Source organism: Elephantulus edwardii, unplaced genomic scaffold (assembly GCF_000299155.1).
Source record: "Elephantulus edwardii isolate Elephantulus edwardi_28Jun2011 unplaced genomic scaffold, EleEdw1.0 scaffold00042, whole genome shotgun sequence".
In the NCBI taxonomy this organism is placed as follows: Eukaryota; Metazoa; Chordata; class Mammalia; order Macroscelidea; family Macroscelididae; genus Elephantulus; species Elephantulus edwardii.
The window spans coordinates 4,077,650-4,149,738 of record NW_006399792.1 but is presented as its reverse complement, the minus strand read 5'-3'; positions in this window follow the sequence as shown (position 1 = coordinate 4,149,738).

Here is a 72,089-nt window from a genome sequence, read left to right as displayed (position 1 = left end):
TGCTTCTGCGAGCAGCAGAGAATCTGCCAGTAGCTCCACGAAAGAAAGAGATGGGAAACCTCCTCCTGTGCAGTTCAGTTAATGGTCTCAGAAAACCCACTGGAGGGTCAGCTATAGGTCAGTTCTGACTCCATGTGCATAACAACAATGGTTTTGCCATTATTAGAGACAGATCTGCCCTGGAGAGGATGAAAACAGGCAGCTCCCTGGAGGCAAGGCTTTTAAAGCTACATTTCACATACTTTGGGCACATGGCCAGGAGGGGCCAGTCCTTGGAGAAGGACACCATACTTGGAAAGATGGGGGGACCATGAAGGAGAGAAAGGCCCTGGATGAGATGGATTGATACAGTAACTGGGACAATCGGAGTAGGTGTACTGGACATAGTGAGATTGGCTCAGGATAGAACAGGGTTCAGAGTTATTGTACATAGGATCACTGTGAGTCACAGGCAACTTAATGGCACATAACAACAACAATAACAGAGTAATTTAGTTCTGTGTATTCTAGCTAATATAAGCAAATTGAAATTTGGGAAGCTTGAGTTTTGTCACATTTCTCTACAATTTGCCACAAATGGAGGTATTGGAATTTTAGTGGTTTCATTCACTGCATTTATTGTTGTTAGCTGACTTTGATTTATTTGGTGGGGACCCTAAAAAGCTTGATAGGCTTTTCAGGGAATATCAGAGACTACAATTTACTAAACAGATTAATAAAAAAAAGTAAGGAAAATAAGTTCCTACACATGGAAAGCTGGAGAAGAATTGGCATTCTCCTCCTGTGCAATTAACTGACTCTGAAAACCCACTGGAGGGTCAGCTATGGGTCGGTTCTCACTTGATGGTACACAACAACAACATATGAAAAAATAAGCAACAATATGATAAATAGGTGAAGGTTGAAGTTGTTAAGAATTTCCTTTTACTATCATTTATAAACAGCAGTAGGCAATAAGTCTACTTAAGTACTGCATTAGACAAATCTGTTGAAAAATATCTTAAATGTGCCAAAAAACCAAAGATTTCACTTTGAGATGGAGTTGTACCTTAACCAAGCCATACATTTTTAATAATTTTGTATTTGTGTAAAAAGGAATTCTAGTATCTATCCTAGCATGTAGCGTGCTGCAGTTCTAACCAAAAGATGGGCAACTGTGGTGATTTGAATACATGAGATCCTACAAGGGAGAAAGGTGAGCGACCTGTTCCCTTTGTGATTCCCGGGCTTGGAAAAGATGGAGAGTTGCCATGAGCCAGAACTGACTTGATGACAGTGGGTTTCAGTTTTATATTCATGTGAAAACTTGCCAATACAAAAGATCGAAGACTTGTTCCCTTTGAAATGTAGTGTTGGGGAAGAATATGGACTATATCATGCACTAATAGGAAAATAATATAAAACTGAGTTGGAAGTAGTTTGGAAGTTGTCTGGGAGGAGAAGCCAGAAAATTCCTTAGAGGTGAGGATGATGAGAATTTATGTCATGTACTTGGGCATGTTATCAGGGGAGACTAGTCCCTGGAGAAGGGTACCGTATTTGGTCCAGTAGATGGTCAGTGCAAAAGGGGAAGACCCTCAGTGAGAAGGATTGGCACAGTCACTGAGACAGTGGCTCGGACATAGCAGTGATCGTGAGGATGGTACAGAATCGGCAGTGGTTGTATATTGTCCTTATGTACCATCGAGTCTGAACTGACCTATCACTGACCTTCCCATGGGTTTTCAGAGGCAGTTAATCACATGCGAGGAGATTGCTCATCTTTCTCCTTTGGAGCAGCTGGTGGTTTTGAACTGCATACCTTTGAGATTGCCACACAGCCTCTTGCCACTAGACCACCAGAGCTCTTTTGTATGTAAGGTCACTATTCATTGAAACTGGCTTGATAGCATGTCACAACAATCATAAAGATATAATGATATAAACTCGTCTTGCTTTCTGGGTCTCAGTAGTTCCTCAGTGAAACCTTTGTCATTTTACTTTCAGCTGTGAAAGCAAATAAAGAGAGCAGTAATTGCTACTAGACCCTCAATTACTAAAATAATCAAGATAAGATTCCACAGGACACTTGCCATTTAAGTCCTGAAAAGTGTGGAGGAAGACATTTGTTTCATTCTCTCAGTTCAGAGGAGCAACCAGATCATCAGTGGATGAGTGAAAAGGAAGCCTCGGGTCTGGAATGCCTGTGGTGATTTGAGATGGTGGAGGAAGCACCGACTCTTTTCTCTTTTGTTTTCATGTTCAACTCTGGCTTCTGGGAGTAAAAAGACTCCATCACCAGTCTAGTAGCCATAGTTTTTATCTTGCTTACAAAACAAAACCAAAAATCAATGGGGAAACCATTGCGCACTACATGAAAGCATCCTCTGTCTCATATAACCAAATACTACAAATTGAGTGGCTTATCAGAACAGAATCTATTGTTTCTCAGACCTGGAAGCTAAGTGTCTGAATTCAGGGTGTTGACAAGACCATGTTCTCTCTAAAGGCTCTAGGGTAAAATCCTTTCTTGTTTCTCCCAATTCCGGTTACCTCTGGTACACTTTGGCTTCTACTGCAGCAGAACTCTTTCACATGACCGTTTCCCCTCTGTCCCTTGATGTCTTCACTTTCATAAGGGCACCAGCCATAATGATTTAGGGCCCACGCTGGTGTGACTTCATCTTAGCTTGACTGACAACACTTTTAAAGACTTTGTTTCCAAACAAAGCTACCTTCATAGACACTAAGGGCTTAGATTTCAACATAACTTTTTGGAAACATGATTCAGTCTATAAGACTGTTTAAAAATAGTTTCTTTAAGCTTTCTTTTCCAGTTACTGGGTCTAGATTCCTTTGGGTATCCTGGTTATGATTATATTATCTTAATTTTTAAAAATTTCTTGTGCTTTTTAGAAAAATTACTTGATTATAAATAAGTATCTGGCATCTTTGGCCACTAAAAATCAGAAAACCACTTTGAAATTGCCTTAGCAGAAGGGTGAATTTATTGGCTCATGCAGCCAAACCACAGGAAGAGGTTGTCAGGAGTTGGACTGAGCATTTACCAGTGACGTTAGGATTCTCTGTCATTTATCATTCCCCCGCCCCCAGGAAAATGACTTCTTACTTTGATACAACATTCTGTATTGGAAAACATCTTTTTCTGAGGAGATGAGGAAATTTTTTTAGAAAAACATTTTTATAGGGAGTTATACAAATCCATACAACTTAATAAGTTGTTTGTGTTGTTAGGTGCCGTAGAGTCCAGTATGACTCATAGTGACCCTGTGAACAACTGATCTGAAAGTTCATGACCTGAATCAGATGCACCTTAGTTCTCAAACTGACATCACTACTCCGCCACAATTCTGAGAGGTCCCTGACTGCTGCTTTTCCCAGTGCAGTATGTCTCCTGATTTCCTGATTGCTGATACCAAGAGTGTTGATTGTGGGTCCAAGAAAGATGAAGTTGTTTACAATTTCAATTCTTTTCTTCATCTATCATTATGTTGCCTATCAGTTCACTGGTATAATTTTTATTTTCCTGACATTGAGATGAAATCCATATTGAAGGCTTATTCTTTTAAAATGTTTTTAAATTTAATTTTATTATTATTAATTTTAATGAAAATTTACAGAGACTTTGGATTTCCATTCATTCATTGATGCACTTTTTCCCCTGCCCACCCCTCCCCCAGTACACTCTTCTCTTTGAAAAGTAAAAGAAATAATCTTCTGTAACAAGTGCTAAATGTCCTCCTTACTTTCAGTTCATTTTCCTATCACAGGTTATCAATGAGACTTTCTCTGATCCTGATGCCACATTCTTTGTCATAAAGTCCAGCTCTTTGAATAATTTGCTCAGATACAGACTGAATACATATGGAGAGAAAACTCAAACTTGACACATTATCTTCTTAATTTTAAATGTTTTTGTGTTCCCTTGCTCTGTTTTTACAACAATCTCTTGGTCAAGTAAAGGTTTGACATTAACACATTCTTCTCAATGTTAGCCATAACTTGTCATGATCCACACAGTCAAATGCCTTTCCATAGTCAGTAAAGCACAAATAGACATTCTTCTGGTATACTTTACTTTCAGTCAGGATCTATCTGGTATTAGCAATGATATTCCTGGTGCTACAGTCTCTTCTAAATCCTGCTTACACTGCTGGTAGTACCCTATCTATGCATTGTTCTATTGTTTTTGAATGATCTTTAGCAGTATTTTGCTTGTATGTGAGAGTAATGATGTTGTTTGATAGTTTCTGCATTCTGCTTTATACGTTGTTGTTGCTAGGTGCTGTTGAATCAAGTATGACTCATAATGACTTTATGAACAGTGGATCTGAACTCCACCCTATCCTATGCAATCTTCACACTTCCTGACACACTAGAGCCCATTGTGTCAACCCACTTAGTTGAAGGTTTTCCTCTCCTTAGCTGACCCTCCACCCTTCCAAGCATCTTGTACCTCTCCAAGGAGTAACCTCTCCTAGCAACATATCTGAAATACATGAGGTAAAGCCTCATCATCCTTGCCTTCAAAGAATACTCAGGCTACACCCCCTGCAAAACAGATCTATTTGTCTGTTGACAGTCCACTATATGTATTGGTACTACAGAAATAGTTTTATATTACCTTATAATCACTCATCAAGAGCACTTTTAAATATTTGTGAGGGCCTGAAAAATGCAAGAAAAATGTGGAGTTAAATGGACACAACAATAATATTGTTGTTGATAATATTGTTGTGAGGTGCCATCAAGTTGAGTAAAACTCATAGTGACCCTACAAATAAAAGATCTTAACCCTTTCTTATCCTATGCCATCTTCGTCATCTCTGACACATTTGTACTCATTGCTGTAGTCACTGACAATCTGTCTAATTGAGAGTCTTCCTCTCTTTCGCCAACTCTTCACCTTTCCCAGTGTGATGTACCTTTCTAAGGAATAACCTCTCCCAGCAAAATACCCAAAGTATATGAAAAGAAACGTTGTCATCTTTGCCTCCAAGGAGCATTGTGGCTTCACTTTCTCCATAACACATCTGTTGGTTTGTTGGTCAGACCATGGATTATTCAGTACTCTTTTCTAACACCACAGATCAAAGGCTTCAATTCTTCTGGCATTCTTATTCATTGTCTAGTTTTCAGGTGTATAAAAAGTGATTGAAAAGACAATGACCTGGATAATACAATAGCCTTTTTATATTCTCAGAAGCAAATTTATAGAAAAGGCCACTTGAATGGAATATTCTATGTATATTTATTCAAATAACTAAACAGTCAAACAGTGCAACAATGAGTGAATGAAAACCCAAAATCTCTGTAAATGTTCACTAAAACTAATAAAATTTAATAATAATTAAAAAAATAACTAAACAGTCCTCTTTCAGGTTTTATATTCCGTGTCTACCATGGATGAAACTCATTCAGTTCAAATGCTTCTAATCTTTTCCATGGGACTTAGAAAAATAGGGAGGAAGAAAAAAACAATGCTACACAAATCAACAATACTAGATCTGAACTATAATAAAACTACAGGTACTATTGTTGTTGTGGAGTCAGAACTAATCCATAGCTGGCTCTTAAGTAGTTTTTCAGAGGCAGTAAATCTCACTGGAGGAAATTGCCCATCTTCTGCTGCACAAATACAATGAGAATTTAAATAATTTTTTATTTTATAAGATTTGTATACATAAAAAATATGAAAATTTAGATTTGAGGGATGATTTTTCTGGAAAAGTAAAAAAAAGAAATTATTAACCTGTTCTAAGAGAGAAAAAAAACCCCCAGGAAATAAATAATAAGTTTGTACCTAGTGAGAAGCTAAAAGTTAAATTAATGGTAAAATTTAATACCCTTTGCCCTTATCATCAAATGACATCAGACCAGAATTTATAGATCAGTTTCCCCAGATCTTTGAGAATGTAAAATCCCTGTCATAAATTAGCTGTGCTACTGACTCAAATTTAGAAGGAAATGTAAGAAAATTATCTTACATTTGATGTTAAAAATGGACATAAGGCTAGAATGAGAATGGTTTAGACTGTTCTCATAACTATAGATACAGAAATATTAAGAGACTATGAAAGACTAGTAAGCAAGGGAGCTCTGGTGGTCTAGTCTGTGAGAACTGCACAGCTACTCCAAATGTGGTTCCCCTCTGGTGGTTAAAAATCCACAAGGGGCTGCACGGGAGATGAGCAATCACCTCCAGTGAGAGTCACAGCCTCCAAATGCCTTCTGGGGAAGGGGTTGTGTGTGTGTGGGGGGTAGGGTGCAGGGTGAGGGGAGGGAAATGTCAGCTATGAATTGGTTCCAGTTTGACAACATTGAGACAATTTTAGTAAGTAAGAGAGCAAGAGATGTTTATCCAAAATGCAAGGCTAGGTCAACTTTCAAAAATCTGTATCAAGAGATAGTTGGATAAACTCTCCCTTTTTACTTTATGGCTTTTCAAATCCTCTGCTGGGTCAGCTGTGAGTTGGTTCCAATTAAATGGCACATAACAACAACTGTACTCTAAATGCTAAATAACAGAGAAATTGTTTTAAAATATTGGGATAAATTAATGAATGATATCTATTAAAAATTACCCAAACATTATTGTTTATGTGAGTCTTAGAAACATTTTTATAAAAGTTAATAAGAAAAGAATTCCTATGATTATTCTCATTGTTGAATATTGTGCTTAGTGTCTTCACCAACTCAAGAAGTTATGAAGTTAAAGATTCAAGACTTATAGAATTGATGAAAGAGAACTTTTTAAAAATCATTGAATTTACTACAAAGAATATCCAAGTGTGGCCTCAGATATAATTAGAGCAATTGAGATCTCAGTTTGGATGCTAGAGGAGCCCTACTGGCACAGTGAAGAAAAATGTAGCAGTCGGCTCCTGCCATAAAGATTTACAGCTTTGAAAACCCTAAAAGGCAGCTCTACTCTGTCCTTACAGGGTTTGTTTGAGTTAGAATTCACTTGGTAGCTGTTGATTTGTTTTTGGTTTATTTTGGTTACTTTGGCAAGCTCATTAAATTTAAGATCAAAAGAATAGCATTCTTGGAAATCAGCAGCTTCCAACTGTTTTGGTGGTGGTGGTGGTTTTGTGCCATCATGTCATTTGCGACCCATAGTAACCCTATGTCAACAGCCCTGAAATTTGCTCTGTCCTTTGCAAACCTTATTGTCTCTGACACACCTACCCTCATTACTCCAGTCATGGAGTCAACTCATCTCATTGAGAGTCTTCCTCTCTTGTGCTGTACCTCCACCCTCCCAAGCATGACATCCCTCTCCAAGGACTGATCCCTCTTTGTAACATGTCCAAAGTATGCCAGGCGGAGTTTCAGAATCCTTGCCTCCAAGGAACAGCCTGGTTTCACCATTTCTTGGATGAACCTGTAAAATAACAGTGGGAAAAAATTACATTATTTATGGTAGAGAGAATAGTAGCTCCTCAAAAGTTTCTACCTCTATATCTCTATTTTTATATATGTAACATCATGCGGTTAGGGACCTCTCTAAAGTACTCATGAGCAACGGTGTCTCTCTGGAGACTAAGGTGCACCTGATACAGGCCATGGTTTTTGCAATCACTTGTTATGCATCAGAGATTTGGACAATGACTAGGGAGGATAGAAGGAGAATTGATACCTTTGAGCTGTGGTGCTGGAGAAGAGTACTGAATGTACCATGGAATGCCAAGAAAACAAATAGATTCATCCTAGAGAGGGTTAAACCAGGCTGCTCCTTGGAAGCAAGGATTCTGGGGCTTCATCTGACATATTTTGGACATGTTGTAAGGAGAGACAGGTCTTTGGAGAGGGACATCATGCTGGGCAAAGTGGAGGGACAGCCCAGGAGGGGAAGACCCTCTATGAGGTGGATTGATTCAGTGACTGGGGTAATCGGGATGGGTGTGTCGGAGGCAATGAGATTGGCACAGGATAGAGCAGAGTTTATGGCTGTTGTACATAGGGTCGCTATGAGTCGCAAACGACTCGACAGCACATAACAACAAGAACAATTTCATTATGTAAATATGTGAATTTGTTAAGCTAGATGCTAGACGGTAAGCCAAGGTTGTAGAAAGAATTAAGGTTTCTAGTGAGTTTACTAGGGAGCTCTGGTGACCTAGTGGCAAGAAGCCACACTGCAATCTTGAAGGCATGTGGCTCAACTCCACGAGCTGCTCTATGGGAGAAAGATGGACAGCCTACTCCTGTGCAGTTAACTGCCTCTGAAAACCCATGGGAGGGTCAACTATAAGTTAGTTCTGACTCAAATATACGGAACAAGTTTGCTTGAAGGTGAAGACATAATCCTGAATTAGCTGATGCACAAAATGTTGTCATAAAGGAAATCTGTTTCCAGTGAATAGACCTTGACTGGTGAAGAACTCGTATGTGTCAAAGTGGAAATGCTTTCTATAGTATTTTCAATGGCTGATTTCTCAGAAGTAGATCAATTTATATAATTTTAATTAAGGTAAAAAAAATATATATGATCTGAAGAGAAACAAAAAGTAGATCAGAAGACAGGTTTTCCCCAGGATCCCTGCATCCTCCCTGGAGTCCGTGAGTAGTTTTGCTGCTAACCAAAAAAAGAGGAGATTTGAGTGCACCAAGAAGCACTTTACAACAAAGACCTTGTGCTTTCCTTCCAAAAAATGAGCTATCAAACCCCCATGGAACATTGTTGTTGTTGATTGCCATCAAGCCAAGCACCACTCATAGCGATCCTATGAACAAAAGACCTGAAGCCTTTCTATAACTATCGTTTCTTAAAGTTCATAGAGCTTCCAGAAGCATGTTGTTTAGTAAGTGAATGCCACTCCTGCTTCCAACTGTGGAACATAGTTATACTGAACACATGAGAGACAGCCGTGAGTTGGCAATTGAAATATTATCATAAAGATCCTTTAAATGGTCCTTTAAGAGGAAGACAGGAAAATCAATGTCAAAGTGATATACTGTGAGAAAGAATCTACCATTGCTGGCATTTTTTTTTTAATAGTAATTGTTTGAAAACTGATTTAAGCCTTCTCCAAACAGTAATATAGTAGCTGGTCAGGAAACTTTGTATTGTTGGCTTTGATGGAAGAAGACCATGAAGTAAGGAATACATGAAGTTTCCAGAAGCCAGAAAAGACAGGAAGGCAGATTCGGCCCAAGAGACTCCACAAAGGAATGCTGATAACACACTGATTTTTGTCCAGTGGGACACACTTCAAATTTTTTATATCCGAAGACATCAGATTATGGACTTGTGTTGTCACGAAATTTGTAGTAATTTGTTATAGCAGCAACAGGAAACGAATGTACCATCCATAGTAACATGAAAAACCAGAGACTAAATGTTAACTTGATTGCTAATGTTATCCCTTATTCAGTCCTGCCACTGTAATTTTTTTCTACAGCTGTCTTTCTGTAATTTATTTCTGAGCACATTAGTCTTCCATTAAAACAGGTTTTTGGCTCTCAGTTTACTTAAGATGAATTTCCCTTTTATTCTTAAGATTTACAAGGCTTTCTAGAACTGATCTCAAGCTATCTTTGTGCAATGCTTCAGTAACACTGACGATATAATAACTTTCCAAATAATCTGTTCTTTGCCTCTAGGCTGTGACATCAACCGTTCTTTAAGTAGCCTCTTCATATCCCTCTAACAAACCTCTCATCATTTTTCAGTATCCGTTTCACATGCCGGCTTCTACATGAAGCCATTTGTGATTATGCTTTCCTTCAATGGCTGAGCACTCAGCTGCTAACATTACGGTCGACAGTTGGAACACACGAGCCAGTCGGCGGGAGAAAGATGCAGCAGTCTACTTCAGTTCTAAAAATGTACAGCCTTGAAAACCCTCACCACCAGCACTATCAGCTATCATCAAGTTAATTCTAACTCATACTGACCCTCTGTCAGGTTTCTGAGGCCGTGATTCTCCACAGAAGAGACGTTGGAAAGTAATGCTTGTCAACATATTGATTTTGTCCATTGAGTTCCCATTTGGATTTCTTACACTTATGAGCTGCTTGTGGACCCAAACAGTTTAACTTTGCGTATTAGCAGAGTCATGTGCAATGCACCACATCAGCAGAGCTTCTTTGGAAATGTGATGGGCAGTTCTACTCTGTCCTCCAAGGTTTCTGTGAGTTGGAATCTACTTCATACCCAGGGATTTGGTTTTCTTTCTTTTTGGTCCATCATTCTAAAATTTATTCATTTCCTTCCCTATTCCCTCAGGACTCTTTGTTTAGGCCTGCAATAGTTCCTACAATATTAATCATAATTTCCTCTTTCTGTATGCCTCTTTCTCTAAGTGAGAGAAAAGCTCTTCTTCCTCGTAACATGGTGCCTGGACCTATCCCATCTTCAGCAATAATTTGTCAACTAAATAATGACTATAAATCTATCTTTCCTTTTTATAGGTAGGAAAGTTTGTTTTCTAGATCTAGTTTGGGATTATAAATCTTTGTTTTACCATAATTTATAGACTTAGTTTGGGATTATAAATATTTGTTTTACCATAATTTCTATACCTAGTTTCAGATTATAAATATTTGCTTTACCATCATTTATAGGCCTAGTTTGGGATTATAAATCTTAAAAATAGTACTTAGTCAGACTTTCCAGTTAGCTTCATTCTTGGTGTGATGTTATAAATGCCCTAAATTAAGCTCTGGCAACTTTATCACATGAATAAAACAGTGAATGAATAATTGTAAAATATTATTCATTATAAATATCTAATGATCTATGCATTAAGTGCTGTATAAAATATGGACCACTAGTAAGAAACATAGGGTTGCTATGAGTCGCCTGCGACTTGACAGCACTTAACAACAACAAGAACAACAGTAAGAAACAAGGACTGTGGAGATGTATGTACTTAAAAATAATTTGTTATTGTATTAAGAATGTGGGATACTTTAAAGCAAAATAAAATTCACCTTAGAAGGCAGTTATTTTATAAAGGCCTCATGTTATTGTTGTTGTTGAATGCTCTTGCATCAGCTCCAGCTCATGGTGCCGCTGTGTATAGCGGAAAGAAACCCCACCTGATCTGGTGTCTGCTGTGCTTACCCATTAGATCACTCCCTTTCTGAATCCTTTAGCTTGAGGGTCTTCCTTTCCTTTGCTGCTTCTCTACTTGTCCAAACATGATGTTCTTCTCCAGTTGTTGGTCCTTCCTAATAACATACTGTCTTTATTTCTCCAATTTTATACTTACTTTTAATATTTTAAAGTTTTTATTTAATATACATAATATTCTTCTGAAAACCCACTGCAAAGTCAGCTATGGGTAAATTCCAATTTGATGGAAAACAATAGTGTCCTATGTAATATTTAAGAGTTTTAAATCAGCATGTCCTTAAATTAACATGATGTAGAAGAATTTAGATATTAAAGCAAACACAGTACACAGATTAGCTTCACTTTTGAGAAATATCACATGATTATTTCGCTGATTCTAGTTTGTGTTGTTAGATCTGGAAAGTCAGATATGTTTCCTCTCTTGCATTTTGTTTAGTAACTTATTCGTGTCTGCAAAAAAGATGGTCAGTCTCCTTTCATGCAATTTAGAGCCTCAGAAACCCACGTAGAGAGAGGGTCAGCTATGAGTTAGTTCTAACTCGACAGCAATAAGAACAAGTTTCTTGCTGCAAGTTTTAATATTTTTCTCTGTAACCTGAATTCCACCAGACAATACCTATTTTGTGTCTTTCTTCATCATATCTGTAGTTCTTTGAGCAATTTCAGTTAGTTTTTCCTTTACTTCAGAGACGTTTCCTTCTACTTGTAGACAGTTCTCCTTTTATTTCTGCCATTTCTTCTAGACCACTCTTTTGCACATTAGGTCGTCTAGATATATCCTCCAGGTATTTCAACTCTTCCCACATACTTGTGTATTCCCTTTGCATCTTTTGTTCTGTGCTCTGCAGTAATTTATCTGTTTGATCCTCCAGATGACTAAATCTCAATAGTTAACTCTTGTTCTTCAGTTCATCCCGATTAGGAAATCATGCTATAGCTACATGAAATAATTTCCATGTTTCACTTTACTATGCTTAGAATATTGTTATTATTTTTAAAACAAACAAACCACCACCAACACATTTATTGCTCATCAAGTAGAACTGACTCATAGCTGCCCCTCCAGTGGATTTTCAGAGGCTGTAAACTGAATGTGAAGAGATTACCTGTCTTTCTTTCAGAGTTGTTGGTGGATTCCAACCACCGAAAGACATCTTCCTTAAGTTTTCAGTGCATGTCTCCATAGATTATGCTATCAGAGTTCCATTTGTTATTATTACCACTTAAATTAAAATTGTCTGTGTACCTCCAGTCATTTTTTCATTCTGCTTTGCTTCGTGTGGGTTCCAGCCAGACCTCATGCCTCTCAAAGTAGAGCTCCCTTAGACATCTGGTCTCAGATTCAGTTGTCTGAATCCCTCAGGGACAGTATCACCCCCTGGGTCCCTTGATATCCTGCTAAGACACCAAAAGAATGACCTCTGCCCCCTTGTCTTTTAATCTCTCAATCAGGTTTTTTTGAGTCATCTCCTTCCCTAGGCCCCAAGGGTTCCAAGTGGCCAGGACCATGAAGAAGATCACTGAGGTCAGAGGGAAAAAGTCACACAAGCACTTACACTCCTCTGTAACCTTTTCTATCAGGGCTAGCACAGAGGAAATAACAATGTTGTCTCTAGTTCCCAAAGAATCCCTTAATTTAGCTTCTTTTAAATTCTAGTCCAATGATCATATGCTGTCTTTGTAGTATGAAAATATGGATATTACAGTCAATACCAAGTTACAAATGCCCAATTGACATGCTTTCCATAATCAGGAAATAATTCCTGTAAATCCTATTATATTAAAAATTTGGATACATAGAATGATTAATATTAATACAAAATATTACCTTGTGATACCCTCCAATACATTAGTGTAACTACTTTTGTATTATTACATTAAACAAGTTTTAAAGTACCTGGATGTCTTTCCTTCCTTTCTCTTCTCTTCTCCACCTGATCTTCTGTTCTCTCCTCTCCTCTCCTCCCCTTTCCTCCCCTCCCCTCCCCTCCCCTCTCCTCTCCTCTCTTCTCTTCTTTTCATTCTTTCTTATGCACCAAAAGATACATTTATATGTATATAGCCCAGGCAGTCCCTGGGCTATAAATGAGTTCTCCTTCTAATTGTTTCTTGAAAAATTTGTAGGTAAGTCAGACCTGTACAGTAATCTCTTACTTAGTTTTGTTTTACTGCACGGCAAGACTTGAAGCTTTTCAAATGAGTTGGAAATGGAATGTGTGGAAAGTGATTATGTATGATGAATTTGCTTTAATTAATGTTCGTACAATACTTTCAAATGAGATAAACTTTACATAATATTAAAGGGCAGTAAGTATGTGTTTTCTGTAAGTCATGGTATTAAATATACCATGGATCACTAGGAGAACAAACAAGTTCTTAAGTCAAGAACTATCTTTATATGCTAAGACAAACATTTGACTGACATTAGAAAGGAACCATATCTAACTGTTCTCACTTAAGTACAAATTCAAATTAAAGATAGATTTAGGAACTAAACTCTTTTGTAACCCAGGGACAAAGTATTTGAAATTTGTTAGTACCTTGGTTTGGGTGCTCTCTGTAAGCAAAGGCTCGTTGAAAGTAGTTACTTGGGAGCTGAACTAAAAAAAATGTCATGAAGGAGTGGAGAAGCCAGACGAGAAAGGAAAAGCCAAAATGGGTACATATCGAGCAGTAGGCTGTTCTGGACAGAGGTCACCCAATCCTGCTATGGGGCTTCTGAGAGATGAGGCAGCATATTCTTCATAATTGACTAGTCTGCAAGATGAATGCTGAGATCTGGGACTTAGTCCTCCAGAACATTCATTCATCCATGTGTGCATGGGTCCAGTGAGGCTCTAGGAACCAAAACGTCTCCTAAGAAAAGGAATACATTCTCTCCTTGATCTGGGGGATCCATTTTTATTTTTAAATGGCAAATAATTTATATACTTTAAAAGTCAAAACTCTATTCACAAAATTATAATCCTCAGCATGCACTCAGATAAGTCTATTTTCCATCTGCAATCATTCCAGCCCATTCTGATTCTACAGGTAATCATTTATTTCCTTCACTTCAGGTTATTTTTTGCCTTTTTCCCCCCTTTTGTGTCTTAATACACCAGAAAGCTGGACAATGACTAGGGATGATAGAAGGAGAATTGATGCCTTTGAGCTGTGGTGCTGGAGATGAATATTAAATATACTATGGATCGCTAGGAGAACGAACAAGTTAGTCCTGGAGAGGGTGAAACCAGGGTGCTCCTTCAAGACAAGGATTCTGAAGCTTTGTCTGACATACTTTGAGCATGTTGCAAGGAGGGACCCATCATTGGAGAGGGACATCATGCTTAGAAGGGTGGAGGGACCGAGTAGGAGAGGAAGACTCTGGAAGAGATGGGTTGTCTAAATGACGGGGTAAAGGGGGTGTAGGTGTGTCAGAGACAATAAGGTTGGCTTGGGATAAAGTAGGGCTCAGAGCTGTTCTTAGGGTTGTTATGAGTCACAGGTGACTGGATAGCACATAACAACATCATTTTATCTTATTTTGGAAAAAGGTACACATACTTCTTATATAACATAAGGTAGGCAATAGGATGGCACATAAGCCCTTTTATATATAATTTTTATATCTAATTTTTGTTTTCACTTGACAAAATTGTTATTAGGTGCTACTGAGTTGGTTCTGACTCATAGCGACATTATGTACAGCAGAAGGAAACACCGGGCAGCTCTTTGCTCTGCTGGAGCTCATTGTGGTAGTCAGTGGACTATCTATGTCAATGAGGCTTTCCTCTTTGTCATTGACCCTCTATATTACTGAGCATATCTTTCCCTGGGGCTGGCCCCTCTTGGTAACATGCTTAAAGTACCAGGCTCATTTCTAAGGAGCAGAATGGTTATAGTTTTTCCAAATAATTTTTTTCTTTCTAGTTCTTGGTATTGTTGTTGTTATTATGTGCTGTTGAGTCGCTTGCAACTCATAGCGACCCTATGTACAAAGCCCTAAACTCTGTTCTGTTCGGGACCAATCTTTTTGCCTCCGACACACTCATCCTGATGACCCCAGTCACTGAATGAATCCACCTCCTAGAGGACCTTCCCCTCCTGTGCCTGCCCTCTACCCTCTGTGTTATGCAGATGACACAACCCTGCTTGCTGAAACTGAGAAGGACCTGAAGCGCTTGCTGCAGAGGGTCAAGGAAGGTAGCCTTCAATATGGATTGTCAAGAAGACAAAGATTCTCACCACTGGACCAATTGACAGCATCAGGATGCATGGTGAAGAAATTAAGATTGTTCACAGCTTTAGTCTGCTTGGCTCCACAATCAACACTCTTGGCACCAGTAGCCAGGAAATTAAAAGACGTATTGCAATGGGAAAGTCTGCTGTTAGGGACCTCTCTAAAGTACTGAAGAGCAACAGTGTCTCTCTGGAGACTAAAGGGCTTCTGATACAGGCTATGGTCTTTGCAATCACTTTATGCTTCAGAGAGTTTGACAATGACTAAGGAGGATAGAAAAAGAATTGATACCTTTCAGCTTTGGTGTTGGAGAAGAGTATTGAGGGTACCATGGACTGCTAAGAAAACAAACAGATTCATCCTGGAGAGGGTTAAATTGGGCTATTCCTTGGAGGCAAGTATTCTGAGCCTTCGTCTGACATACTTTGGTCATGTTGTAAGAAGAGACCGGTCCTTGGAGAAGGACAGTCCTTGGTGTAGTCACTGATTTTTACATCACCGTAATTCCAAGTCAGAAATATTTTATGGCCTTTCTTGTTTATGATCTAGCTTTCACATGCATAGGTGGTGATGGAAAACATTGTACTCTGAGTCAGATAGGCCTTAGTCCTCAAAGTTACGTTTTTGCTTGTTTAACACTTTAAAGAGATTTCTTTGCCAGTGCAATGTTTTGTTCAATTTCTTGACCTCTGCTACCACAGGCATTGATTTTGGACTCAAGTGAAATGAAATATTTGACAGTTTTAAAAATTATTTATTTTAATAAAAGTTTACAGAAGTTAGATTTTCATTCATTCATTGTTGCACATTTTACCCTCCTCCCTTCCTTCTTTCCAGTTCACTTTTTAAAAATTATTCATTCACTGTTGCACAATTACCACTCCCCCCAACCCAGTCTTCTTTGCAATATACCTCTTATTCTGGGCTATTGTCATATGTATGATGCCTAATCATCTATTCTTTTTAAACAGTTCTTTCCTTCCTTTCTTCCAAAGCACTGTTTATCATTTATCCACTCTTATCATATTCTCCTTCCAACCCCCATGTCAGAACTGCTTTATAGTAGTGTCACTATGCAGTATTTGTCATTTTGTCACTGAGATATTTCACTCAGCATAATGTCCTTCAGGGTCATCCATGTTGTATAATGTTTCATAAGTTCATTGTTTTTCAGTGCTACATAATATTCTATTGTATGAATATATCATAGTTTTTCTATCCATTTGTTGAGGGGAACTTGGGTTGTTTCTTTTTGCCATTGTAAATAACACAGCAATAAACATGGGAGTGCATATATCTGTTTGGATGGCAGTTCTGTTTTCTTTAGGGTATATTCAGTAGTGGAATTTCAGGATCAAATGGTAAATGCTCATGAGGTTGTGGAGAGATTAGAATCTGTATTCACTGCTGGGGGGAGTGTAAAATTGTGCAACCATTATGGAAGGAGGTTTGGTGCTGTTCCAAAAAGTTGGGAATACCATTTGATCCAGCAATTCTACTACTGGGACAAATTTTACTCTTGTTATAATATTGGTCTAGTATGAGCTCTGGTGGCCTAGTGGCAAGAAACTGCATTGTAATCCCTAAGACATGTGATTCGAGGCCACCAGCCACTGCGGCAGAAGGAGGGGCCGTCTCCTCCCATGAGATTAACTACCTCTGAAAACTAGCTGAGGCAGTCAACTATGGGTTAGTTCTGATCCGACGGTAAACAACAACAACATCAATAAGCTGTAAGATAGCTCGGATGGAAATCTGTAGAGAATTGCACTGCTACCCTAAAGGTGGCACCGTTTTGACAGTTTGAATCCACCAGTAACTCCAAGGGGAAAAAAATGGGCAGTTCACAGCTTCCTAAAAACCCAACTTAGAGTTGGTTAGGACTCATTGACAATGAGTAGTGAAGACTTTATTACATAAAAGGTGGGTACATATGATATATACACTTTTTTACAAGTATTTGCTGATTTTAATTGACAATAAGCCCTGCAAATTATTCCACTAGTTGTCCCCAGGACTGTTCTCATATTATTTTAATTTTGAACAACCCAAATGTCTCTCATAAATTTCAAAACAAATAACAATTTTTATCTTTACCTATATAACTTTTCCAAATACTATATAAGTGTTCATATTTTATGACTTCTTATACAGGTTGTCCAACTGCTTTCAAAATGGAATAGTATAACTGTATATATGACTATCAGTTTCTATACTTCCTCTCCAATAATAAAAAAATGCCATTATTTTAATAGGCCAAAAGTTCATTTACATTCATGAGATTGTTAAAAAGCTCAATTTTTTTTCACTAATTATTTTTTCCTTTTGTGAGTCATTTTTCATATTGTCTTATAAGTTGCTTTCTTGTTATCTTACATGAACTTGAATATAAATTCATCTATTCCTCATCAGTCATGCTTACTACAATGCTTATCCAGTTGATTTTAACATTATTTGTGGTATTGATAGGCATATTTTAAATGTTTAGATTGAGACACTATAATTTTTTGCTTTTATTCTTTCCTAAAATCAGTCTTCATGTATAACTTTGATATGTTTTTATCATTTTTAAATGAAAAAAGTAACATTTTTTTCCTCACATCAGCACAATTCAAAGTTATCTAGCAACTTTCTTCCTGTGGTTCATAATTGGTCTGATGCAGTGAATTAGATGGCAGAGGAGATGATGCAGGCAAGCTCACTGACAGCTTTAAGAAGTGTCTGCTGATGAGGGCTCCACAATGTTTCTAAAAATGCCAGGCAGAAATCTTCAAAAGTATTGCAATCTAAGGCCATTGAAGTCAGGGCTAGTAGACTTCAAAGTGCATTAAGCGGATGCTCATAAAGTGATTGCTGAGTGATCATGAAAAGATTAACTATGGCTGGAATATCAAGGAGAAGAAGGAAAATAGGCATGAGATTCTTTTAGAGACATTTCCTACTCAAATAATGAAAACAAAAAAAAAGTAATGGCTAGAGTCATAAAATCCTTAGCTAATCAAGAAAAGTTGTTATGAAGAATGATATATGTTTCTAGGGGATTCCAATGAGATGATGTTTTATAGAGAATTTTTTATTACCTGTTTTATATGGCTTCCTACATAACACATACTGGGAGCAATGAGTATGATTTGTTCCTCAGTTCCTCTATTCAGCGAGAGTGGGCCTATGTGCTAAATAACAGGTGGGTGTCATAACTCTATGAGTTATCCCACTTTTTATCTCACTTGATTGGGGAAAAGCTAAGGCTTACAGAGATTATAGTCTTTAAACAAGGTTCATGCTGAACCTGGCTTGTCTGTTTCTTGTTACCCAGCCAGGCCTTCTCTTGTGATACCTAAAATGTCATGGCTAGACTCAGTTCAATATCTGTCAAGTAAACCAGCAAATAACTTCTTATTAATGATGAAGTAGGAGGGAGTAAAAGGTTTTTAGTTCTGCTGAAGAGGCAGAACTTAAATCATGAAGCCAGAGCTCAAATTATAATTAAAGTCTAGTGGCCTTGAATGACGCTAACTCAGGTTCAAGCTTCTCTGGTAGTTTGAATCCACAGGTAGCTCTGTCCAAGAAAGACAGGTTGCCTCCTCCAGTGCAATTTATAATCTTGGAATTCCAATAAAGGTTCACTTCTGAGTAAATTCTAACTCTATGACAATGAGTAAATTAATTATTATCCTAGTTATCTTTCAGGCAACTCAGGACAATCAAACCACCCCAGAAGCCCTCACATAGCTCCAATTAGGGGCTTCAGAGTCTGTTATGCTGTTGGGTGCTGTCGAGGATGACTCATAGCTACGCTAGGAACGAAAGATCTAAAACCCTGTTCTACCCTGTAAAGTCCTCACACTTCCTGGCACAGAAGAGCTCATTGCTTCAGTCACCGTGTCAATCTACCTGGTCAAAGTTCTTCCTCTCCTTCTCTGACCCACCATCCTTCCTAGCATGTTGTCCTTCTCCAAGAAATAGCCCCTCCTAGCAACATGCCCAAAGTATGTCAGGTGAAGCTTCATCTTGCCTCCAAAGAGCACTTTGTTTCTGTAGGAAATGCAATTTATGGCAGCTAACTCGAGGATCAAGGCACTATACCAGGTCATTTGTTAGAGTCTTCCCATCTCCTTCCACTAACTTTTTTCTTTGGGACTGTTGTTGTTGTTGATAGCCATCGAGTCGAGCACAACTCATAACAACCATATGAACAAAATCTGAAGCCTTTCTATAACTATCATCTTTTCTCAAAGTTCATAGAGTTTCCAGAGGCACGTTGTTGAGGAAGCGGATGCCACTCCTGCTTCCAAACCTGACTACATCTTAGGCTACTATAAAAGAAATCAGAGCTAAAGCTCAATTTTATTTTCAAATCCCTTCCTGTCTGTCATCTGGTTGTCATGTTTTCTCCTACAATATTTTTCATATTCCATATTGCAAATAAAAAAGTCTTTGCAAATCAATTTTATGTTTATTTTATCCATTTAGTTGTTTCTTATCCCACCCTACACTTTTTACTTTAGTAAAGGTCTGACATAATTTTTGAGAGGATTATTTAAAAAAAACACCCCAAAACCTTCCTTAATAAGATGATGCTGTTCTCTTAAATTATTGCCTTGAAAATTTTTTTAGCTGTCTTCTACATTCAATGTAGGAAAATATGTAAGATTTATGCAATTTTATAGGACAAAAGTGAAAAGATTCTGAAGGACTTTTTCAAATGATCCATAAATCTCACAGCCCAGGTAATAGAGAAGAATTTGGATAAAGTCACTAAAGACACAAGTAGACTAGTTACAATAAGATTTTCTCATAAAATACAACAAATTCTAAACTGAACTGTACTGTCTCTCTTATTTGATGCCACTTAGGGATGTACATTTAGCAAAGAGGATAGATACAGAAAATGTAGCCTGTAAAAATACTAGTCCTATTACATAAAAGACCAAAAAAAATCCTTTGCTATGGGATCACTTTGGACACACGATGACCCTCCATAGACTTTCCAGAATTGTATCTATCTTTATGAGAGTGAACTTCCCATCTTTCTCCCAAAGTACAGCTGGTGGATTTGAACTACTGAACTCTCCTCCCTATTTTGGATTGAGTACCAAAGATTCTTTCCACTGGACCAATAGGCAGTATTATGATGACTGGAGAGGAGATTGAAACTGTCGACAGCTTCATCTTGCTTGGATCCACAATTAACACCCTTGGTATGAGCAGTCAGGAAATATGAAGATGCATTGCAATGGGGAAAGTCTGTATTTTGGGACCTTTCCAAATAGTACTGAGGCTAGTTTGAGGACTAAGGTATATCTGATTCAGTCCATGGTCTTTCCTATTACTAGCTATGCATTCAAGATCTGGACAATGATAAGGATGACAGAAAAACAATTGATACCTTTGAATTGTGGTGTTGGAGAAGCACACTGAACATTCCATGGACGTCCAAGAAAATGAATAGGTATGTCTTGAGAGGGTGCAGCCAGAGTGCTCTTTGAATGATGGGACTTTGCCTAACATACTTTGGACATATTGCTAGAAAGTGCTATTCTTGGGAGAGGGACATGATGTTGGGAAGGGTGAAAGGTTGGTGAAGGAGAGGAAGACTCTCAACCAGGTGGATTGACAAGATGACTGCTACAGTGGGCTCTTGTGTGTCAGAAAGTGTGAGTATGTCTCAGGACAGGACTGGTTTCAGATATTTTGTTCATAGGGTAGTTATGAGTCATACTTGACTCAATGGCACCTGACAACAACAACAACAACATTATTGTTATTAGCACTGCATTAATGAAGAGCTCTATTATGGTCCTTGTTGTTGTATTTAGGTGCTATCGAGTCAAGTTCAACCTATAGTGATCCTGTGAACAATGGATCTAAACCCTGTCCTATCCTGTGCCATACTCATACGTCCTGGCACACTAGAGCCCATTGGGACAGTCACTGTGCCAGTCCACCTGGTTGAAGGTATTCCTCTCTTTTGCCAACCCTCCACCTTTGCAAGCATGACGTCCCTCTTCAAGGGATATCCTCTCTTAACAAGCCCAAAGTACGAAAGGTGAAGCTTTATCATTTTTGCTTCCAAGTACTTTGTGCTTTTTCCAAGACATTTTTGTTTATTCTTTTGGCCATCCATGTGATATTTAGTAATCTTTTTCAACATCAGAGCTCATGAGCATCAATTTGTCTTTTGTCATCCTTATTCATTGTCCAGCTCTGAGATCCATAGCAAGAGATTGGAAAGACCATGGTCTGAATCATATGCACCTTAGCCCTCAAGTTGACATCAGAAAGTATTGTGGTACTAAAGCCACAATAAATATTTGCGTATGTGGGCAAACCTGATGGAGAAAGAAAATTCCCTAGTCTTCAGCATAGGGAACTCTGGTGGTGTATTACATAGAAAGTTTTGCTTCTAACTCAAAGGTGGTCCCCCCTCTCTCTTGGTTCAAACCACTGTGGACTCCTTCAGAGAAATATTTCAGTCTTGGGAAACACTGGAGGACCTGCAAAGAGTCGGTTCAAACTGACAGTAATGAGTAAGTGATTCTACAACATATTCTTCCTGAGTCTTTCATCCATCCCCATTAGAGATATTTCTAGCTATTTAGGAGTTGTATATAGGGGAATTCTGGTGGTGGAGTCAGTAGGGACTATGGCTATTCAAATTCAACAGGGACTCTGAAGGAGAAAGATGAGCAACCTTCTTTCATTCAATTTGTTGTTTTATGCCACCAGCCAGACCAATTATAGCTGGCCCTCCAGCAGGTTTTCAGAAGTAGTAAATTACACTGGAAGAAATTGCCCATCTTTCTTCTGAAGAACAGCTGGTGGATTTGAACTGTATTCTTTTTTACCTTGGTAGCATAATTTCTTACCAGTAAGGGAGCTCTGGTGGTCTAGTGGCAGGAATCTGCACTGTAATCCCAAAGGCATATAGTTCAAGGCCACCAGCTGCTCCATGGAAGGATGGGCAATCTTGTCCTGTGTGATTAACTGCCTCTGAAAACCTGTCGGAGGGTCAGCTATAAGTTGGTTCTGACTCTACAGTACTCACCAACACAACCAACAATCCACCAAAGCTCCATGCAGTTTACAGTCTCAGAAACCCAAAGGAGGGTAAGCTATGAATTGGTTCCAACTTGACAGCAATGGGTGAGTGAGTGGTATATTACTGTGGTTGTTGGTATGTGCCATCGAGGTCACCTGCGATTCATAGTGACCTTATGTATGAACAATAGCTTAAAACTCTGCTTTATTATGAGCCAGTCTTACTATCTCTGACAAACCTATTCTTATCACCCCAGTTAATGTGCCAACATATCTCCTCCAAGATTCTCCTCTCCTGTGCTCTCTTGACACATTTCCAACCATGATGCCCTTCTCCAAGGACTGATCCCTTCTGGCAAAATGCCTAAAGTATGTGAGATGGACCTTTAAAATTCTTCCCTCCAAAGAGCATCCTAGTTTCACCCTCTCCAGGACAGACCTGTTTGTTCTCTTGACAGTTCATGGTATGTTCAATACTCTTCTACAACACCGCAGCTCAAAGACATTGATTCTTCTGTCATCCTTAGTTATTCTCAAGATTTCTGTTGCATAGCAAGTAATTGTGAAGACCGTGGCCTCAATCAGACATACGTCAGTCTCTAGACTCATATCATTGGTCTTTATCACTTTGGAGAGGTACCTGACAGCAAATTTGCCTAATGTAATTCATCTTTTAATTTTCTGACTGCTGGTGTCAAGAGTGTTTATTGTGGAACTGAGTAAGATGAAATTGTTAACAAGCTCCATCTCATCTCCATCTATCATAGTGTTGCCAATTGGTCCAATAGTGAGAATATTTGTTTTCTTGGTGTCGAGCTTCAATCCATATTGAAGACTACAGTGCTTTCAGGTCCTCCTCAGTTTTTCCAAGCAAAATTGTATCATTTGCATAATGCAAGTTATTGATGAGTCTTTCTCCAATCCTGATCCTACATTCTTCCTCATGAAGCCCAGCCTCCTGAATGATCTGTTCAGCATACAGATTGAAATGGTCTGGAGATAGGACACCTTCCTGACACACTTCTTTCCTGATTTTGAACCATGCAGTGTTTCCTTACTCAATTCTGAGGACTGTTTCCTGGTCCAAGTATAGGCTTCGCTAGAGTGCAATTAAATATTCTGGGATTCTTATTCTTCTGAAGTTTAGTCACAGTTTGTGATCCACACAGTTAAATGCCTTTGCATTTCTGTGCTTTGAAGTACAGCTAGACATTCCTCTGGTATTCTTTGCTTTCAGCCAGTCCCATCTGATTATGGTGATAATGTCTCCAGTGCCCCAATCTATTCTAAAACCTGCTTGTATTTCTGTTAGTTCTCTGTTAATGTAGCTTTTCAGAACTTTTAGGATAATCTTCAGCAGAATTTTGCTAGTGTGTGACAGCTGTGATATTTTTTATGATTTCCACACTGTCAGATCACCTTTTTTCTTTTTCTTTTTTTTTTTAATTGGAATAAATATAGAATTCTTTCAGTCAATTGGCTAGGTAGTTTTACTCTAGATTTCTTGTCACACCTGGTGAGCATGTCCAGGACAGCAACTGTTTGTTGACATACGTGAATTGGTATTCCATCATTTCCTGGGGCTTTGTTTATTGCCAGTTCCTTCAGATCCACGTGAACTTCCTCCTTCATCACCATTGCCTCTTTAGTATATGTTGTTCCATAAATATTTTGTGTCAGCCCTGTCATTTTGGTACAATGACTGTATACTCCTCACATCTTTTATTTCTTCCTGATCATTCACTATTCTTCCCATAGCATCCTTACGTATTACAACCCGAGGCTTGAATTTGTTAAGTTCCTTCAGCTTAAGAAATCCTGAGCAAGTTCAACTTTCTTGATTTTCCTACTCCAGCACTTAGCACTTTTCTTTATAAGACTTTGTTTTGTTTTCCTGAGCTGCCTTTTGAAATCTTCTGTTCTTCTCCTTGACTTCCCACTTTATTCCCTTTGCTTTGGCTTCTCAGCACTCTAGTGCAATATTCAGAGTCTCTTCTGACATCCGTCTTGGTCTTTTCTTCCTCCTCTGTCTTTGTTATGACCTTTTGCATTCTTCATGGATGATATTCTTGATATCCTCCCACAGCTCATTTGGTCTTCATTCCTTAGTTTCCAAGGACTCAAACCAGTTTCTGAGATGTTTTGAAATCAGATGGGATAGACTTTAGGTCAAATTTGCTTCCTGTGGATTTGATTTAACTTTCTTTAGCTTTAGTTTGAAGTTGCATATGAGTAGTTGATGGTCTGTTCCACAGTCAGCACCTGGCCTATTCAGCAGTTTTAATGATTCTTTCTATAGATGTAAATGATCTGATTCCTATGCATACCATCAGATGAAAACCGTGTGCACAGTTGCCATTTATATTTATTATAAAAGGTATTTTTAATGAATAAGTATTGATTGTATACAATTCTATCATTCTATTCCCAGCATCATTTCTGTCATCAAGTGCGTATTTTACTTCTACTGGTGTTGTGAGTGAGTGATTTAAATATCATTTATTATTGACAGCCAGGGACACAAGCCAAGAGTCAATAACAAGTTACTATGTCAGAGTATCATAAGTCAATAGGAAAAAGTAAAACTATCAAGCTATTAAACTATCATTCTTCATATGTTTCATATATTTGATACTAGTCTTTCAGAATTTTCTAAGAATTTTCAAGAAAACAGGAAATAATTTAATTCTTAACATATAACTATATTGTTTCTCCTTCTAAGAAAAAAAAGGTCTGTGAACTCTTCTGGAGCATATTCAATTAAAACTTCAGAAAATTAATTTTAAAGAGTAATAGAGCAACTCTCTGCAAACTGAGTAAAGGCTGATCCTGGATAAGAAAGCAAATGCACATAAATTTTTATTTACTTAACATTGTTGTAAAGATAATTATACTCTAAGTGGATGTATTAATAATGTAAATAAATGTGTACATTGGCTCTAGAACACTTTCACATCCCTTTGTTTTCACTGTTGTTTATCTCTTTTGGTTTTAGTTTGGGACTCAGTTGATAAAATCAGCTGGGGAAACATCAAACCAACTGTAAATATCTAACCAGCTACAATATCTTCACACCACACTTTCCTTGTTGTTATTGTTAGTTGCATTTGCCTAGTTTCAACTCATAGCTGCTCATGCAAAACAAAACAAAAGTATGCCTATTTTTACATCATTTGACATTCATAAGTCTATTCTATTTCAATGTTGAGGTAACTGTAGGCCTACTACTAACCTAAAGGTTAAATGTTCAAATGCACTTACTAGTACTGTACAAGAAAGACCCTGATAACCTGCTTTCCTAATGACTGGATGATAGCTAAGAAAACTGTGCATCAGTTCTACAGAAAGAATTTTCATGAATGCTCTGGAATGAATTTGACATTTTTTTTTTATTTTGCTTTCTTATTACTTAAGAGGCTTAATCTTCTATATCAAATAATTTTCAATTATTGTCCTTAGAATTTTCATTCATTAATTTGTAGATGATTCCCAAGTCTTTTTTTTTTCTTTTTCTTTTTTCTAGTGGTCATATCCTAGAGGTTGTACTGAAAGTTGTTTCTTAGGAGTGATATTGCTAGTATTTTAAATACCAGTGGTATAGCTTCCGAAATCACACTCCATAATGTTATATAATAAATAGTACTAACATTGGTAGGGAGAGTAGAGACAGTAGTTACAATAATAACAATAGCAGTAATAGCAGTTGAAGTGAGGGTAATAGTGATGATATAGGTGATAATGCTGTTTTCACTATGCAGAAACGCCATGGAGAACCAGGTGAAGTAAAACAAAGAGATTTATTATCCTCTCTCAGACAAAGTTCCTCAGTTTCAGGCCAGAGGGAGGCACTGGGAATGGGAGGTCACAGGTGGGATAGCTACCACAAAGGGTTTATATGCCTGAGGTTGGAGGGAGGGCAGTCTATCAGGTGGTCAGTTCTCCGTGGAGGACACGGATTGGATGCCCTCTGCCCTTTCCCATTACATAGAGCTACTCAGGACCCTCAGCTGACATTAGGTAGGATGTGGCAGGTAGTCATGCTCTCTTATGATTGGCTGTAGCCATCTCTCTCGCCAGGCTAACTGGAATACCTCCCAAAATGTACACCAGCATGGAATGTTGCCCAGCTCCCAGGTGGCCTTTCAAGAAACATGTTATGCCACCACTTTGGCCATCATCATTTATTCAAGTTCTTATTTAGCCAGGCACTTAATGGACATTTTAGACGCACTGTATATACTAAAGCCTTACTAGGCAGATGGAGCCAGCCCAACATTTTAGAATAGAGACTTCAATAATATACTCATTACAAGAAGAGACAAAATTTGAACACAGACCCCAGGCTTCAAAATTCTTTCCAGTTTTATTACATATTCTGTTGTGGTATTACTTCTAAGTTTACCCACCTGATTCACATGATTTTTTTTCACCCTCTTTGGAGCCAGCTTGTTGGTAGATAGAACTGTAGGCTCTCACTTTGTTCTGTCTTCCCTTTCACTTCCTTATTGCATCAATTGCCTGGCTTATTTTTTCCCAGTGTGTGTGTGTGTAAATAAATTTCTCCTCAGTCACATGCTCACATGCCAGCTGGGGTGGTCATTTTGGCCCTTCAGCAGCTAACATAATTCCAGGTGGTTCTGCCAGTCTTTGAGTGGTAGAATGGCATCCAGTGAATTCAGATAATGTTTGCTATTCAATACTGAGAACAAAGGCCAATACAGAATTGGACACCACATTCTTTTCTCAGTAAGGAAGGTCCCTACTATTTTAGGATTGTTACTACATGTCTAACACTTCCTCATGTGTAATCTAATTTCACACACAACTAGTAAATGTGTGGGTGGGGATGGGTAATCATAGGATCCCACAATTTGATGGGTGGAGGGAGAAGTGGGTTAAGGAAATGAGAAGTAAACCAGCATAAAATAAAATTTTTATATATAGAAGAAATAATGTAGGAGAACCAAAATACTTAGCTCTATACATGACTCCCAGATTTCCCATTTTAAAAAGTATGACTTCTAATCCTTGCTTGGAACCATTCATGCCTACAGCACCTCCTCATTGCCATCCATTGATAAGTTTCAAAAGTAACCTTAGGCTTGATTTGGTCAAACTATCAATTGGTTTGTAGGTGTGGAGAAGAACATAAGAAATTCCAGACCAAACCCATTGCCTTCAATTTGATTCTTACCCACAGCAGCCCTGTGGAACACAATACCACAGCCCCACAGGGTCTCCAAAGGTGTAAATCTTCATAGACCGTCCTATTTTTGTCTGTGAAATTCCAGCAGTTAACCATTGTGCCACTGGAACATTTTTAGATAAATACATAAATGCTCCTTAAATAAATACAGATTTTTTTAATTTGTGCTATTGTCTGTATCATTAACATAATTTTTTTTCCTTTTCTCCTAATTTTTATTTCTTTTTATTAATTTTAATGAAAGTTTACAGACACTTTGGATTTCCATTCATTCCTTGTTGCACTTTTCTCTTTGAAAAGTAAAAGGAAAATTCTTTCATTGTTATACAATCCCTCCCATCAAGTCTACTCCACTATGCAGCTTTCATTCTGGACTCCTGTCATGACAATAATACCTAATTATATATCCCTTTGAAACAGTTCTCTCTCTCATCTGTTTCAATGCAGTATACATTATTTATCCCCTCTTTCACAGTCTCCCCTCAAGCCTGATGTCAGTCTCATTTTACAACAGTGGCACTATGCAATATTTGTCCTTTTGTGACTAAGCTATTTCACTCAGCATAATGTCCTCCAGGGTCATCCATTTTGTATAATATTTCATGAGTTCCTCATTTTTCAAAACAGCATAGTATTCCACTGTGAATATACCACAGCTTCTCTATCCATTCATTTGTTGATGGCCACTTGGGTTGTTTCCAACTTTTGCTATTGTGAACAAAGCTGCAATAAACATGAGTGTGCATATATTTGCTTTGGTGGCGGTTATGGTTTTTTTAGGGTATATTCCTAGTAGTGGAATTTCTGGGTCAAATGGTATTTCTGTTTGCAAATTTTTGAGAAGGCACCATTCAGCCTTTCATAGTGGTTGTACCATTTTACACTCTAACCAGCAATGAATAAGGGTACCAGTTTCTCTCCAGCCAATTTTTTCTACTAAGTTAAAATGTGTAGTTCCTTTCCTTTCTTGAATCCACAATGGAAGTGTGGCAAAGACAATATAGGCTAGTCACTGGCTGCTCTGCAGCTGTTGCACAAGTGTATGGAAGACCTCTCTGGATGGTGTGTACTATTGGAAACAGGTATCTTCACTATGACTATGTGACATCTGGAATGCTTGGATTTTAATGGAGCTTTCAAACTGAGATCATGAGGAATAAAGGATTATGACATGCATTTTTTTTTGGAGGGGGGGGGAGGAAGCAACAACAACCAGCCAATGAAATTCTTATATATCACAAAACATATTTTTGATATGTCAGAAGTTGATCCTCCAAGGTTGGAACACACTCAAAATACACAGTCACTGCTACAAAAAGTTTAATAGTACCAAAGAGTATAAAGATCGTGCAGAACTGGGCAATGCTTGGTTCAATAGGGTTGCTAGGGGTCAGAACCAACTTGATAGTGAATATAACTAAGTCACTCAAAGCTTAAACACACTGCTGTCAAGGTGGCCGCTCCAGAAGATTTTCAAAAGCTGTAAAGTGCATAAGAAAAGATTGCCCATCTTTCTGCTTCAGAAATGCAAGTGGATTTGAACTGGCAGAGGGATGTTACTTTTGAGTTTGTAGTTCAAATTCTGATGGACTACACCAATGACAAGAAGATATAAGTGCTGAATGTTGGAAGGGGTGCATGCTGATAGGAGTGTAATATGGTAAAACCACTCTGAAAGTAAATTTTGTGTTTCCTCCAAAAGTTGAATATAGAAATCCCGTATGACCCAGCTGTGTGTCCACCTTTGTTTTTAGCCACATGATTCCAAAAGAAAGAAAATGGAAACAGCTCAAATGTACATCAACAAGTGAATGGATTTACAAATTGTGGAACATTCACACAATGGAATATGATGCAGCACTAAGGAACAGTGATTTCATAAAATACCATACAATGTGGAAGAGTCTAGTAACTCAGTCTCATAAGGCAAAATACTGCATAAGACCATTATTGTGGAAATGGAATGGTAACTAGGAAAGATCTGTATAAATGTTCAAAAAGGGAAGGGGTAAGGGAGCATTAGGGCAGAAAAAGAAGAATGGTGGATATCATTAGGATAGCAGAGGTTAGTGGGCAGATGGGGGGAGGTGAAGGGAAAGGGAGGATTCAATGGAAATATGAAAAGACAGGGTGATAATAGACATAGGTTGATAGTAATTAATTTAATAAAACACATTGAACATAATTAAAGACAATGCATGTGAATAATTGTATACAAACCAATAAAAAGGATGCTAAAAGGAGAAATTAGATAGTCAAAGGCCTGTTATCTTGATTAGTATCAAACTACTATTCTAATTTGGAAGTGGTAGCTACCTATTGCTAGTTTCTGAACCAGCAGCTTTTCCAAACAATCCAAAATCTGGTTATCTTTTGTTCGTTATAATCTATATAGTCTGAGAGATTCTACAATATTTACATTTCATTATTTCAAAGTAGCTTTAAAGAAGCTAAATGCAAAACAACTCAGAAACACTTATCTTCTTGCCTTAAAAATGAATGGTGGATAATGTCATAATTACCGAACTTTTACACTGAATCAGACAAAGATAATTTTACAATTTAGAACAACTTGAAGCTATAGAATTTGACGATATTATCTTAGGTATATTTAGCAGAAAGGTTTCTCGGTAAGAAAATGAGATTAAACATTTGTTTTTATTTATTTCCTTACTACAGAATTAAAATTAATAGAAAATAGGCATAATTAAAAATATATTTCTTGTGGACCCTCAAACTTATCCTCTTGATATAAATATATACTGATAAGACTGATTCTTATAAAGATTTACCATTTTCATATGGAGTTTTTGTCAAACACACGCAAATGCCTGTGAATTGTGATGTTGGCAAATATTGAATGTTCCTTTACCAAAATAACAAGTCTATCTTGGAGGAAGAATAGCCAGGCATGCCTTAGAGACAGGATTGTGAAACTGCTCCTCGTGCTTTGGGCATGTTGTCAGGAAAAGTCGTTTTTGGAAAAAGATATTGAGCTGGGAAAGGTAGAGAGTTAGAAATAAAGGCTTTTAAGCATCTGGACTGACATAGTAACACAATAGTGGGCTCAAGCACATTGGAGATGCTGAAGCGTGTCAAGGATAAGCATAAAAAAATCTTATCTTCAGTTCGTAGGGTTGCTATGCATCACAGATAACCCAACAACGCAAGAGCCACAGCAGCCAGTATTCCTAACAGGATTATTTCAAGGTAATATTCCCTATGCTGAGTAGACTCTTTTGCAAAGTGTAGTTTTTCTGTGCCAGAATTTCCTGAAGACAATTGCTGGAGTATTCTGGCCATTGAATCAGAATTCAGGAATTGAGCTATACATTTCTTCCATATTCTTCAGGTCACCTTTTCAATAAAGCTCTCCTGCCATGATTTCAACTCATAGTGACCATCCATTGGGTTTCTAAAACAAAATCTTTACAGAAGGAAATGACCTTTGTTTTCTCCACACAGAGTGGTGAATTTGAAACTATGTGCAACTTTTAATGACCCTATGTATGTACAACAGCAACCCTATGTAAACAGCGACCCTGTGTACAACAGCTCTGGATCTCTGACACACCTATCCCCATTATCCCAGTCCCCGAGTCATTCATCTCATTGAGGATCTTCCTCTCTTGTGTTGTCCCTCCATCTTTTCAAGCATGATGTCCCTCTCCAAGGACTGGTCCCTCCGTTCAACGTTTCCAAAGTATGTCAGACGAAGCTTCAGAATCCTTGCCTCCAAGGAGCAGCCTGGCTTCACCCTTTCCAGGACAAACATGTTTGTTCTCCTGGCAGTCCATGGTACACTCAATACTCTTGTTCAGCACCACACCTCAAAGGCATCCGTTCTCCCTCTATCATCTTTAGTCATTGTCCATCTTTCTGAAACATAGCAACTAATTTCAAAGACCATGGCCTATATCTGGCGCACTTTAATATCCAGGTCCACAACATATAGAACATTTGAAATAATTCCCCGTGTCATAGGCCATTTCATATTCAATATATAAAATTCTTCCAATAGTCCTGTAAGATAGGCAGTATGATTCCTATTTTACACTTGATGAATCAGGTTATAAAGGATAAACTCTTGAACAAGTTGCGGTCATACTGAGAGATAGACTTAAAATTGATTTCCCAGTATGGTTCACTCAAACTCTATATGGAAATCACAAAGATAGATTACTCATTATATAATTTATACATTTATAGTGACTCTTGGGGCCACTACTAATTATATGGTATCTTTGTGTAAAGCAGTAAGAGTCCTCATCCGTTAGAAATCCCATGTTAGGCCACATAAGCAGAATATGGGATAGGTTTTACCTTTCTGCTTTCTTTCCCCAACAGGAGCCCTTGAGCAGTGAGAAACCAACCTGATTTACTACTAATGGCACCTACATGATTTTAGTGAACAAATTCTTTAGTTTTGTAATATAGATATGTAACATGCTGGTGGTAGAGTCTGTTGGGAATTGTGCTGCTAACTCAAAGGTCATGCCTCTCTGGCAATTCAAACCTGCCAAGGGCTTCTCTTAGAAAGATGAATACTCTCTTGTGTGATTTACAGCCTCCAAAACTCAGTGGAGAGTGAGATTATAAATTGGTACCAACTCAATGGAAGAGAGAGAGCTATAACATAGATCTAATGTGTAAGAAGTGAGCTCTGGTGGCATAATGGAAAGACTGTTGTGCTGCTAACCTAAGAAAGATGTGTGTCCAATTCCCCAGGTGCTCCACAGGAAAAAGGTGGACCAGCTCTTTTTTGTGCCATTTACAATCTCTGAAAGCCTCCTGCAGTGTTGGCTGTGAGACAATTATAACTTGACACCAATGAGGTGATTTAGAGTTGTACATATAAAATATGCCTTAGGCCTCAGATTAAAATCCACTAAATGCAGTGGGAACAAAGTTAAGAGGAGCCAGAAAGTAGTCTATGGCAGTATAACTTTATATTATTTCTATTGAACTTGGATTCTGTGAAATGGACTATTTTTTAAATTCTGTTTTGTAATTGAAGATCTTCTAAACCCAGTCTGAACTTCTGGCGATTCTTTCTTTACTGTTCTAGCCACAAACACGGACTTAATCTTTTGAAGATCTCATTGGTCCAACTCTCCTGGTTGTGCATTTCTGGTTGTATTTACCGGCCTATTTATACTATAGGTTGTTGTTGTTGTGTACCATTGAGTTGTAAGCCACCCATACCTGACTCTTCAGCAGGTTTTCAGAGGCAGTTAATCACACGGAGGAGACTGCTTATCCTTCTCCAGCAGAGCAACTGGTGGATTTGAACTGCCTGACTTTGGGATTGCTGTGCAGCTTCTTGCCAGTAGGCTACCAGAGCTCCCATTTTAGAAGTTATTGTTATTGTTGATTCGAGTCGAGCATGACTCATAACAATCCTATGACCAAAAGGCCTGAAGCCCCTCTACAACTATTAACATTTATCAAAGTTCATAGAGTTTCCAGAGGCATGTTGTTTAGGAAGTGAATGCCAGTTGCCGGTCCTGCTAGGGATTCTAAATTTGGTCCCATTTTCTCTTATGATCTTTACAACTGTGAGTTTTACCACTTAGTCTCTTATCCACCTTGAGTTGATTTTTGTGTTTCATGTGAGAAGTAGAGCCTGTTTTAGCTTTTGGTAGGTTTTGTCAACACCATTTGTTAAAGAAGTTGTTGTTTTCCCGTTTGATACATTTTGTTTCCTTGTTGAGTACCCATTGACCATAGGTAGATGGGTTAATTTCTGGTTTCTAGATTATGTTCCATTGGTCTATGTATCTGTTATTGTACCAGTACTATGCTGTTTTGGTTATTATGGCTGTGTAGAGGTTTTGTGATCAGGGAATGCTATGCCTCCCACTTCATTTTAAAGTTATTTGTGATGAAAAAAATCACTGAGTATATAAAATTCAATTTCTTCTGTCACCATACTTTACGACTGCCTTTCCTACTTCATTGTTTCCAAATTTTGCATTCCAGTCACCAATTCTAATTAATGGATATTAATTGCATGTTTGGCCATTTTAGACTGCACAATTTGGTAAAAATCTTCAACTTAGAAGAGAAAAATCTTCAATTTAATATAGAATAGGCTGTGGCACCAGGGATATCATTGCTAATGTCAGATGGATGCTTCCTGAAAGCAGAGGATACTAGAAGAATGTTTATTTATGCTTTATTGACTATGCAAAGGCATTTGACTGTATAGATCGTAACAAATTATGGCTAACATTGAGAAGAATGTGAATACCCCAGAACACTTAATTATACTCATGCCAAAACTATACCAAGATCCAAACAGAGCAGGGAATACTACATGGATTAAAATTAAGAAAGTTGTACATCAGTGTTTTATACCTCCATACCTATTCAGTCTATATGCTGAGCAAATAATTTGGGAAGCTGGACATGGTGAAGTAGAATGTGACATCAGGATTAGAGGAAGACTTTTCAACAACCTGCAGTATACATAAGACACAATCTAGCTTGCTGAAAATGAGGAGAACTTGAAGTGCTTGCTGAAGAAGGTCAAAGACTACAGTGGATTACATCTGAACATCAAGAAAACAAAAATTCTCACCACTGGACCAATAGTGACATCAAGATTGATGGAGAAAAGATTGAAACTGTCAACACTTTGACCTTAGTTGGGTCCACAATCAACACCGTTAGAACCAGTAGCCAGGCAATCAGGAGACATACTGCAGCCAGAGTGTTCCTTGGCGGCAAAGATGACAAAGTTTCCTCTCATATTTTGGGCAGGTTGCTAGGAGAGGTTTTCCTTGGAGAGGTACATCATGCTGGGAAAAATAAAGGATAGGCGAAAGACAGGAAGACCCTCAACCAGATGAAAGAACTCAGTGACCACAGCAAAGGGCTCAAATATGTCAAAGATGTTGAAAATAGCATAGGATAGGAAAAGGTTTACATTTTTGTGCATAGAGTGGCTTTGAGTCCTACTCAGTTCAAAGACTAGCAACAGCAACAACAATAAGGTAGGCATGGAAAGGGAAGAGTGAAACTGTTTAACACATTCAGGGGAAAGTTATCCTGTATATAAAATAAAGGTTCTGGACTAGATCAACAAGGACCAAAGTCAATATGGGTGTAAACTATTAATTTATCTAACCGTTATTATGAACTTTTGCATATTGTTGTTGTTATGTGCCATTGAGAATTTGCGACTCATAGTGACCCTTGTACAATAGTCCTGAAACCTGCTTTATCCTGTGCCAACTTCACTGTCTCTGACACACCTACCCTCATTACCCCAGTCACTGAATCGATCTCATCGAGGATTGTCCTCTCTTTCTCTGTCCCTCCACCCTTCCAAGCATGATGTCTCACTCCAAGGACAAATCCCTCCTTGCAACATGCACAAGTATGTCAGACAAAGCCTCAGAATCCTTGCCTCCAATGAGCAGCCTGGTTTCACTTTCTCTAGGATGAATTTATTTGTTCTGCTGGCAGTCCATGGCATGTATATTCAACACTCTTTTCCAGTACCACAGCTCAAAGGCATTAATTCTCTTTCTTTCATCCCTAGTTATTGTCCAGCTCTCTGATGTATAGGAAGCAGTTGTGAAGAGTATGGCCTGAACCAGGCACACCTTAGTCTCCAGACTGACATTATTGCTCTTCAGAACTCTGGAGATGTCTCTGACATCAGACTTTTCCAATGCAATTAGTCTTTTGATTTCCTGGCTGCTGGTGCCAAGAGTGTTGATTCTGGAGGCAAGCAAACTGAAGCTGTTAACAATCTCAATCTCTTCACCATATATTGTAATGCTGCCAATCAACCCTGTTGTGAGAATCCATACCAAAGGTGTAGTCCTTTACCTTCTGCAGTAAGTGCTTCAGGTCCTTCTTAGTTTTAGCAAGTAGGATTGTTTTATTTATGTATTACAGTTTGTTAATGGGTCTTCCTCCAGTCCTGATGCCATATTCGTCCTCAAAGAGCCCAGATTTTCTGTACAATCTGTTCTGCACATAGATTGAAAAGGTATGGAGACAAGATACATACTTAGTATATACCCTTCCCAATTTTGAACCATGTAGTGACTCCTTGCTCTTTTCTGATGACTGCCTCCTGGTTCAAGTATAGGTTTCACATAAGCACAATCAAATGCTCTGTAATTCCTGTTCTTCTCAGAATCAACCCCAGTTTGTTGTGATCCACACAGTTAAACACCTTTTTATTTTCAAGGACACACAGTTAGGCATTCCTCTGTTACTCTGCTTTCAGCCAAGATCCATATAGCATTAGTTATAATATCCCTAATACTACGGCTTCTTCTAAACCCAGCATATCTGGTAGTTCTCTGTTGATGTACTACTCCAGTAGTTTTTGGATAATATTCAGCATAATCTTGCTTGCATGTAATATTAATGATATTGTTCGATAATATTCACACTCTATGGGGTCAGAACACTTGCATAGGAGTTTTTTAAATCCAGTAGATGTTAAAAAGATAATAAATTGCAGGAAATAAGATTGACTATCTTTCTCTCATTAAGCATCTGGTGAATCTGAAATCCACAAGGGCTTGGGATTGGCTGAGCAACTCCTTACTACTAATCAACCAAATTTTCTTATTAGACCTAACTGCTAGCTTTCACGTATGACAGTTCAAATCTCCTTGAGACAACTCAAGAAACAAGTTTGGTGATTTGCTTCTGAAAGATTGTAACCTTGAAAACCTTACGGAGTCATTCTGTTCTCCACATATGGGGTTACCATGAATCAGAACAGACCCAAAGCCAATCAGCAGCAGACACTAAGGAAGAAGACGACTTTACTCAAGTTAGCAGTGAATTTGTTATCACCTAAACTGCCAAACCTTTTCTGTAATGTTTATGGCTTAAAACTTTCAATTTAACCTTTTCATTATTAATATGCATTAATTATTGTCCTCAATAAGAAATCTGTCCTGTTACTCTAACACCTTCTAGTCTAGCTATTGCAGAATTTGGCAGATAACTGGTGGCCAACACAAGTTTGTTTATTGACTAAAAATCATAAGTGAAGCTCATGAAAAGGCAGTGAAAATATATTGGAGCTTTGCTTAATGTCAAAACTACAAAATAATTTTTTATTTGAAATGATAATTAATTCATACTGTGGTGTAGTTTCAGAGAAATAAATCATGTTCCTAGAAGATATTCTCACTTCTGTTTTCTCTACAATAATATAACTTAATATTTCTATCACATTTTTTTGCTGCAGTTCAAAGTACTAAAATGCATTCCATTGATCTAAGTCATAGTATTCTTGAGAGAATCAGATGTGCAGAAAATGACTGAACCATAACAAATAAAATAGTAAATGAACATCATTTAAAACCCAGGAAGTTACTCTTTGAACATCTGCAAAGTGAGTTGCATAACAAATATACAAATTATGTGTATATACAAAGATACAAATAATATTTTCTTAAAGAAAATATTAGCACAACACAGTAGAGTTGTGCTGTAAATGTGTGTCATACATTAAAGATCTGAACAGTACCTTTAATGATAATAAAAAGATATGTTTCCCCATGTATATATTCTGTTAAAGATATTACAAATTTTTTTCTCATTGTCCCTCAATTATTCAATAGAAGTAATTGAGGTGGTATTTGCATTCAGAATTTCCATAGCTATTTAAAGAATTTTTCAGCAGAATTGTATCCCTAATAGAGTTGACATGATGATAAACTTGATAAATAATACTGCGTAAGGAATATGATCCTATCAGTTGTCCTTCTCTGTTCAGAAGGGTCATTGAGTTAATTCCAGCTCTTGATGACTCTCCATCAGGTTTCAAAGGCTATAAATGTTTATGGGAGAAGACTCGGTCATCTTTCTCCTGAAGAACAGCTGGTGATCTCAAGCCACCGACTTTGATCCTCAGAGCATTAGTACCTGTTACTTAAAAAAAAAAAAATCCTGGAAGTTTAATGCCAAGAAGCTGCACTGCAATCCCAAAGGCATGCAGTTTGAGTTCACCAGCTGCTTTTATGTAGAAAAATGGGCATTCTCCTCCTATGTGATTAACGGCTTCTGAAAACCCACTGGAAGCTCAGCTATGGGTCTGTGCTGACTCGACAGTATGCAACATCAACTTAAAAAGCATTAGATTTCCTCAGACAACTACTTTTTTATCTCATCATGTTATTTTAGGAAACCTAAGATGGGGGAAATATCTTTAACTCATAATTCATGCTCTGTCAAGTGAGTGTTCATCACTGCTGGTTATCTGAACAAATTCTGAACTCATTAGCTTCGTAATCTCTACTTCAAAGGGAGCGAAATAAAGAATAAAGGGATTTAAAGTATATACTTCAGAGAACAGGCCACTCTGCTAGAGCTAAAAAGCAAAGACAATAATACAAGCAAACAAATCTAACTGAATTTTCTAAAAGAACTATAAAATAACAGTATTAGGATGGCCTTCTAGAAAAATACCAATAAAGAGGAAACTCAGATCAACTCTTTAAAATCTTAAATCATGTGTAGGAAACATCCTATGGCAAGTTCCTAATAATGAAATACTTGATACTTGCTGAGATGATTTTTGCTAAGAATGGTGATTCAATTTAATGAGCTATAAAGCATGCAACGACTTTAGAACAGAGTGTGATGTGCAACAGCAATAATAATAGTAACTCCAGTTATCCCCGTGCTGACTCTAACTCTTGGCTACTTCGTGAGTGTGACAGTAGAGGTGTGCTGCATAGGGTTTTCAATGACGAAGATTTTGGAAGTAGAGAGTCAGCTAAAATGTTCATACAAGCTGTTTCCTGGTGCACTTGAACTTCCAACTTTCCAGTTAGCAACTGAGAATATTAACTATTCGTACCACCTAGGGCTTCCAACACATTATTGTGGTTGTTCAGTACTAGCAAGTAGACTATAACTCCTAGCAAACCTGTGGACAATATATCAAAATCTCACCCTATCCTGTGTCATAAAATATTTGTCATGTTCAAACCCATTGTTGCAGTCACTGTGTCAATCTATCTCATTGATGTTCTTCATATTTTTCACTGAGTTTTACTGATAACACAAAGACATGAGTTCAAATCCACCAGTTGCTCTGCAGAAGAACAATGACCGTCTCCTCCTGTGCTCTATTTATAGCCTCTAAAAATCTTCTTGATAATCTTTGAGTCTACAGCACATAACAACATATTTTTTCCAAACATGTTATTTTTTTACAAAGACTAGATCCTCCTAAAACACACCTCGGTATTTATGAGAGAAAGTCTCATTATCTTTGCCTTTAAGGTTCATCAGAGTGGCATATTCTCCAAAACACACGTATTCTATTGATGGTCTAAGAGAAATCCAATACTCTTCAATAACACCACATTTAAAAGGGACTGATTGATTTTTTTTTTTGGTTGTCCTTCTTGACTTGTGTACAACCAGGTCATGACCCATAGACGACCTTCTAGTGGATTTTCAGAGGCAGTTAATTGTCGCTCCTCCTCTCATGCAGCAGCTTGTGGATCCAAACCATGAACCTTTGGAATTGCAGCACAGTTTTTTTGCCAATCTCCTAACAACAGATTCAGAGTGAGACAAAGCTTTGTCATCTTTGTTTCCAAGGAACACTCTGGCTGTGCTTTCTCCAAGATATATCTGTTTGTTCTTTTGGCAATCCATGGGATATTCAGTACTCTTCTCCAAAAGCAGATTACAAGGGCATCAGTTCTTCTTCCGCCATCCTTATTCATTGTCCAACTCTCAAATGCATAGAAAGATTGAAAAGATCATGGTCTGAATCAGGTACACTTTAGTGTTCAAATTGACATCATTGCCCCTCAATAATTTGGAGAGGACTCTGTCTGCAGACTTTCCAAGTATAATGTCTCCTGATCTGACTGCTGGTACCACGGCTTTTGACTGTGGACCGAAATAAGAGGAAATTTTTGTCAATTTAAGACTTTTCTCAATCTATCATGATGTTGGCTATTGGTTCATTGGAGAGAATTTTTGTTTTCTTGACATTGAGTTGTAATGAATATTGAAAGCTGTAGCCTTTGAACTGCAGAAAATGCTTCAATACTTCCTCAATTTTAGCAAGGCTGATTGTTTCATAGGTATGTTGCAGGTTGCTGATGAGTCTTCCTGAAATACTGGTGTCACATTCTTCTTCTAGAGTCTAGTCTCAAATAACTTCCTCAGCATACTGATTTAATAGGTATTTGGAGATGATACAACCTGATGCACTTTTATTAATTAATATTCTTAATTTAGAACTATGCAATGTTCCCTTGTCCTGTTTTCACAATAGCTTATTGGTTCAGTCAATAGGTTTTGTATGAGCATAATTAAGTGTTCAGGGATTCTCATTCTTCCTAATGTTAGCTGTAATTTGTTATGATTTGCACAGTTAAGTGCTTTTGTATAGTTTATAAAGGACACATAGACTTTTTTTGCCTTCACCCAGGATTCATTTGACATCAACAATGACATCAGTGATATCTACCTTAGGGGTTTTTCTTTGCGTTTGTCCAAGGAACAGCAATATAATACCTTCTTTTGCACATATATTTTCTCTTTTTTCTAAACTTCATCTTAACTGTAGCCACATTGAAATTGTCCAGGTTTTTTTTTTCTTCCCTCCATAAATGATTTTGAAATTTTACCTCATGCACTGAATCTTCTTATTTAATCACACATCAAGATATGGACTTTGCTACTGCTGAAATTTGAAAACAAACTCCAATTTCTTATTCTAGTTTCCTTATTCTAATTTTCAATATTTATTGTTGTTGTTGTTTTGTGCCATTGAGTCTCATATGATTCATAGCAACCCCATGTACAACTCTGAAGCCTGCCCGGTCCTGAGCTAATCTCACTGACCCCGACACACTGACCCCTATAGCCCCAGTTACTTTATCAACCCATCGAGTCTTCCTTTTCTGCACTGTCCCTCCTCTCTTCCGAGCATGATGTCCTTCTCTAAGGACTGGTCCCTCCTAGCCACATGCCCAAAGGCTGTGAGACAGAGCTTCAAAATCTTAGCCTCCAACGAAAAATGTGGTTTCACTCTCCCCAAGACACATCTATTTGTTTCCTTGGCAGTTTATGGTATGTTAAAGACTCTTTTTCAGTACCTCAGCATGAGGGCATCAACTCTTCTTCTGTCATCTTTAGTTATATGTCCAGCCCTGTGATGCATAGCAAGTAATTGCAAAGACCATGGTCTAGATCAGGAACATCTTAGTCTCCAAACTGATATCGTTGCTTTTTATTACTTTGGAGGGGTACCCAAAAGCAGATTTTCCTGGTGCAATGCACCTTTCGATTTCCTGACTGCTGGTGACAAGATTGTTGATTGTGGAGATGATTAAGATGTAATTGTTAACACTATCAATCTCTTCTCCATCTATCATGGCCCAGTGTAGGTCTTCCTGATGTTGAGCTTCAATTCATATTGAAGACTACAGTCCTTGAACTACAGCAAGTGCTTGAGGTCCTCCTCAGTTTCAGCAAGCAAGATTGTGTCATCTGAGTCTACCTCCAAACCTGATGTCACATTCATTCTTGTAAAGCCCAACTTCCCAAATGATCTGTTCTGCATATAGATTGAAAAGGTATGGAGACAGGATGAATCCTTGACACACTCCTTTCCTGATTTTGAGCTATGCACTTTTTTCATGCTCTGTCCTGAGGACTGCTTCTTATTTCAAGTGTAGGTTTCACATAAGCACAATCAGGTGTTCTGGGATTCCCATTCTCCTCAAGGTTAACCACAATTTATTGTGATACACACAGTCAAATGCTTCTGCATAATCAATGAAACACAGATAGACATTATTCTGATACTCTTAGGTTTTGCCAAGATTCATTTGACATTTGTAGTGCCGTGGCCTCTTCTGAACCTATCTTGTATTTCTGTTAGTTCTTTACAAGTGTTCCAGTTGTTTCTAGATAATCTTAAACAGGATTTTGCTTCCATGTGATATTAGTGATATTGCTCAAAATTTCCATACTCTGTTGGGTCACATTTTTTTGGAATGGGAATAAATATGGATCTCTCCAATCACTTGACCATATAGTTATCTTCCAGATTTCTTGGCACAACCTGGTGAACACATCCAGGACAGCATCTATCTGTTTGTTGAAATACGTCAATTGGTATTCCATTAGTTCCTGGAGCTTGAGATATGTTGCTGTTGTTGCTACATGCCGTCGAGTTGCTTTTGACTCATAGTGACCGTATGTACAACAGCCCTAAACTCCACTCTGTCCTGTGCCAATCACACTGTCTCCGATACACCCATCCCAATCACCCCAGTCACTGAATCAATCCACCTCACAGAGGGCCTTCCCCTCCTGCGCTGTCCCTCCACCCTACCAAGCATGATGTCCTTCTCCAAGGACCATTCCCTCCTTACAACATGTCCAAAGTATGTTAGACGGAACCTTAGAATCCTTGCCTCTAAGGAGCCGCTTGGTTTTACCCTTTCCAGGATGAATCTGTTTGTCTTCCTAGCAATCTATGGTACTCTCAATACTCGTCTCCGGCAGCACAGCTCAAAGCATCAATTCTCGTTCTATCCTCCTTGGTCATTGTCCAACTCTGTGATACATAACAAGTGATTGCAAAGACCATGGCCTGTATCAGATGCACCTTTTTCTCTGGAGAGACACCATTGCTCTTCAATACTTTGAAGAGGTCCCTAACAGCAGACTTTCCCATCGCAATATGTCTTCTAATTTTCTGGCTACTGGAGTCAAGAGTGTTGACTGTGGAGTCAAGCAATCTTAAGTTGTAAACAATCTCAATTTCTTCACCATCCATCCTGATGCTGCCAATTGGCCCAGTGGTGAGAATCTTTGTCTTCTTGACATTGAGCCTCAATCCATATTGGAGGCTGCAGTCCTTGACCCTCTGTAGCAAGCGCTTTAGGCCCTCCTCAGTTTCAGCAAACAGGGTTGTGTCATCCGCATAACGCAGATTGTTGATAGATCTTCCACCAATCTTGACCCCACATTCCTCCTCATAGAGCCTAGCCTCTCGAATAATCTGCTCTGCATACAGTTTGAAAAGGTGTGGAGACAGGACACATCCCTGGCGTACACCCTTCCCAATTTCGAACCATGCAGTGTTTCCTTGCTCTGTTCTGGCGACTGACTCTTGGTCCAAGTATGGATTTCTCATTAGCATGATCAAGTGTTTTGGGATTCCCATTCTTCTCAGAGTCAGCCACAGTTTGTTATGATCCACACAGTCAAACGCTTGAGATATACACTCCATAAAATTGTTTAACATATTTAATGTGCTACAACCATTAGAAAGATCAGAACCCTGTGGTTGTAAGCCTCCCAAGCAATCACTATCTGACAAAAGATAAAAACAAAAAATATTGCTTCTATCTATACTAATGGTGTTATGTTTGAGATGTGTTTTGAACACAATAGAATACTTAGCTCTGAGGGACTGAAGGGCAGAATAATTGAGCCAGAGAGAAAAGAGAGTGCTTAAAACAAAGGAAAGAACTAGTTTATACAGACACAAAACCATAAAAAAAATGTGTATTTAGGTGTTCTTTCTAGGATTCTCAAATGTTTCCTTTCTCCTACATTTCTGCATTTTTTACTGTAAAATTCCACCTTCTAAGTTTCCTCTTTGAGAGCTCTGGTGGCTTGGTGGTAAGAAGCTGCACTGCAAAGGCAAACATTTCGAATCTGCCAGCAGCTTTGTGGGAGAAGATTGGGCCATATCTGCCCATATGATTAACTGCTTTTGAAAACCTTCTGGAGGATCAGTTATGGGTCAGTTCTGACTCAACAGTGTACAATAAAAACAACAACAATACATACAGTACTACTCGGTCCTGTAGTTAGAAAAGAAACAATCAAAAATGAAAATACTTATCTCAATTGATTACTAAAAACAAACAACAAACAAACCAAAACAGATAAACTGGCTGCCATTAAACAGATTTCAACTTGCCATGAGATGAGAGGAGCAGATTGCCCATCTTTCTCCCTCAATTGTTGGTTTCAAACTGTTGACCTTTGTGTCAGCAACCCAGACATAACACTTTACACCAACAGAGCTACTTATCGTCATTATAATTGATACTTGAATTGTTAGCACTATCAAAGAGAGAAGCAAGGTTTTTAAAAATTTTTTTTAAAAAGAGAAACAAGTTTTGAGTGTCTGAATAAAATGTGTACCAATACCTTGACTACGCTTCAGCTCTACAGCATTTAACAATAACACAACTACACACTCTTCAGCTGATTATGAACAGATGTGATCACTTCCTTCTTCCTCATTTTGATTCCAATTCAGGACACCATAGGTGCATACACTTTTAAGGTTATTTATCTGTATAAGATAATATGATTTTTGTTATTACTGTCACTAAAGATAATGTTGAAGCTACAATTTGCTCCCAAGAAGAAACGGTCAGTTATATTCTTCTAGGGACATTATCATAAATCACATTGTATATTTATCACACTGTGATAAGTAATTCTGTGGGAAATACATCTGTCTTAGAGTAAGTACAAGAGGGGTTAGTCATTGACTTTGTCCTTCTGTGCTTGCTGGTGACTGGCTCTGTAGTGATGGGTTAGCTAGAAGCTATTTTTTTTTTTTGCCAATGACAGTCCAGGATGCAAGCCTGGTTTCTTTGTCTTAGAGGCTAGGATGGTGACATTTCATCCCACATACCTTGGGCATATTGTTGGGAGGGCCAGGCCTTGGAAAAATACATCATGTTAGGTAAGGTGGAGGGTCAGGGAAAGAGAGAAAGGCTCTTAGCAAAATGGATTGATTGGCATAATGACTGCAACAATAGGCTTCAGCAAATTACAGATTATGAAAATGGTGCAGGATAGATCAAGATCAGATCTGTTGTTCATAGTGTTGCTATGATTGTAGCTTAAAATTCTTTGTCAGTCTTTCTTTGACTTTTTCTTATAATTTAGATGTTCTGAATCGGATTTTTCCAATTTCAGCATTATTATTATTATGGTCAGTATACTGTTTGGCTGTAATATTATCATTTTGCTGATGTTCACTTTAAGATGCTCAAAGATTGTATTTATAAATATATTGATAATAAAATTCATTCAATTGTAGTGAAACTTTTTTTAAAAAAAGAAGCATTCAGTTTACATCAGAGCTGACTTACAATGGTGTAATTGCATAGAATTTTATCATAAGAAGACTGCTTTACCAATGTATTTACTTACAATGGAGTAATTGCATAGAATTTTATCATAAGATGACTGCTTTACCAATGTATTTAATATTGGTTTTAATAGTTGTTTCCTAAACAGTATTTCATTTCAGTCCTGTAGATTGTACCTTTCTACAACTGTCAATCTTGCCTTATTACCTGTAATATTCTCTGAAAAAGTATAGAGTCAGAAAATCACTCAACAAATGTAGATTCTTATTCCCAATGACATTATTTACACATACAGTTATACAATGATCATTAGAAAGGCTATTCTAGACACTGAGAGAAAGAATAGACTCTTAAAAATTTTTTATCTAAACGTAATAAGTAAGCATTTTAGACATTAGATTTCTCATTTGTATCATATTCAGAGATTAGGGAGCTCTGATGATTTAGCCTCTATAGAGTTACACTGTTAGCCTAAAGGTGGCCCCTCTTGAATCTACAAGCAGCTCTGTGAGAGAAATATGGACAGTCTCCTTCTGTGGGAAATACGTTGTGCAAACCCCACTGGAGTTGTTTCTGACTAGATAGCAATGAATGAGTGAGTGAATCAGTGAGTGATTTTCCTCATCAAGAAGGTATGCGGTTTTAGAATTACTCCTGCACACTCTGGTTTTATACAGTGATTGTTTTCAAGACACAGAAATTAGATGGGCCAGAATTTCTCCTCTCTCTGTAAGATGATGTATTTTCTCTGTCATGGATTATGTGTCAGACAGTTTACAGGTGTGGTATACCAGTTCTCTTCTGGTCAGAGCCCCAAATTCAGTGCTGAGCTCAAGAATAAAATATCAAACCAGGGAGATAAAATGAAGATTTCGACAAAGGAAATGCAGAACAAATTGTGGGAGAAAGGTTATTGTTGCCAAGAAACGTGGATGGTATGTTTTGTTCACTGCTGTGAACCCAGCACTGAGAGCTGAGTCTAAAGTATAATACATACTCAATATTTGTTTAGTAAGTGACTAGACGAGTGATATCAAAGAATAAGAGTTCTCTATGCACAGGGCTTTGACACAGCTGTGCAGGTTGGAGAAAGGTGGCTTTTATTTTTATTCAGACTACCCCTCAATGATAATCTTACTTTGTGCTTCTTTGAATCTTTTTCATTTTAGACCATTCAGTGTGGGTAAAGTGAAACGTCCGAAAGTCCCACCCACAGACTTTGCAACTTATTTATGTTTTATTAAATCTTTAATATTGGTAACTCAGCTATCTTTGGTTCAAATATAATATTTATACTGAAAATATTAGTTTTGAATGTCCTGAAACACTCATATTAATGGTTTGTTTTAGTCCCACTAACAGTCTTCTAAAATACGGTGTAAGTTCTTTTGTTTCAAAAGTGAGAGAAAAAAACTAAATAAATCAACTTGTACAAGGTCACTGTCTAAGCTAAGAAATAATCCAAGATCTTTGTTCCTACTTCTCATTTCTAAATCCTTCTACAGCATATTATGCCAATGATCAATTGCTATGATTTCTTTTGTGCTTGGTGGCACTCATCAGCTGTGGAATTCTAGGTCTTCAAAGGTTTATTATTATCTGCTGTTTGGATAGTGAAAGACAGGTCAGATAAGACTTATGAACTATAGAAAGTTATGAAATAGAATACAAACCATAAATGTTTATCAAGTTATGGCAATAACCAAACCACAAGCAGTAACAATGGAGATAATGCATGGCATTGTTTTCAGGTCAGAGGTCAATTTAAAGCTATATTATAGCATGAAATTTGATGCTAGTAAGTTAGCAAGACCTGGTTCCAACTTTGGAAATGATGGTGCTTCATTGAGCTTCTGGTGGGAAAGGAGAAGTCAGACTAAATGGTGCCTAAAAAAGAGCTTTAAGGAATAAACTGTGTGAGGGCAGAAAAGAACAGAACATAATTATGAGGAAGCAAGAACTGTGAATGGCAGTGATTACCACATACTCTTACACTGAGAATTATTTCATGAATTCCTAAATATTTTCATAGATGTGTACTTTTATCTGTGTCTGTATCAGTATCTTCAGAAATAGAATGTACAGTGCAATTGAGCATACACTTGGCATTGTAAAAATAGCACTCATTATCTACAATTTGACCCTGCTTTGTCATGTAAAATTTTATAATATTCAAGACCAGATGCTACATATTTTATCATTGTTTAGAAGAAGAAAATACAGATTCTGTGGGTATAACATAAACATTTAAGTATCAATTAATGTTTGTCAACAACTATTCCCTTTGGCTTCTCATTTTCCATCTTACTGCAAGAACTTGAACCTTGTGCAGTGACCATTCTAATCCTGTCACACCTAGGAAGCTTCAAAAATTCCCCAGTGTATAGTGCTATTTTTATATTGTCCACTGCTTTCTGTCACAGATGGAAGGCTTTTAAGATCAATCTATTCACCCATCTCTGGCAGCTCTCAATAGATAAATGCCATTTCTGTCAACAAACTGCCCAAGCCAGTTGAACTGTGCTGACTTGGAAAGGAAACCCTGTTTGCTAAGCCCACAAGGCGACCCCGGAAGAAAGCACTCTCAAGGACATGGCATCATGCTAGACTATCTGCCTGTAAGAAGTTATAAAAGCATAAATACAGTGTTCCAGGAGATGCTCTGACAAAGAAATAGATTGCTGAAATGGATAGTGGAAACCATTTTCCACTAACGTGGAAAGAACTTACTAATTATGTTTAGTAGAGGAGGTGGAATTATAGTTATAATCATTGTGTCAGATACTTTACATTGATTGAAAGATCACCATACAAAACATAGGGACAGTACCTTGGAGAAGGAGGTGTAATTCTTCTTTTCTTTAAAAATATTATGTTGTTCATTATCTACATAAATAATTTTTCTATTTTTCAGTATTGATAAAATACATCCATTGTTGGGTTTTTTCTTTTTACATTAAATTTATAATATCATGTAGTCAAATTGCACTAAGTTTTTGTTTTAATGTACCATGAAGGCCCCTGCAACTCATAGCCACCATGTATGCACAGTACCTCTGAATCTTGCCCTGTCCTGAGCCAGTCTCACTATCTCCAACAAACCTACTCCCATTTCCCTAATTACATCTCATCTGGGGCTTTCCTTTCCTGTGCTGTCCCTCTACCATTACAAGCATGATGTCTTCTCCATGGACTGTTCCCTCCTGACCATGTGTACAAAGGATGTGAGATGGAGCTTCAGGATGCTTGCCTCAAAGGAGCAGCTTGGTTTCACCCTCTCCAAAACAGACTAGTTAGTTCTCTTGGCAGTTCAATGTATGTTCAAAACTCTTCTCCAACACTACAACTCAAAGGTATCAATTCTTCTTCTGCCATCCTTAACCATTGTCCAGATCTCTGATGCATAGCAAGTAATTGTGAATACCATGGCCTAAATCAGGCACATCATAGTCTCTAGGCTGACACCCTTGCTCTTTAGCATTTTGGAGAATCCCTGACAGTGGATTTCTCTAAAGCAGTTCATCTTTTGATTTTATACTGCTGGTCCCAAGATCCTTAATTGTGGAGCCAAGCAAGCTGAAAATTAACAATCTTGAACTCTTCTCCATCTATCTTGGTGTGTGAACTAAGTTAGTTAGGTCTATTTTACATGCTTTATTCTATTTCAGTTTGAGCCAAAATATTTTCTAAAGTATAATCTCTTGTGCTTGATGCATTTGAGAAAGCAATTTTAGTAATTAATTGGCTTCAGAATAATACATTCTTCATGATTTATAATATGAAAAAGAGACATTCTACATTAGAACTGTTATTATGGATGAGTATGTAACTCATAAATGTTTCATAAGTATAAACCTTTATTATATACAATATAATTCATAAAAGTGGGACATTCCAATTAATTTTTTTAATATGGTGTGTAGTGCTTTTATTCTTTCTTAATATTTCAAAACCTTGCAAGGGCTTTCCAAGGTACAATGTTGTTGTTGTTGTTGTTTTTATGTGCCATCGAGTCACCTACGACTCATAGCGACCCTATGTACAACAGCCCTAAACTCCGCTCTGTCCTGTGCCAATCACACTGTCTCTGACACTCCCATCCCAATTATCCCAGTCACTGAATCAATCCACCTCATAGAGGGCCTCCCTCTCCTGCGCTGTCCCTCCACCCTTCCAAGCATAATGTCCCTCTCTAAGGACCGGTCTCTCCTCACAACATGTCCAAAGTATGTTAGACAGAGCCTCAGAATCCTTGCCTCCAAGGAGCCACCCGGTTTAACCCTTTCCATGACAAATCTGTTTGTTTTCCTAGCAGTCCATGGTATTCTCAGTACTCTTCTCCAGCACCACAGCTCAAAGGCATCAATTCTCCTTCTATCCTCCTTGGTCATTGTCCAACTCTCTGATGCATGACAAGTGATTGCGAAGACCATAGCCTGTATCAGACACACCTTAGTCTCCGGAGAGGCACCATTGCTCTTCAGTACTTTGGAGAGGTCCCTAACAGCAGACTTACCCATGGCAATGCGCCTTTTAATTTCCTGGCTGCTGGTGCCAAGACTGTTGACTATGGAGCCAAGCAAACTAAAGCTGTGTACAATCTCAATCTCTTCACCATCCATCCTGATGCTGCCAATTGGTCCAGTGGTGAGAATCTTTGTCTTCTTGACATTGAGCTTCAATCCATATTGTAGGCTGCAGTCCTTGACCCTCTGCAGCAGGCACTTCAGGTCCTCCTCAGTTTCAGCAAGCAGGGTTGTGTCATCCGCATAACGCAGATTGTTGATAAATCGTCCACCAATCTTGACCCCACATTTCCCCTCATAGAGCCCAGCCTCCCGGATAATCTGTTCTGCATATAGGTTCTGGCAGAAAGGTACAATAGTTGGTCTTTATTTTCATCAAGAAGAATGTGTAGCAAATTACCTCCATCAACAACTACCTCCTTTCCCATGAGTTCAAAAGAATTGAATGGTGCCTAGCTACTATAACTAAATGTGCTTCATTACTCTAGAAAAATATTGATCAAAAGGAACACAAGTACAACAAAGTGTAAAATGATAATAAAATCTAGATTTTCTAGAGCTTTGTCATCTTGGGGGCTAGCAAATTGACTAAGTCTCATAGTGACCTTCTGAACAGTGCATTTGTAACTTGCCCTATCTTGTACCATGCCAATGGTATCCACTATGCTCAAGCCATTGTTAAAGTCACTTTGTCAGTCCATCTTCTTGAGCGTCTTTTCATTCACTGAGCCTCTACCTTAATGAGTATGATGTCCTTTTCCAAGAACTGCTTGCTCTCCTCTCCATCCCTGTTCCCCCACCTACTGCCCCAGCAGCATGCTCAAAGTATATGAGAAAACTTTCACTGTCCTTCCTAAGGAACATTCTTGTTGCATTTCATCTGAGACAGATTTGTTTGTTCTTTAGCAGTCCATGGTGTATTCAGTACTAATCACCATGGTTCAAAGACAGCGGTTCTATTTTGGTCTTCCTTATTATTTATCCAACTTTCAGATGTATGTGAACAAATCAAAAGTACATTGCTTTAAATTCGGGCATACCTTTGTCTTTAAATACCATCCTTGTTTTTTAGCCCTTTAAAGAGGTTTGACAATAGATTTATCCAAACCACTATGTCTATATTTCTGTAGTCATAGAACAAAAAACCAACTTTTTGCCACCGAGTAAGAAACAACTATAGCTGAGCATCTTGAACTAGAACTGACAAAGAATTTGACAAAATTAGAAAGAGGACTGTCAGAAGTTCAAGCTGGATTTAGAAGAGGCTGTGGCACCAGGAATATTAATATACTGATGTCAGATGGATCCTGGCTGAAAGCAAATAAATATCAGACGAGTGTCTTTTTGTGCTTTATTAACTATGCAAAGTCATTTAACAGTGTAGGTCATAACAAATTATGGGTAACATTGAAAAGAATGTGAATCCTGAAATACTTGTGCTCATGTAAAACCTATACCTAGGGGGGGAAAAAGGCTGTTGTAAGAACAAAGCAGGGGAACAATACGTGGTTTAAAGTTAACAAAAGTGTATGTCAGGCTTGTATCCTTTCTACATACCTATTTAATGTGTATTCTGAACAAGTTATTCAAGAAACTGGACACTCTTTGAAGAAAAATATGAATTGGAGGAAGACTCATCAATAACCTTCAGTATGTACATGGCACAGCCTTGCTTGCTGAAAGTGAGGAGAACTTGAAGCATTTGTTGCAGAAGATCGAACACTATAGCTTTCAAAAGGAATTCTATCTTGACATCAAGAAAACAAAGATTCTCACTTCCAGACTAATCAGCAACATCATGATAGATGGAGAAAAGATTGTAACTTTCAACAACTTCAACTTACTTAGATCCACAATCAACATCCTTGGTACCAGCAGTCAGGAAATAAAAATATATATTACACTGGGAAAGCCAGGTATCAGAGATACCTCCAAATTATTGAGGAGCAATGATGTTAGTCTGAAGACTAATATGCACCTGATTCAGGCCCTAGCCTTTTCAATCATTTGTATTGCTGCTAAGAGCTGGACAGTTAATAAGGATGAAAGAAGAATTTATGCCTTTGAGTTGTGAAGTTAAAGAAGATTACTGAATGTCCCATGGATTTCCAAAAGAATAAACAGATATGTCTTTGAGGAGGTACAGCCCGAATTCCCCTTAGAGGCAACGATGGTGAAGCTTCATCTCTCATAATTTGGGCATGTTTCCAGGAGAGGCTATTCCTTGGAGAAGAACATCATGCTTAAAATGGTGGAGGGATGATGAAGAAGAGAAAGACCCTATAACATTGACATAGTGAGTTGAGTAATGGGCTCTAGTGTACCAAAGATCATGAGGATGTCATAAGACAGGGCCGGGTTCATGTTGGCTGTTGATAGGGTCACTAAGAGTCATATTCAACATTGTTATATGTCATCAAGTTACCTGGAACTCACAGTGACTCATGTACATCTCTGAAGCCTGCCCTGTCCTGAGCCAGTCTCACTGACTCTGACACACCTACCCCCGTAGTCCTAGTTACTGTATTAATCAGTTTTACCTGGGGTCTTCCTCTCCTGCGCTGTCCTTCCATCCTTCCAAGCATGGTGTCGTTCACCAAGGACTGGTCCCTTCTGGCCATGTGCCCAGAGGATGTAAGATAGAGCAAAAAATCCTAACCTCTAATGAGAAACTTGGTTTCACCTTCTCCAAGGAAGACCTATTTGTTTTCTTGGAAGTCCATGGTATGTTCAAGACTCTTCTCCAGCACCACACATCAAAGGCATCAATTCTTCTTTTGTCATCCTTAGTCATTGTCCGGTTCTCTGATGCATAGCAAGTAATTGCAAAGAATATAGCCTAGATCAGGTTTACCTTAGTCTCTAGATTGACATCATTGCTTTGTAGTACTTTGGAGAGGTCCTAACAGAAGATTTTCCCTGTGCAATTTATCTTTTGATTTCCTGACTGCTTGTGCCAAGACTATTGATTGTGGAGCTGACCTAGCTGGAATTGTTAACAACCTCACTATCTTTTCCATCCATCGTGGTGCTGCCAGTTGGCCCAATGGTGAGAATCTTTGTCTTCTTGATGTTCAGCTTTAATCCATATTGAAGATTGGAGTCCTTCACCTTCTGCAGCAAGCACTTCAGGTCCTCATAAGTTTCAGAAAGTTTGTTTGTGTCATTTGCATAACGTAAGTTGTTGATGAGTCTTCCTCCAATCCTGATGTCACATTCCTCTTCATAATTCCCAGCTTACTGAATGATCTATTCTTTGCACAGATTCATATCCAGATAGTGGTAGGTTTTTAAAAAAATATTGGGAAGCACAATGATCCATTATTTTGTACAGTTCCATTTAGTTCATGATTATTTTCAATATATGGTAAATAATACCACTTTTGTGAAAGGAAGTTTTGTTAAATTATTGTCTTTGAATCAGAGTCATCTCAGTCAACCACCTACCCAAATAGACATAGACAGAAATAGAACACTTAAACAGACACATCACAAGAGAAGAAATTGAGCACCTCATAAAAAAAAAAAAGACTCCTTTTCCTTCCCTCTCCTCTCAGCTCCTCCAAAAAAAAAAAAAAAATCCTGGCCTCTAAAGCTTTACCAATGAATTATGGCAAACATTCAGATCTGAACCATCACTAATCTATTTAAATTTCAAAAAATAGAAGAATAATGAACCCTACCAGAGTCATTCTGTGATGCAAGTGTAACCCTAATACCAAAAACAGGCAAAGATAATATGATAAAAGGAAACTATAGGCTAGTGTCACTTGTGAACAAAGAAGTAAAAACCCTTAACAAAATCCTGCCTAAGAGAGTCAGAACTAACTATGGCAGATCTCCATGCAGATTTTCAATACCGTAAAATTGTATGGGAGGAAGAGTGATCATTTAGATCACTCACTGAGTGATCATTTAGATCACATGTTTCCTCAAACTCTATGAACGTTGATAAATGTTGATAATTATAGAAAGGCTTTAAGCCTTTTTATTCATAGGGTCACTGTTAGTCGTGCTTGAATCAAAAGCAATCATTTTTAGCACATGAAGCAGCTGGTGCATTGGCTTGACAGTACAACTCACCATCCACTAGGACACCAGAGTAGTAAAGGAAAGTAGTAATTGTAAATGCAGTTGTCTCTCATGTTCCCATATCAGGCACAACGTATTCTTCTTAATGCATGAAGAGCACACAATCAGTTTTGGTAAATACCACACTATTAATTGAAATGTGGGAAATAAGATACAGTTTTAATGATTAAGAATATAGCAGTTGGGTATTATAATATTGTTGTGATAGCATATGCCATTAAATGGAAATTTGGAAAGGCTCAGGGGAAAGTTGGAGACAGAAACGAGTCTCCAGGTGGCATCATCTGTCACTTTTAGGGATAATTCAGCAAAGAGAACCACAAAATACTCAGCAGTAGATTTGATTCCGTTATGGTGAATAATTATTTCCAAAGCATGTGTTGTCTCTGTAAGTCACGCTGCCCTTTCTAGAGCTCACTGAATTCTTCACAAGCTACAGAGAGAGTGTTTAAGCCTTATTTCCCCTCAAAGAATGGGAACTGAGAGTTCATACAAACCTTGTGCAGTGACATATGTGTATATGCATGTATTTATTTTCTGTAAATATGTTTTTATGTGGCTCATGAAGTTTTAAAAACCTTTGTTTAAACTATGACCACTGTCTATTTTCTTCGCAGCCATCTTTCTCTTCATAGTGGACATGGTTGACTACTCTGTCTACATCCATCATTCAATTTCTGTTACCTTACACTATCTGTTTATACCACTAATCATCCACAGTCACCAAATCTAGCAGGTGCTCCCCAGTTTCCATCCTAAATAACCATATTCTTAATGTTCTGTTCTATCCACCACACACTCGTTCCATTTTCCCTTTCTTTATTTTCTTTACATCTGTGATCTAAATGATCACTCTTCAGGCTAGTTATCACCTCTTCGTGAGTTCTTCACTGTTTACCTCTTGAATATTGAGAAGATGAAAGATCTGTTTGCAGTTGGTTATGTGACTGGAAACAGGAATGGCATCCACTCCCTAAACAACATGTTTCCTGAAACTCTATGAACTTTGATAAATGTTGATAATTATAGAAAGGCTTTAAGCCTTTTTATTCATAGGGTCACTATGAGTCGTGCTCGAATCAAAAGCAATCAATGACAACAACACCACCTAAGTAAGTATACTACTGTTTCTGATAAAAATGGAAATTTTGTGTTCAGATACCAGAAGTTACAGCTATTTTATGAATAAATAATAGCATTTATGACAACTCTGGCAAATGTTTCTCAGTAATGAAAGGCTTTGGTGAAAGTTTGTGAACATTAACTATATTTAAAACAATGAGGAAAAATCAGATAGAAAACTGTCAATGATAAATTACAAATAAAGTACTATGATTTGAGAGATGATTCCTTTAAGAGTTAACTACAATCACAAAATATCACAAATGTGTGATTTTGCAAAATTAAAATTTATTTTTCTCACAATTAAGACTAGAAATCTAAATTCATAATGGCATTTGGGAAGGTTTTTCTTCCCTTTTGGGGAAGATTCTTACTTCTTTGAGCTTATCCTTTCATGTGATCTTTTGGAGACTGGACATCTCTGTTCCCGTATCTTTTCTTTTCTTCAGTTATTTAATCTCTTTTGTATATATCAAAGAGGAGGGAACTGTGGTAGAATTGTTGTTGTTGTTGTTGTTAAGTGCCGTTGAGTCATAGGAGAGTCATATTGACCCTATGAAGGAGAGTCCTCGACGCTTGGGTGCCTTTCATCCTCTCACCAGTGGTAGCATAGTTCATAGAAATTGCACTACTTCACTGAAAGCCACTCCTCTTTGGCAATCCCAAAGCCACCAGTAGTTTCATCGGGGAAAGATGGACAATCTCCTCCTGTGCAGTTTCTACCCTTAGAAAGTCAATGGAGGGTCAGTTATAAGTCAGTTACAACTTGATATTAATAAGATAAAGGTCACAAGGAGACTGATTTAAGATGCATTAATCTTGTCTCATTAAAATGACAGAGACATCCTATTCTCAAATCGGATTATAACCAGATGGCCAGAAGCATACTAATTAAAATTTACTGCACATATCTTGGAGGACACTCCTCATTTCATAACTACCATTATTTTGTAGCTTTATAATACGTATGTAGTGCTACCATCCTGAAGGCATGCAATTTTAATCCACCAGCTGCTCCATGGGAGAAGGATGGGCAATCTCCTCTCGTGTGATTAAAGTGCCTCTGAAAACATGTCAGCGATGGGTTGGTACCAACTTCAACTATATATCTCTATCTCTATATCTCTATATCTATCTATCTATCTATCTATCTATCTATCTATCTATCTATCTATCTATGATGTTGTTTTTGTTAGGTGCTGTACAGTTAACAACAATTCATACTAATTCTGTAGACAGCAGGTCCCAAACTTGTCCTATCCTGCACCATCCTAAGAGTCTCTCTAGTGCTAAAAGCCATTGCTGTAGTCATGTGGTGATCCATCTCATTGAGGCTTTTCCTAATTTTCTCTTACCCTCTGCTTTTACCATCATGATACCATTTTCCAAGCACTGGTCTCTTATGACAAGGATGTGAGTTGAAATGTCATCATCTTTGACTCTAAGGAGCATTATAGTTGCAATTTCTCCAAGACAGTTTTGTTTGTTCTTTTAGAAGTCCATGGTATATTAAATACTGTTTGTCAGCACCGTAGTTCAAAGATGTTGGTTCTCCTTTGGATTTCCGTATTCTATGACCAGCTTTCTTTTAGATGCATAGGTAGGAACTGAAAAAACTATTGCTGGGATCGGATGTACCTTAGTCATTAAATTAGACTCCTTTTTCTTTAGAATTTCAGAGAGATCCTTGTCAACAGACTTCCCCAGAGTGTGGAAACTGTGGAACATATCATTGATTTCACATGCAAGCAAGATTCTACTGAAGATTATCCAAAAACGACTGGAACAGCACATCAGCAGAGAACGGCCAGAAGTCCAGGCTGGTTTTAGAAGGGGTCGTGGTACTAGGGATATTGTATCTAATGTTAGATGGATCTTAGCTGAAAGCAGGGAGTACTAGAGGAATGTCTATCTGTGCATCATTGATTATGCAAAGGCGTTTGACTGTGTGGGTCATAACAAACTGTGGCTGACTCTGAGAAGAATGGGAATCCCAGAACACTTGAGCATGCTAATGCGAAACTTATACTTGAACCAAGAGGCAGTCATCAGAACAGAGCAAGAAAACACTGCATGGTTCAAAATTGGGAAGGGCGTATGCCAGGATGTGTCCTGTCTCCATACCTTTTCAACCTGTTTGCAGAACAGATCATCCGGGAGGCTGGGCTCTATGAGGAGAAATGTGACATCAGGTTTTGTAGGAGATCCATAAACAATCTGCGTTATGCAGATGACACAACCCTGCTTGCTGAAACTGAGGAGGACCTGAAGCGCTTGCTGCTGAGAGTCAGGGACTGCAGCCTTCAATATGGTTAGGCTCAATGTCAAGAAGACAAATATTCTCACCATTGGACCAACTAGCAACATCAGGATGAATGGTGAAGAGACTGAGATTGTTTACAGCTTTAATTTGCTTGGCTCCACAATCAACACTCTTGGCACCAGCAGCCAGGAAATTAAAAGATGTATTGACATGGGAAAGTCTGCTGTTAGGGACCTCTCTAAAGTACTCAAGAGCAACGGTGTGTCTCTGGAGACAATGGTGCACCTGATACAGGCCATCTTCTTTGCAATCACTTGTTATGCATCAGAGAGCTGGACAGTGACCAAGGAGGGTAGAAGGAGAATTGATGCTTTTAAGCTTCAGTGTTGGAGAAGAGTGCTGAAGGTGCCATGGACTGCTAAGAGAACAAACAGATTCATCCCGGAGAGGGTTAAACTGGGCTACTCCTTGGAGGCAAGGATTCTGAGGCTTCGTCTGACATATTTTGGTCATGTTGTAAGGAGAGTCCGGTCTTTGGAGAGGGACATCATGCTTGGTAGGGTGGAGGGCAGGCGCAGGAGGGGAAGGCCCTCTAGGAGATGGATTAATTTGGTAACTGGAGCAATTGGGATGAGTGTGTCGAAGGCAATGAGATTGGCACAGGACAGAGCAGAATTTAGAGCTGTTGTACGTAGGGTCACTATGAGTCACAAGTGACTCGATGGCACATAACAACAACAACAATATATTATTTGATTTCTTGGCTGCTGCTGCCTTGAGCATTGACGGTGAATCCAAGTAAAATGAAATTGTTGAAAATGTCAATCTTTCCTCCGTCTGTCATGGTTTTTCCTATTGGCCCAGTGGTGAGGAATTTTGCTTTCTTGATCTTGAAATGTACTCATATTGAAGCCTGTAATCATTGATTTTCTTTAGTATGTGCTTCAAGTCTTCTTCACTCTCTGTTAATTGTGTCATCTGCAAAAGGCAGGTTGTTAATAAGTCATCCTTCAATCTTGATGCCCCATATTTGTTCACTCCAATTTCTTGAATTTTTTTGCTTAGCATATAGATTGCATCAATATTGGAGAACAGGTACAGACCTGATACATACCTTTTCTGATTTTAAACTATTCAGGAATTCACTTGTTCTGTTTGGACATTTTCTTGGTCTATTTATAGGTTTCTTATGACACAATCAATGGTTCTTTTCAATGTTATCAATAAATTTTTATAATCCACACAGTCAGACATCTTTTTATAGTTAATAAACATCTTTCTGATGTTCTCTGTTTCCAATTAAGATATAGTAACATCAGCAATAATCCAGCTTGATTTTCTGGTAGCTCCCTGCCAACGTACTCTTTAAACATTTTACAAATAATATTCAACATGATTTTACTTGCATGTAGTATTAAGGATACTGTCTGCTGATGTTTGATCACATTTTTGGGGGGAGGGAATAGGAGCATACATGGATCTCTTCCAGCTGCTTGGACAGATAAGCTATTTTTTAAAATTTATTGGCAGGGACTGGTGAACATGTCCAGGACTGCATCTGATTCCTGAAACAACTCAGTTAGTGTTCCATGAATTCCTGGGGCCATATTTTTCACCAATGCCTTCTATGCTGCTTGGACTTCTTCCTTCAGTACTGTTGGTTTTTTACTATATACAACTTTCTGAAATGGTTCAGTATCAGCCAATATTTTTTTTCTGTGCACATGAACTTCACCTTATAGTCTACAGAGGAATCAGAATGAAGACTTCTGTGGAAAGAGAACGTGGAGAAGCTATGTATCAGTAGTCTAAAAAAGACCAGATGCTGACTATGGAACAGACAATCAGTTGCTCAAATGCTACTTTAAATTGATAGTAAAAAAATTAACTGAAGTCCAGGAGTACCAAAATCCAACCTTGGTTTTATCCAAACTGAACTGAAAAAAAAAAAAAAGAATTTGTTTGAACACTGAAGTCCAAATACTAGATAATTTGTGAAATGATATCAAGGACATAATCCATAAAGAAAGCAAAAGGTCAGTTAAGGAAAGGGAAAAAAGAAAAGACAAAAGTGAGTGTGAGAAAAGCCTCTGAAAATTGCACTGGAATGAAACAAAGCCAAAGCAAGAAGAAATGCTGAAGTATGGGAGCTGGACAAAGAATTTCAAACAGCACCTTGAGAAGACAAAGTGTATTGCTATGGGCCGTATTCTGGAATAAGAAAACCAAAAGAAAAGAACACAGTCAGTATTCTCAAAGTGAAAGATATGAAGAACCAACAACAGTCTTGAATTACAGTACTGAATGATTCTGTGGGCAAAATATTGAATAATGTTGTTGTTGTTAAGTGCTGTGAAGTCGTAGGTGACTCATAGTGGCCCTATGAATGAGAGTCCTTGACACTTGTATGTCTGGTGTTTATCCTTTCTCCAGGTTGAATAATGTAGGAAATTAAAAAAAAAATAGATGGAGAAGCACACTAAAATCACAGTACCATAGAAGAATTGAGATAGATGATAGATAGATAGATAGATAGATAGATAGATAGATAGATAGATAGATAGACAGAGAGATAGATATGTGTTGTTGTTGTTATTGTTGTGTTCCATCAAGTGGCCTGTGACTTATAGAGACCTTATGTACTTAGCTCTGAACCCTGCCCTACCCTGAACCAAACTCATCATCTTCAACAGACCTAATCCCTGACTTCAGTCACTGAGTCAATCCATTACATCCTGGGTGTTCCTCTCCTGTGCTACCCCTCCACCCTTCTAAGCGTCATATTCTCCAAAGACTAGGCCCTCCGGCCCTCCTGGCTATGTGCCCAAATATTTGGGTAGGACACACACACACACACACACACACACACACACACACACACACATATGTTTCTATATGTGTGTGTGTGTATACAATGGAATTGCTTCATGAGAATATTTCAAGTCACAGTTCTCTGTCAAAAATCAATATTCAAAGCCTCAAGAATAATCTATTCTTCTAATAGACAATCAGGGAGCTAATTAGGTATAGTCTGAAGTGAATGGCTCTACTAACTAAAGGCTATGCTTCTCAGGCAATTGGAAACTGCCAATGACTCTTCAAGAGAAAGATGTAATTTATAACCTCAAAACCCAACAGAAGGGCACAAAGAACAAGAACTTTTAATGGCAGTTGAGTTTTGAATATCCACTTAATTATGTTTGTACAAAATCTATACCTAGACCAAGAAGCTGTTGTCTAGAGCAAGGGAACATGCTTTAGAATCAGGAAATATGTGCATCTGGGCTGTATCTTTTCTCCATGCTTATTCAGTCTGTATGCTGAGAAAATTATTTGAGAAGATGTACTTTATGAAGAATGTGACATCATTATCAGAGTAAGACTCACCAACAACCATATGACACAATCTTGCTTACTGAAAATGATGATGACTTTTGAGGTGCTCTCTGCAGAAGACCAAGGAATATAGACTTCAATATTTATTATATCTCAACACCAAGGAAACAAAAACCTTCACAACTGGGTGAATAGGGAACATCATGATAGATTGGAGAAAAGATTGAAATTGTCAACAGTTTCATTTTGTTTGAGTCCTTAATAAACACTCCCATTACCAGAAGTCAGAAAATCAGGGGACATATAGCACTGACAAAGTCTTCTGTTACAGATCTCTCCAAAGTTCTGAAAGGCAGTGATGTCAGCTTAAAGAGTAAGGTGCACCTGATGTAAAACCATTGTCTTTCCAGTCACCTGCTATTGTTGTGCCTCAAGAGCTGGACAATAAATGAGTGTGATAAAAGAAAAATTTATGTCTTAGAGTTGTTATGTTGGAGTAAAGTACTGAATATACTGCCAAAAGAGCAAACAGATATGTCTAGAGGGAAATGCAGCCAGAATGTTCTTTAGAGAGAAGGATGGTATAGCTTTGTCTTGCGTGCTTTGGGCACATTGTTAGGAGAGATTATTCCTTGGAAAGGGAACAGCATGCCTGGAAATATGGAAAGTCAATGGACAAGGAGAAAAACCTTCTAAAATATGAATTAATAAAGTGACTGTGACAATGGGCTCAAGTGTGTTGGCAGTGATACAGATGGCACTGGATAGGACATATCTGTTGTTCATAGGGCTACTTTGGGTAGATATAGCTGGAAGGCACCTAGTAACAACATGGACAATAAGATAGGCCATAGTATTCCAAGCACATTTTGTAGGAAATATTCTCATGTTTGGTCATTATCTCTACAAAGAAAAATTAGTCTATAGAAAGAAAAAAATGATCTTTGTTGAGTACCGTACTAAATTATTGATATGGATCATCAAGTTGGAACTGACTTTTAGCTGAGTCATAGCTCATAGCTGACCCTCCAGTAGATTTAAGATGCAGTTAATTACACAGGAGGAGTTTTATCATCTTTCTCCTGTAAAGCAGCTGGTAGATTTGAACTGCATGCCTTTGAGTTAGCAGTATAACTATTTACTACTAAGCCACCAGAGCTCCCATACTCCATTGGGAACATGTGTCGTATGTTCTACATATTCTGTGTTCTTATAATGATTTCTATTCCCTACTTTGAGGCCTTTTTATCATTTATATTTTAATACATAAAGAAGCATGTACTGAATTCCCACTTTATATTCAATTATGGACTAAGCATGAAGGGATTATGAGACACAATTCTTGTCCATTAGACATTTTTAGTCTGGTTGGTTAGATAAGGCTTAGACTTAAGACACAATTAGAGAGAAACATTTAGACTGTTGATAGATGGTCTTGTCTCTTGAGAGCAGCAATTCAGACTCTGTTCTTTCTTTTCCTTTCATTATTGAAACTAGCTCAGGGTACATGGTCTCTATTTGGAGCAATAAAAATGTAGGATTTTAGTATGAAATAATATGTCATTGTTTTTGTTGTTGCTATGTGCCGTCAAGTCACCTGTGACCCATAGACACCCTATGTATAGCAACTCTGAAGCCTGTCCTGTCCTGAGCCAGTCTCATTAATTCCAACACACCGATCCCCACTGCTGCAGTTATTGCATCAATCCATCTCATCCAGGGTCTTCCTCTTCTGCGCTGTCCCTCCACCCTTCCAAGCATGATATCCTTCTCCAAGGACTGGTCTCTCCTGGCCATGTGCCCAAAGAGTATGAGACAGAGCTTCAAAATCCTAGCTTCCAAGGAGAAACTTGGTTTCATTCTTCCCAAGACAGACCTACTTGTTTTCTTGGCAGTCCATGGTATGTTCAAGACTCTTCTCCAGCACCACAACGTGAAAGCATCTGGTCTTCTTCTGTCATCCTTAGTCATTGTGTAGCTCTCTGATGCACAGCAAGTAATTGAGAGAGAATATGAGTTTAAGGAATAAAACCAACAAAGCATCAAATAAACAAAACCCTACTCAAATGCACAAATCCATTAAGAGCTGAGAGATGCCTTTAGAGAAAAAAAAAAGTCTTCAGACTGTATTTTGAAAGTATTCTTCAGGGTAAACTGGGCTCTTAAATCTAGAAAAATTATTGTTTCAGTCTTAAAATTTTTCTTTTGCCCAGGTCTACCTATAGGCCTCTGTAATTGTAAAAACTTTCAACAAGATTCCTTATCCTCTTGGAACTACTCAGTAAGCTTTGCTAGAGACTGTATATCTGATCATCAGTAATATCATTAGTGATACCTGATCATTATCCTATCTGCAAGGAAAAGTATGTTAACTAGTGACCTTCTCTCCCTAGAGACTCATTTACATTTTGAAAATGAGGAAGACTTAAAAATACTCATGCAAATGTGTTAAAAAGAAAGAAAAGCTTGAGATATGTGTGCGCCACTTAATAAGCTCCTAACCTTTTCACTTGCTTTTTTATATCTTAATGTTAGGGTTTCTGCTATTGACTTCCAAAAGGCACTCTTAAAAAATGTGGAATATGTACCACAAGGCTGAAAGGTGACTTGCTATTGTAGGAACGATGTGCATCTGGGCAATAAATTTAGCCATTGAAGCACAAACCAATCATTCATATTGTGTTGGGGAAAGCAATTTGTACTGCACCCTAGTAGCCATTAATAATTGAGAGAATGAAAGAAAAGAAAAGCAATAATATTCTTGCGGTTTCTGAGGTATGAAGGGGCCTAGGGAGCAGTGGTAATATAGACATTTTTATTTGAAATATTTTAAAAATAGCTTTATTAGCTGGTTTAAAGAGAGAAAAGGTAGAATAATTCTCTCTCTTGTGCAAAGAAAGCTGTCTATAAAATGCTGTTAAGGGAATAATATTTTGGGGAAACAGTGTAGTTCTGTATTGATTTCTTCTATTTTAATATTTCAGCTTTGTAGTAGCGTAAGTCATATGAAGTTGCCATTTATATAGGTCCAGACAATCAAACTTTTACGATTCAATGTTAGTCAACGTAATCAGGCGGGAACCCACTCTAAAGCAAAAGATGATTATGAAAGCCCCTTTTTCTGAACTTTGCCTCCTCTGATGTTGTATTGAGTCTCAAACCCCAGATTAACTCATAATTGGATTACTAACCTAGGCGTATTTTGCAATCCATTATCATGACTTACTGAATTTATCAGTCCTACTGCAGAAGATTGAACTTAACAGATCTCTGAAGATGCCTTTCAGCTTGTGATTGCTCATTTGAGAGCATATTTATCATGATGCACTCTTTTTTGAATGTTATTAAAATATATCTACCTATACAATTATGTATAACATGGGTCAAATGTGCTGCGAAAGACCACTGGAGCAAAAAGGCCACTTTGAGGACTAAGGTGCTTCTCATCTAATTCAACTTATATGCGTGTAAATACTGGATCGTGAATAAGGATGAACATAGTAGAATGTATGCTTTTACTTTGTAGTGTTGGTGAACGCTTTTAAATATCATTGCTACCAGAAAACTAAGTAGCCTCTCTTGGAGGAAGTGCAGTCAGAATGCTTCTTAAAAGTGACTATAGTAAAAAAAAAAAGTGACTATAGTGAGATTTCATCTTATGCAATGTGGACATGCTAGCAGAAGGGATCAGTCACTGGAGAAGGACTTTATGCTTGGTAAAGTTGTAAGCGAGATAAACAGATGAAAGCTCTCAACAGGTTATACCGACACAAGAACCCCAAAACTCCATAATGGAATAAAACATAACAGTTGCGAGAATAGCTAAAGACTGGACAATATTGCATTTTGTTGTTGGTAGGGTTACTAAAAGTTAGGCTTGAACTTCTAGTAGTTTCTTGTCAATGTAATAGTCTAGCCATTGTTTTATTATGTTCAGCAAGATTTTATTTGCATATGTCATGAATGATGTTGTTTAATAATTTACACATTACATTGAATCACTTTTCTTGGAGATGGGGATAAATATTGATCTTTTCCACTCAGTTGACCAGGCAGCTGTCTTCCAGATTTCCTGGCATAAAATAGTGATCATTTCCAGGGATGCATCTGTTAAGTTGAAACATGACAATTGTTATGTCAATTCATAGGTCCCTCTTTTTTTTTTCACCAATAACCCTCTATGCGGTTTGAATGTCTTCCTTGTTACCACTGGCTCTTGTTCATATAATGGGGCTCTGGTATTTTCTGGAATTTTTCATCATCAACCAATTATTTTTGGTCGTGACTCTGTGTATTCCTCCCATCTTCTTTTTCCCTTATTGTCTTCCCGTATTGCAACTCGAAGCTTGAATTTCTTTTTATAAGAAGCCATAGAGCCAGGGAGATCATTGCTGATGTCAGATGGATCCTCACTGAAAGAAGAGAAAGCCAGAATAATGTCTGTTCATGCTTTTTGACTATGCAAAGGCAAACTATAGCTAACATTGAGAAGAATGGAAATCCCAAAATACTTAATTGTGCTCATATAATATCTCTATACCCAGACTGAGAAGCTGTTGTCTGAACCAAGTAAGGGAACATGGCATAGTTTAAAATCAAGAAGACTATGAATCAAAGTTTTATCTTTTCTCTATACCTATTCAATCTGTATTCTGAATAAATAATTTGTGAGACAGGACCCTTGAAGAGGAATACAGCATCAGAATCAGAGGAAGACTCATCAATAACTTGCATTAATGCAGATGACATAACCTTGCTTGCTGAAAGTGAGGAGGGCATGAAATTCTTTCTGCAGAAGATCAAGGACTATAACCATCATTATAGATCACATCTCAACATCAAGAAAGTAAAAGTCCTCACTGCAGCCCAATAGGCTAAATCATGAGACATGGAGAAAGGATTGAAATTATCAATGATTTAATCATGCTTAGATAAACAATCAACACCCTTGATACCAGCAGTGAGGAATTCAAGAGATGTATTGCTTTGGGAAAGCTGGTTGTAAGGGATCTTTCTAAAGTACTGAAGAGCACTGATGTCTGGAGACTGAGGTGCGTCCAATTCAGGCTGTGGTATTTCCAACAATCACTTACTCTTCATATGAGAGCTGGAATATGAATAAGGATAAGAGAAGAATTGATGCCTTTGAGCTGTGATATTGGAGAAGATTCTGAATATGCTATGTACTGCCAAAAGAACAAACAGATATGTCTTGGAAAAAGTGGATCTACACTGCTCCTTAGAGGCAAAGATGGTGAAGCTTCATTTCTTATACTTTGGGACTTCATGCTTGGAAATGTAAGAGGTCAGCCAAAAATTGGAAGTCACCCAATGTGATGGGTAGACATAGTGATTGCAGCAATGGACTCAAGTGTGTCAGAGATGTTGAGGAGGGCTATTGTTCATAGAGTCACCATGAGCTGTACTGGACTCAATGGCACCTAACAACAATAATAATATGAGCTGGGACCAACTCTAAGCACCTAATAATGACATTCTCAAAACTCATTGCTGTCCTGTTAGAATTGACTCAAAATGACCCTTCAATGGGTTTCTGAGGTTGTAAATCACAGAGGAGAAGAGTTTGTATATTTCTTCCGTAGAGCATCTGATGGATTTGAACCACCAGCCAGGCATTACCTTTGGCTTAGTAATTCCCTATAGGCTAGGCCACCAGAGCTTCCATTTCAGTTACTGGAAGTAACCCAAATGAATACAGAATATATAATGTGAGTCAATAAATAGTAACTGAACTTTTAATGCAAAGTTTATTTTTTTGCATAATGATATAGGATCAATACTATGAATATTGGTTTTTAGATTTATTTTTTAAGTTTTAAGATCTTTGAGTTATGATGGCTTTAGTGAAATTTCTGTTTCTATTTTATCTTTTATTACTATTAATTAAAATGTAACCTATAAAGTCATTGTACTTGTGTATAATTGTGTGTAATGTGGTTTCTTGTTATGTGCTATTGAGTCACTTGTGAATCATAGTGACCCTATGTACAACAGCTCTGAACCCTGCTCTATCTTGAGCCAACCTCATTGTCTCTGACACACCTTCCTCCATGACCCCAGCCACTGAGTCAGTCCATCTCATCTTATCCAGGGTCTTCTGCTCTTGCTCTGTCCCTTCACCTTTCTAAGCATGATGTCCCTTTCCAAGAACTAGTCCCTCCTTATAACATGTCCAAAGTATGCTAGATGGAGCTTTAAAATCCTTGCCTCAAAGGAGCAGCCTGGTTTCATGCTCTCCAGGATGAACCTATTTGCTCCCCTAGCAATCTACGATATATTCAATACTCTTTTCCAGCACCACAACTCAAAGGCCTCAATTCTCTTTTTAACATCCTTAATCATCGTCCAACTCTCTGATGGATAGCAAGTAATTGTGATCAGGTGCACTTTAGTCTCCAGACTGACATTATTGCTCCTCAGTACTCTGGAGAGGTCCTTGACAGCAGATTTTCCCAATGAAATTTGTCTTTTTGATTCCCTGGCTACTGGTACTAAGGGTGTAGATTGTGGAGCCAAGCAAGCTAAGTTGTTAACAATCTCAGTCTCTTCACCGTCTATCATGATGCTGCCAATTGGCCCAGTGGTGAGAATCTTTGTTTTCTTGATATTGAGCTGCAATCCATATTAAAGGCTGCAGTCCTTGACCTTCTGCAGCAGTTGCCTCAGATCCTTCTCAGTTTTGGCAAGCAAGGTTGTGTCATCATCACATGCAGCTTGTTGATGAGTCTTTCACCAATACTGATGCCACATTCTTCCTCATAGAGCCCAAACTCCTGGATGATGTGTTCTGCATATCGTTGAAAAGGTATGGAGATAGGATGCATCCTGGCATACAACTTTCCTGATTTTGAACCGTTAGTGTTTCCTTGCTCTGCTGATGGTTGCCTCCTTGTCCAAGTAAGGTTTCACTGAGCACAATCAAGTGTTCTGGTATTCCTATTCTTCTCAAAGACAGCTACAGTTTGTTGTGATTCACACAATCAAATGCCTTTGCATAGTCAATGAGTCACAGACATTCTTCTGGTACTCTTTGATCCATCTAACATTTGTGTACAATTAAGGACATTATAAATGACAAATATTTAATGAAGTATTAAAATTTACCTACCAATAAAACACTCTACTCCTGAGGATAGACATTAGGACAGATTCTGAGATCCGAACCAAATGTATTTGGTAGCAAAGCTACAAGCATAAGGCATTATATTGTATCTATTTAGGAAATCTGAGATTTGCCTTTCTTTGCCCCATATTTTCATTAAAACAATTAAGTAACAATGGACATGAGTTAAAAAATATATTTAGTTTGCAATTAATATGCACTAGAGTGTAGGGAGCTGTGCTGCTAGGTGTCACCTGTCTTTCTGGTAGTTTTAAATCCCCTGCGGCTCTGTGAGAGAAAGATGGGCAATTTCTTACTGTGTTATTTAGACTTAGAAATCCAGTGGAGCTTCAGCTTTGAGTTAGATCACACTCGGCAGCAATAGGTGAATGAGTGTGTTTCTGATAATAAGTTTTATGTCCTCTGCAACACTGCAAGAGAGAAAGACCCAGGATGAGATGGATTGACATAGTAACTGGGGCAATGGGAACAGGTGTGTCGGACACAGGGAGGTTGGCTCAGGATAGGGCAGGGTTCAGAGCTATTGTGCATATATGGTCACTATGAGTTACATCAACTCGATAGCATATAGCAATAACAACAACACAAATAACGTAAGTAAGAACCTTTGCCATTAGGAGTTGTGCTGCCAACCCAAAAGCAAGCAGTTTAAATTCAAGGGGAAAAGATGGTCAGTCCGCTCCTATGTAATTTATAGCCTCTAAAACCATGCTGTAAAATCAATTATGGGGGTTTTCTGACTTGATGGCACAAAATGACAACATATAATTAAGTACAGTTACACTTTGCAATGCAGCTCTGGTGGCTGAGTAGTAAACACTTTACTGCCAACTCCAAAATAGTTGGTTTGAATCCACCTGATGCACTGTGGAAGAAAGATGGGCAGTCTGCTCCCAGGTGATTTCCTGCCTCTGAAAACCCACTGGAGGCTCTTGTATGAGTCAGGTTGACTGAATGGCACATAATAACAGCAACACTCTATAATAACTACCTTAGTTTTGATTGCTTTGAATATATGTGTGTATATATTATTAAGTTACAGTATTAAAGGTTGTCTCAAATAAATAAATTTGAAATAACTTTTATTTCACTAGTTTATTTACAAAATCCAAATACATTTTCAGACCTATTCTTCCGATTTGATTCACCCCTTACATCAAATTGTACAATCGAATGATGAAATAACTTTTTAAATGCATTTAAGAGATGTTAGTAGGATATGTGAACTACTTCAAGACTACGATGTGTTGCTGAGAGTAGTTACATGGAGGGTCAGTGTAAAGAGAGTGTAGGCAGTTTAGCAGTAACATCCATAATACACTGCTAATTCTCATACGATCAGACATGGTATCTACAATCTTGTATCTACTTCTACTAATTCCAATATTTCATTTGAAACCTGTTACAGTAGCTACAGAGATGTTACAGAACCATATCCAAGATTATGGGATTTGTTAAGAAAATTAACAGATTATAATTAAGGTTGGGAGCAGAATATAATGTCTCAGGACAGCTTCTCAAGTGTGTATGCAGACCCTTTTGACCTTCAGCCTAGAGGTTTAGGTCAAGATTGCAAAGGTCTCTTATTCTTGCTAATTATGTTGTCTTCCCCCAATCCTCCAAAAGCTTAGAGAAGGTCCTTGGCTCCAGCATAGAGAGGCAGCAGGTCCAACTCAGCTTTTTCTCCTGCCAGTCTCCGGTTTTCTGCTGAAGCATCTGCTCTTGTCCTGTAGGTCCCTGTAGGTCTAACTGGTACAGGAACGTTTGATCTTGAGGTGGGCATGTGCATGCAAGTGTGTATGTATAGTTAGTCTATGCTTCTTCCTTGTTGGTAATGAGATTCCCATCTTATGCTGCCAAACCTGCTCATTTTAAACCTGGTGGAAGAGCAAAACTAACCCATCACATCATGAATTGTTTATTCTCCTGTTTACACTTTTCCACCCAGCCATGTGGTAGAAATCAACGCTAAGGAGATAGAAAGGCCATTTTGCGTATATGACAGCTTTGAATCAGTTCTGACTAGACTACAATGAGAGTGAGTGACACACACACACACACACACACACACACACACACACACAGAGGTACATGTAGTTAGTAGTAATGGGAGCTCTGGTGGTACAGTGGCTGCTGAGCACCAATCCCGAAGACACGTGCTTTGGAACTACCAGTTGCTCTACAACAGAAGGATGGGCAATCTCCTCCCGTATAATTAGCTGCCTGGTTGCAGACTGAAAGTCAAGTCTTTTTATAAGTATTAATAATGAGACATAACACCGAGAATGTGGGAGAAAACAGAGGTAAAGCAAGAGGTGAACAGTTCTCCAACAACTTAAGCAACTGAAGTGCTGGTCTCTGGTTTCCCTGTGTCTTTATTGAAAATTGCCAGGGAGAAAATCACCAAGATAATGCAATGCATATGAAGCTAAGCTCTTTCTATTGAAAACCTCTGCTTGATTCAGGAGAGAGGGGCTAGCAAATGCAATACAAGAATACTGTAAAAGTTTAAGGATTGCTTTAGTGTCTACTCCTGTAAACATTTAAGGATTGCCTTAGTGCCTCAGGGTGAATTCCAGCTTGTATCAGCCTCCCTCATAACCTGAAGTAGCATTCGGTTTATTACAAATATTTAGTATGAAATTTGGCTTCCCATACTGCCTCTGAAAATTCACTAGAGAGTCAGCTATGGGTCAGTTCCAACAAAACAACAATAGTAGGAAATATGTGTGTTCTGTGTAGCTTCTTCTGCTGTTACTCCAGTTGGACTAAGTGGCAACAATCAGAGTCCCAGGGTGACATAAACCACTATTAACTGAAAAGTTTGAAGGCTATTGAATACTTTGTAGTGTACATTCTGCACACTCGGGGTCACTGTTAGAACCCATTGTACAATAGCTGCTTTAGTTTTCGTTTGCTTTAGGTTCCAGGAAGTCAGAAGAAAAAGCACTGCATGCTTGGGTCAAATTGAGTAGACAGATTTAGGTGGCTACTGTGAAGGGTACTTGTTGAGGATTTGCAAAGGCAGAATGGACTAAATTACAACACTTTGAAAGTCAGGCTAAACTTAATGTAACAAATTTTCTTTGTAGCTATCAGCTATCAATGGTTCTTGATTAAATAAAATACAAGGTTGAGGATTACCAGTCTGCAGTGTCAAGAAGTGGCCTCTTGGAAGCTCTGAACTAGGGAGTAGAATGTAGTCATCTTCTAGATATAGTCTCACATTTAAGGAGTGGCAGGGAGAGGAGGCCACCTGCAGTGATGAAATAAAGGAAACATCCCCCCTTTCCCCCCCACTGCCACTGCTTAAAGCAAGAAAAAAAAAAAAGATAAACTACTAGTGTAAGTAGAAAAGGGAAAAAATAATGATCAGATCTGGTTATTTAATGTCCAGTTACAAAGAAAGAAATAATGATGACTGATCTTATAATATTGTAACATTCTGAATGATTTCTGAGTTTCAAAGCCAGGTTGAAGTATGTTTATTATAGTTTTGATGGGAAGAATGATTATTTTTCTAATTAACTGGAAGTTGGCCATCTGTTAATACTCTTTAAAACAAAACACTAAACATTTGTTACGTTCCATAATCATATTGTAAAACAGTGCTTTTTCCTACAACTGTTAAAATAGGTTTTCTTTTTCTTTCCAAAGATTGTAATTTCAGTTGTGCTATTACATTCATTTTTTAAAGTGACACCCTCATTCAGTGTCTCCATTTCATACTTAAATTTTTAAAATCCTAAAGCAGCTCTGTGGTCAGTCAATGCTGTTAGAATGTGTCCTTAGTGGTATTTTAGGCATCTGAGTTATTTTTTTAACAATGTTAATCTCTGATAGAAATCTAAGTGTCTATTCTTTGATATATTATTACTTTATTTGTTCCTTCATTTTTTTTAAGTAGGAGTCAGTATAAGATGATTTTTTGTGTACGTGAAAAGCAGTATAGTTTAGCAAAGAAACCAGAGCAAAACTTGAAGCTGCAACATCAAAAACTGCACATTCACATCCCTGCCCACGTATTTGCTAGGTTTACAATTTGAGAAGATCACTTTAACCTCTTGGATTATATATACAACAGGGACTTCAACTCTGCCTTTTATGGGTTTTGTCAGAGTATAAGGAATTTATGAGCAGTCCTATATGTGATGATTGGTGGATATTGTTATTTTTCACGAGGCAATATGTCAGGCATGTTAACTTATAATGGTTTTCAATTCTGCGTGTTGTCATAACTCCTTACCCTTCATCTCTCTCAGAAAAATCTATTGCCATTTAAAGTGCCCTTGCTTAGCTTGCCACTTTCCCCTTCCTCCCTCCCCAGGCTGATCTTGAGATTTGCATCTAGAGAGGCTCAACTGAGCTAAACAACAGATTAAAGATACTGTCACTCAGAGTGAACGTGCGTTAATCATGCTATAATGGAAGTTCTAAGTTTCTAAGCACTTGGAACTTTGTGCATTTCCAAGGCAATATTCTATAGATTCTTTCTTCCTTCTTTCTCCCTCTCCTCCCCTTCTTTATTTTCTCATGCAAAAACAACAACAACAATAATATTTTGTCCTTTTCACTGTTAATTTGTTTTCATAAATGATTGAAAGCATAGGGTCTCTTTTCCCCTCTACCCTGGGCAGAGCATAGCAAGTATGCCTCAGGAGGGCTGGCTTGGTTGCTATCTTTGAAAAGCAAACACAAACAGCAGCTTCTGAGCTCTTCCAGCTGAATGCTTCCAAGCTGCTGAGGGGGAGAGATCAGCAAGTCAATGTGGCAAAGATCTTGAATGAAAGGCTCTGTCACATCCTTGATTTTTCAAAGTAAAAGACTCAAAATGAATGTTCAGAGTATCAAGATTGTAGATATTAGGGAAAAATTTGGCACATGAGACCGTACAGACAACA